The 60,182-nt window shown below is 40.2% G+C and overlaps 5 protein-coding genes across 13 annotated transcripts in view; 4 read left to right on the top strand and 1 right to left on the bottom strand.

Annotated features, from left to right (window-relative positions):
* The first annotated feature begins 3,210 nt into the window (after nt 1-3,210).
* On the top strand, nt 3,211-17,421 carry fbxo18 (F-box DNA helicase 1). 2 transcript variants are annotated; one of them, XM_027151165.2, is made up of 21 exons: nt 3,211-3,548; nt 3,992-4,153; nt 5,506-6,044; nt 6,136-6,266; nt 9,155-9,290; nt 10,035-10,225; nt 10,304-10,378; nt 10,495-10,586; nt 10,716-10,884; nt 10,954-11,173; nt 11,880-11,967; nt 12,286-12,372; nt 12,483-12,619; nt 12,768-12,864; nt 12,943-13,106; nt 13,211-13,286; nt 13,694-13,897; nt 14,086-14,208; nt 14,913-15,025; nt 15,805-15,939; nt 16,034-17,421. In XM_027151165.2, exons 1-21 carry the CDS (start codon nt 3,530-3,532, stop codon nt 16,199-16,201), a joined length of 3,126 nt encoding a protein of 1,041 aa, XP_027006966.2. In that variant the 5' UTR covers nt 3,211-3,529; the 3' UTR covers nt 16,202-17,421. The 2 variants fall into 2 exon arrangements, with proteins under 2 accessions (XP_027006966.2, XP_047659707.1); XM_047803751.1 differs by lacking the exon at nt 3,211-3,548 and adding an exon at nt 4,725-4,879 and having other exon boundaries at nt 4,016-4,153.
* Nucleotides 17,422-17,560: 139 nt separating this feature from the next.
* glt8d2 (glycosyltransferase 8 domain containing 2) lies at nt 17,561-30,311 on the top strand. Of its 3 annotated transcripts, XM_047803753.1 has the most exons (11): nt 17,561-17,702; nt 18,804-18,946; nt 22,906-22,941; nt 26,239-26,331; nt 26,407-26,602; nt 26,874-26,991; nt 28,193-28,280; nt 28,435-28,547; nt 28,685-28,851; nt 29,253-29,365; nt 29,991-30,311. In XM_047803753.1, the coding sequence occupies exons 3-11, from the start codon at nt 22,923-22,925 to the stop codon at nt 30,161-30,163; spliced, it is 1,080 nt and encodes a 359-aa protein (XP_047659709.1). In that variant the 5' UTR covers nt 17,561-17,702; nt 18,804-18,946; nt 22,906-22,922; the 3' UTR covers nt 30,164-30,311. The 3 variants fall into 3 exon arrangements, with proteins under 3 accessions (XP_047659709.1, XP_027006971.1, XP_027006970.1); XM_027151170.2 differs by lacking the exons at nt 17,561-17,702; nt 18,804-18,946 and adding an exon at nt 22,684-22,809; XM_027151169.2 differs by lacking the exons at nt 17,561-17,702; nt 18,804-18,946 and adding an exon at nt 22,718-22,829.
* hsp90b1 (heat shock protein 90, beta (grp94), member 1) lies at nt 29,831-36,712 on the bottom strand. Of its 2 annotated transcripts, none has more exons than XM_047803752.1 (18): nt 36,554-36,712; nt 35,671-35,773; nt 35,405-35,546; nt 35,200-35,316; nt 34,607-34,938; nt 34,391-34,502; nt 34,188-34,313; nt 33,966-34,082; nt 33,745-33,882; nt 33,560-33,637; nt 33,402-33,467; nt 32,630-32,899; nt 32,243-32,488; nt 31,963-32,099; nt 31,634-31,712; nt 31,302-31,457; nt 31,099-31,194; nt 29,831-30,152 (listed from the first exon to the last, which is right to left on the bottom strand). In XM_047803752.1, the coding sequence occupies exons 1-18, from the start codon at nt 36,600-36,602 to the stop codon at nt 30,114-30,116; spliced, it is 2,403 nt and encodes an 800-aa protein (XP_047659708.1). In that variant the 5' UTR covers nt 36,603-36,712; the 3' UTR covers nt 29,831-30,113. The 2 variants fall into 2 exon arrangements, with proteins under 2 accessions (XP_047659708.1, XP_027006967.1); XM_027151166.2 differs by lacking the exon at nt 29,831-30,152 and adding an exon at nt 30,711-30,981.
* Nucleotides 36,713-40,732: 4,020 nt separating this feature from the next.
* Nucleotides 40,733-47,445, top strand: naf1 (nuclear assembly factor 1 homolog (S. cerevisiae)). The gene is made up of 9 exons (XM_027151886.2): nt 40,733-40,891; nt 41,482-42,041; nt 42,227-42,386; nt 42,490-42,583; nt 42,755-42,837; nt 43,014-43,174; nt 44,835-44,886; nt 46,141-46,240; nt 46,371-47,445. Exons 1-9 carry the CDS (start codon nt 40,850-40,852, stop codon nt 46,718-46,720), a joined length of 1,602 nt encoding a protein of 533 aa, XP_027007687.1. The 5' UTR covers nt 40,733-40,849; the 3' UTR covers nt 46,721-47,445.
* Nucleotides 47,446-49,653: 2,208 nt separating this feature from the next.
* LOC113645833 (coiled-coil domain-containing protein 136) overlaps nt 49,654-60,182 on the top strand; it is a 36,197-nt gene continuing 25,668 nt past the window's right edge. For 2 of the 5 annotated variants that reach the window (XR_007138604.1, XM_027151728.2), the window contains exons 1-3: nt 49,656-49,996; nt 50,328-50,380; nt 50,489-50,609. Coding sequence is in view for 4 of the 5 variants with exons in the window: in XM_027151728.2 (XP_027007529.2) it covers nt 50,555-50,609 (55 nt within the window). In the remaining variant the exon portion in view is untranslated. The other 3 variants (XM_027151727.2, XM_047803919.1, XM_047803920.1) reach the window with 3 other exon arrangements.

The following is a 60,182-nucleotide window of genomic DNA, read 5'->3' as shown; positions in this document are numbered from 1 at the left end:
TTTCTATGAATCTGTGCCATGATCGTGTCAATTTCTTGTTATTGGTCTTCTGCTGTTGTCGCTCATCCACCTCAAGGTACAAAGTTTTGTGCATGTTGAGATGCTTTTCTGCTCACCACGATTGTAAAGAGTGATTATATGTACGAGTTACTACAGTACTGTATATCCTTCCTTGCAGTTTGAACCAACCTGGCTCTTTTCCTCTGACCCCTCTTATCAACATGCTATATCTATCCTCAGAACTGACTCTCACTCTCACTCTTTACGTGTGTTGTGAGTGTAAACAACGATAATAATTATACAACTCAGCTGTGTTCTGGAAACCGAACAGCTACCAAAGAAAGCAGGAGAGTGAAAAACTTGCAGGGATCAGGCTGCTAAAGTGCATAGACGAATAAATAATTGTTTTTAACTAAAGATGAACATTTATTGTTTGCTCTGAGCATTTGGTGTTGTCTGTGAGGAATTTTCCATAAAGTGCCACGATGTAGGACGTAAATTATTTGATTATCTTGAAATCGAAGCATTTTAATAGTATATAAACAATGTTGAAGAAAGTGAGAACAGAAAACAGACAAATGGGGAAGTTTCTTCTGTGGCTTTGATTTTAAAGAATATGTTGTTACTCTCAGGTCACGGGGAGCCTGAGAAGTTCGGATAAAGTGGTAAAAAATGAATGAATGAATGAATGTTGTTACTCTGTTGTATTGTTTTTTAACCTTTACTGCTCCTGACCTTTGTTTGGCTTTGTCTTATTCACTAACAATGGCACGGCACATTTGACTAATTCGGTAGGCTAAGTAGCTTTATCAGGAATTGTATTTTTCTGAATAAGTTAATCCTATTTTGGAAGCTTATGCTAATAATTACTCTGTTAGTTATTTTCAAAACAAACAAAGTGCTTTGTAAGTGACAAGAAGTGATGTCACGGGGTGAAACATGATGTCACACAATCAACAACAGGGTAGAGTAATGCACCAATCCAGTATAAGCACATAACAAAGTCTTTTATTCATCAGTATATTATGGCTACTTGCAGTTGCTCACTATTTTTATATATTAATCACTTATGCTATGGCAGCTATAAACATTTCATTTCCTTGAAGCTAATAGGAAAAAAGGACAGGAGCTTGTCATGAAACAGCAAAGCTCAAAATCCTTAAGACTTTAAGAACTTGTTCGTGTAAATTGTACAACAAAATTCAGCAAATGTTTTCAAGTCCTATGACTGCAAGAATGATTTTTTTATGTTGTGTTATAACAAGGCTGAGGAGTGTGATCCCCCTGTAGTTGGAAGGGTGTGTTCCAACTACAGGGGGATCACACTCCTCAGCCTCCCCGGAAAAGTCTATGCCAGGGTACTGGAGAGGAGAATTCGGCCGATAGTCGAAACTCGGATTCAGGAGGAACAATGCGGGTTTCGTCCCGGTCGTGGAACACTGGACCATCTCTGTACCCTCGCCAGGTTACTGGAGGGTTCATGGGAGTTTGCCCAACCAGTTCACATGTGCTTTGTGGATCTGGAGAAGGAATTTGACTGTGTCCCTCGTGGTGACTGTGGGGGGTGCTCTGGGAGTATGGGGTCCGGGGCCCTCTGCTAAGGGCTGTCCGGTCCCTATATGACCGGAGCAGGAGTTTGGTTCGCATTGCCGGCAGTAAGTCAGACTTGTTCCCGGTGCATGTTGGACTCCGGGAGGGCTGCCCATTGTCACCGGTCCTGTTCATTATTTATATGGACAGGATTTCTAGGCGCAGTCTGGGGCCGGAGGGAGTCCGATATGGGGACCACAGGATTTCGTCTCTGCTTTTTGCAGATGATTTTGTCCTGTTGGCTTCCTCAAATCAGGACCTTCAGCATGCACTGGGACGGTTTGCAGCCGAGTGTGAAGCGGCGGGGATGAGAATCAGCACCTCCAAATCCAAGGCCATGGTTCTCAGCTGGAACAGGGTGGCTTGCCTCCTTCAGGTTGGTGGAGAGCTCCTGCCTCAAGTGGAGGAGTTTAAGTATCTTGGGGTCTCGTTCACGAGTGAGGGAAGGATGGAGCGGGAGATCGACAGGCGGATCGGTGTATCTTCTGCAGTGATGCGGTCGATATATCGGTCTGTTGTGGTGAAGAAAGAGCTGAGCCGCAAGGCGAAGCTCTCTATTTACCAATCGATCTACGTTCCTACCCTCACCTATGGTCATGAGCTTTGGGTCATGACCGAAAGGACAAGATCCCGGATACAAGGAGTTTCCTCCTCAGGGTGGCTGGGTGCTCCCTTAGAGATAGGTTGAGGAGCTCGGTCACTCAGGGGGAGCTCAGAGTAGAGCCGCTGCTCCTCCACATTGAGAGGAGTCAGCTGAGGTGGCTCGGGGATCTGTTCCGGATGCCTCCTGGACGCCTCCCTAGGGAGGTGTTCCGTGCATGTCCAACCGGGAGGAGGCCCCATAGAAGACCTAGGACACTCTGGAGGGACTATGTCTTGCTAGTGGTGCACCTGCCTGTTGGGCCCTTAACCATCAGTTGTATATATATAAAAAAAAGAGATAATGTAAGTCTGAATAAGGATGTCTGCCATGTGCTGGAAATGTATTGATTATTTTACTTTAACAGCTTTTAACCCGGGGGGCACGGTGGCTTAGTGGTTAGCATGTTTGCCTCACACCTCAGAGTCGGGGGTTTGATTCCCACCTCTGCGTTGTGTGTATGGAGTTTGCATGTTCTCCCCGTGCCTCAGGGGTTTCCTCCGGGTACTCCGGTTTCCTCCACCGGTCCAAAGACATGCAAGGTAGGTTGATTGGCATCTCTGGAAAATTGTCCGTAGTGTGTGAGTGAATGAGAGTGTGTGTGCTCTGCAATGGGTTGGCACTCCGTCCAGGGTGTATCCTGCCTCGATGCACGATGACGCCCGAGACAGGCACAGGCTCCCTGTGACCCGAGAAGTTTGGATAAGCGGTAGAAAATGAGTGAGTGAGCTTTTAACTCCAATCTTAGCTTCCATAGCATTTCTATGGATCACTCGATTAGTGTCATTTGTGATACGTGTGAGACCGCACGGTACTGGAAAAGAAACTATGATGAAATGATGATTACTTCCCCAAGTAAAAATGATAAACGTTAGTCGATGACAGCATAAAAAAATATATATATTGTGACGTCATATTATAAGAACTTTCTATAGTACTTCCTATAATCTCATTAGCTGCTGCCATCTAGTGCTCTCACTTTCAGCTGTAAACGATTACAAACAGGGGGAACATTACAATGACGATAAAATGGGACGTTCCTTGAAACAATTCGGTGTTAATACGCATTTGTTTGTGTAATTCGGTTAGAAGGGCATGTAAACATCGAGGCTGGAATTAAGGCTTTTATTTTGAAATCCGGAAGTTTGCAAACTTTGTTCTGAGGAGAGTTGTTTTGCTAGCTAGCTGTTTATCTTAGCAAGCTGCTAACTAGCTAGCTTTTGAATGAACGTAATAATAATGGAATATAAAATGGCAGCGTTTTCAAGTTTGTAATATTTCTGCAAGATTTCTTCAGCTATGGAGACGTCCTCAAAAGGTTCTTTAATTCAACTGAAATGTATTTGTATAGCGGTTTAATAGCAGCTTTACAGAAGCTAATCAACACAGTACAAAAAGTTTAATGTTATACAAAGGTTATATAATATCATGCGAGTTATAATATTAGACGTTCTTGCTACTAACTATTAACAGATTTGTTTAAATTGACGTTGGTTTAAATTTTAAATCGATATGTGTTGAATTTCTACCATAGAATTTGTGTCAATGGTAAACAAACAGCAGTGGACATTTAATCTGTCTGTTTATATTATGTTTAATTCATTTAGCTAGTGGCTCACTGGTATGTATATTTAGAGAAATAATACACTTCATGCTGTTGGGTTGTAATGTTGGTTGATTAGTTTTCTCTAACAGCACAGCTCGGTATGTTTTATTTCTAATTTGATGTCACTGTTTGCTGATGTTTCTCTGGTGATGTAGGAAAGGCCAAGCGGAGGCACCTGAGTGCAACAGAGTGCAGCGGTTTAACCCAAAGCCTCACCGGAAGTCCAGCAATCACACAACCTTTCATCGTGAACCTCCATCATAAAGACCCTAATAAAGGCCTTCAACCTAGGACACCGACTAAAAGGAAACGAATAGGTACCGTATCGTACCACGTACACGTACTACGCTATGATTGGATGTAGGTTATCGTTTCTCTATGTTGTGTTAAGAGTGGAACGAAATATTTCTCCAGGTCCATGATTCTACGAGTAACAGTACGCAAAGAAGACATACTTAGTACATTTCATTTTTTGCACATTTCATTTTTTTTACATTTCAAAAGCAGTTTTACAAAGAAGTGCAGGACAGTAAATACACAAGATGAGGAAAGCACAGGTTATATAAATGTTGCATTCACATTATGAGCCTTGGTGTACTTGCGTATTATTTCTTATACAGAGCGACTTACATTTTTACCTCAGTTTTATACATCTGAGCAATTGAGGGTTAAGGGCCTTGCTCAGTGGACCTGAGCTTGGTGGACCTGGGATTCGAACTCGCAGCCTTCCAGTCAGTAGTCAATCACCTTACCCACTAAGCTGCCACGTTCCATATTTACTTGTTTTTGTCCTGTTTTTCTGACCTATATCTGATTCCTTTGCCTCATTCTTTTCATTATATTTGCTTATTCGTTACTTTGACCTGATGTATAACTTTTTTATACCAGTAACACCACCATGGATGAACACAACCCAGACTGTAGAACAGATAATCCTCTTCATAAAGGTCAATAATGAGACAAATAAGGAGGAAAAGTTCCTGCTACTCTGACAAGTACAGCATTGATCCTGACTCACAAGGAATGCAGTTGAGAAATCAAGAGTACGTTTGACCTTGTAAAAATGGATCAGTGTTTCTCTTGTTTCCACTAATACTCCCGTTCCTATTGTTACTGTCGTTAGCCTTTTTGTTTTTACATTTTGTCTGCATCTTTGCTCTGTCATGGCTTAAGAAATGTCCTTAGAGACGGCTCAAATTCTGTAAGAAGCTATTTACGCATATTCAACATAATCAGAAAGGTCAGAAAAAAAATTAGTAAAAAAAAAAGCAATACTGGTAAAAACACCTAGCTGGTCCACAAGGCCAGCATTTTGAAACATGCATAATATTTTAAAGAAGGTAAATGTTAGACAGCAGGTACTGTTTTTGCTCACAGCTTTAGGGTTTGATTTTTCAAAAATCTGAGCAAAAAAAGAAAAAACGCTGTTTGGAGCTGTTTGGATCTAAATTGTCTTTAGGTGTGTAGATGAGTGTGTTTGAGGTACCTTTAGATTTTCTCCTGTCCAGGATTAACTTGGCCATGTTGATTATGTGTTTTATACAGTAATTCACTGGAAATAATCTGTCTGAATTTGTATTCACACCGTGTATTATTTGTATATCGAACTAATCTTGAATTAGGACTCTTGTGCTTGTGTTTTTTTTCCGTTTTGCATTTTAATTGTCAGATGGCCGACAACAGAAAGCCATTACAGGTTTCTTTCCCTCTGCCGGGGTCCTGAGCAGCAGCCCGCAAAAAGGCAACTCGGCGAAGATGGAGCCAGGACTGAACTGTCACACTGTCCTGAAAGAGAAGGAAGAGGTGCAGCATGATGTGACGGAGCTCATGGAAGGCATTACTGAAGAGATGTTTGTGGATGATGAGGAGTTTGAGACAGGCATTTGTTCTGTAAAGAAAGAGGAGAATGAGCAGGAGGTGATGAGAGCAGGATGCAGCAGTTGGGCTTCTCCATCTCACTCCAGCTTTCATAATGGATACGTGAAAAAGGAGGAAAAAGAAGACGAAGAGTATGATGTGCAAAGCCTCCCTGATGCTCATTATGGGTTACTGGGATTGAATCAGATGCTACTGGAGCCTCAAGGTCACATTCAGGACTTGCCTGGAGAGCTCCTGAGTGTTATTTTCGCACAGCTCCCAGCAGATGATCTTTACCGCCATGTCAGTCTGGTGTGTCGGCACTGGAGAGACATTGTCATGAACAGCCAGGTCTGTTTCCTTTACCTCGTACGTAAAATGTAAAACTTTTTATGCAGATTATTAAGTAACATCAGGAATTTGGACTGTCCTTCTGCTCTAGTTTCTTCCATGGAAGAAGTTGTACTACAGATACCAGAAGCAGGAGGAAATGGCAGTGAAGCAGCTGAAATCCCTCGTTGAAGACAACGGCATTGTCAGAAAGGATGATCTCTGTGTGCTGAACATGGTGAGGTAAGGTTTAGAAGACACCCTGAAGGAAATCGTATTTTTAAAGCAGCTCTCTCAAGAAATCTACTTTAATGAAAAGCTCAGAACCCTGTAAAGAGCAGGAGAAAAGCTATTCATGTGGACAAATAATAAACTTAGCTAACCAACCAGGCAAGTAAAACTTCCAGTGTGATGCCCAGTCCCGATTATTTGTTTCCTGGAAAACTAATTGATGATGCTGAGAAGCTGTAGCTAATGTAATAACATAAGGCCAGCTAGCTAGCTAGGTAATGCATTAAAACAGAGTAAGGGAAAAAAACTGTCTAGCAATAGACAGTTAAATAGCGTTTTATTCTGCTAATGTTTTTCATGTAGCACTTTTTCAACCTCTGTAAAATTCCACAAGGTCACTGTAGAGCATGTCCACAAATCACAAGGAAAACTATACTTTGTGTCCGAGTCTTTATTTTCCCTCGTTATGTTTGACAGCAAGGAGGTAAGCAGGAGACTTGACATGATTTTGTCTTGCTCTTTATGTTGTTTAATTTTGTCAGTATTTCCACATATCTGCTTGTTCTGTGTTCAGAAGAACTACAAACATTTCCTTAATTTAAGGCTAAATGCTTAAATAATCATCCTAGTAAGGATAGTTATTTTTTTTTACTGTCAGCCAGATCACATCCTTGGAAAATCAGTAGGCTTTCGCTGTTGAACCTACACGTCCACTGCACAACTAAGAATAATAGAAAAATTCTAAATCTGTCAATCATGTTCCCTGTCAAGTGTTTTTTTTTTTTTTAGAAAGATCCTTCTGTCCTGCTTGAACTCAGGAATTCAAGTCAAGAAGCTTTTATTGTCATTTCAACCATTTATAGCTGTTGCAGTACACAGTGAAATGAGACAGAGTTTCTCCAGGATCAGGGTGCTACATAAAACAAAGACACGGCTAAGGACTTGTAAGTAGTCTTAGCCACATAAAGTGCAACTGTGCAACCTGGTGCAAACGGTGCAGGACAAGACAGACAAGACAGTGCAGACGAAAAGTTACAAGACAATACAAAAAATACAAAAGACAATAAACAGAAACGGTGCTGAACATGAGAGATAATGTATAGGATTTGTGCAAAAACAGCAAACGACTGAAATGGTGTACAGTATGTGCAAAACGACTGAAATGGTGTACAGTATGTGCAAAACGACTGAAATGGTGTACAGTATGTGCAAAACGACTGAAATGTTGTACAGTATGTACAAAACGACTGAAATGGTGTACAGTATGTACAAAACGACTGAAATGGTGTACAGTATGTGCAAAACGACTGAAATGGTGTACAGTATGTGCAAAACGACTGAAATGGTGTACAGTATGTGCAAAATGACTGAAATGGTGTACAGTATGTGCAAAACGACTGAAATGGTGTACAGTATGTGCAAAACGACGGTGCAACTTCTGCCAGTAATACTGACTGTCTTTTGCGTTGTCAGATCATGACGTAGTTCAGACCTGGCTTCTTTTTGCCATGCTCAGTCTTCCAGCAAGTTCTTTAAAGTGAAGCGTGTTGTTTTTGCGTAGCAGTTAAGCACCTAAAAGTCCTTCCCCTGAGACACTGTAGTGCTTTTCTGGTCCACTGGAACGTCTGGAGAGGACTGAAGATGATGCAGGTTCAGACGTTACCAGGACAGCCGGGTTAAACTTAGATTGTTTTAAGTCAAACTACATGTAAAATACGTCAGTGGTCTCTCAAGGATGATTTTAGGTTAATGATCTCAGCTTTCTAATGGGTGAAAGTCTTTCTTAAAGGGAAAACCCTTTTTATGTGAAGGTACAGACTGTATCAGGGACAAATTTAAGATAAAGTGCACCCTAGTGCAACTCTACTTAGATGCAGATATAAGTTTATTTTAAAAAGCTGCAGTAATTTTGTCCTGTATTAAAGATTAAAACAAATTGTTCACATTTATATTATTAAACAATTCAAGAGTGTTGTGTGACAGAAGAGTGTCAGTAGGTACGTAGGAATCAAAGGGAAGGTGTAGAAGACAGTAGTGAGACCAGATATGCTGAATGGGTTAGAGACTGTAGCAGTGAGGAAAAGACATGAGGCAGAGATGAGGATGTTGAGGTTCTCTTTAGGAGTGATGAGGATGGACAGGATTAGGAACGAGTACATCAGAGGGACAGCTCAGGTTGGCTGTTTTGGAGACCGAGAGACTAGATTGAGATGGTTTGGACATGTACAGAGGAGGGAGATGGTTATATTGGTAGAAGGATTTTGGGGATGGAGCTGCCAGGTAAGGGGTCAAGAAAAGGACAAAGAGGAGATATATGGATATGTTAAATGAGGACATGAACGTACTTGGTGTGAGAGAAGAAGATGCTGAGAATAGAGTTAGGTGAAACCTGATGATTCGCTGTAACGACCCCTAACGGGAAAAGCAGAAAGTAGTGTATAATAAAATGATTATTTCAAAACTAGCTACAGGAGATAGGATGGCGTAGTGGTGAAAACATTTGCAACACACCTTCGAGGTTGGAGGATTCCTGTCGCCATCCTGCATGAATTGATTTTACATGCTCTCGCTGTATCTCAAAGGTTTCCTCCCTCAGTCCATAGACATGTGCTGTAGGATGATCAGCATCAATAGATTGTCCATTGTGTGTGTGTGTGTTTGTGTGTGTTTGTGTGTGTTTGTGTGTGTGTGTGTGTGTGTGTGTGTGTGTGTGTGTGTGTGTGTGTGGTAGGCACCCTGTCTAAGGTGTCCCGTGCCATGTTCCTCACATCCCCCAGGATAGGCTCCATGATTCTTATGACAGAGATTGTATTATGTAAAGACATAATAAAGTGAAAGGTTTGCTACTTACTTGTTGGAATTGTACTGCAGCAGTTTAAACTGAGCTGCTGTCATTACAGGTACATGGCACAGTTTAAACACAGCAGATGGGTGAACGTTGAAGATGTTTTGCGGTGTGTGAAAGGACATCGGCTCTATGCCCAGGCAGAGGCCTGCATCAAGCACAGGCTGCCAGACGTCGAGACGATCGACGGAGTATGTAGCGATTTTTGTATGTTTTATTTTTTCCTTTTTCAATCTTGTACGACACATCGAGGGTAAGATTGTGTTGCAAATCTTCATTTACATTTACAGTATCTGATAGACGCCCTTATCCAGAGCGACTTGCATTTAATCTCATTTTATACAGCTGAGCAATAGAGGGTTAAGGGACTTGCTTCCAGCAATGGCAGCTTGGCTCGGTTTAAACTCACAACCTTCCAGTCAGTAGCCCAACACGTTAACCACTAGGCTGCCTCACATACCTAAGCATGTTTTTAAATTCAGCTTAATTCGACTGTTCATCTTTTTGATCTGGCAACAAACACATCCTAATCTTATACCACAATAATTTGACAACAGTTTTTTTAAATTGATTGAAGAACGTATTATACTTTTTACCTGTTTCTAGTTATGCTGAATGTTACATATACATAACACTTACATTATATGAGCTACAAACAGTTAGAATCAGTAATCTCTGTTAAAATTAGTAAGCGTCAAAAAGACCCATGTCAGATAGCCTAAAGTTACAGATTTGCCTGTAATTGTTATAAAACACTGATATTAGAGGCTCCTTCCAAAAATGATCAATAAACTTTACCTCACAGAAACTTATCAAGAGTTACACATTATGTAAGTAAAGTCGTACAGGTATTGTCAATCTAGTATTATGATATTAGATTCTTGAATTATTGTTGAATTATTGAAAAATAATTATTTGAAAATGGTGTATTATAGGGACCAAACCCCTGGTCTGCCATGGCTCTGATGCTGATCCTTGCAGATGGATTGATTGATGTCCTGGACCTGGTGACTCGTTTACGAACCTCTGGCTGTTTACCGACTCCGGACTTGATCTCGGAGTTCCTATGGGCCATGGCTACACTGCTCCTGACCATGAGGAACACTAACATTAACATCACTAACAGGTGAAAACAACGTCAAATAAGGCCGAAAAAAATCGATTGTATTTTAAATAACCTTTATGTGTCTTTTCCATCACTCAGGTGGCATTACAATATTTTTTATGTGTTGCATCTAATGGAGAATGCACCTCCGCCTCTGAGTCACGGTGACGGCAGGTACGGGGCCGTTTTAACACCTATTTTAAATATTTTAGTTATTTAAAACTGAAGTCATTAGATGAAAATGTTAAATGTAACTTCTGCTTTATTCGCCTCACTGTCTCTGTGCGCAGGGAAAAGCAGATATACGTCACTCATGAACAGCAGCAGATCCTCAATCACAACATACAGAGACACCACATTGTCAAAATCATGGCTTTTGCTGGTAAAAGCCATTGAAGTTAAACTAATTGCATGCTTTATCACCAGTTTCCATGCATACAGTACATGGTGTGAATGCTGTAAATGCTGATAGCATTGTTGGTCTTGTAATGATGGTCTTTTTATGTTTCAGGTACTGGAAAGACGACGACTCTGGTGAAGTACGCAGAACAACGGCCTCATTTGCGCTTCCTCTACATTTCCTTTAACAAGTCTGTGGCCATGCAGGCCAAACACAGTTTCCCTTTTAATGTAGAATGCAGGACCATACACTCTATGGCCTACCAAGCTATCGGACGCAGGTCAGTGTTCTTAAGTCAGTTTCAAATAGTTTAGACACAAAGAAAATCTCATTTATCCTTTTTTTTTAGGTACAAAAATTTAAGTAAGCTAAGTAGTGGTCTGAAACCATTCACAATAGCCTGGGTGCTTCCCGAGGGCCACGGTGGCTTTGTCAACGCCAAGGTCGTAACAGAAACCATCAACAACTATTGTTCCTCCACGGATGAGTGTATTGGCCCACAGCACGTCCCGGAACGCTACAAGAATACCAACGGACGTGAGGAGTGTCCAACCGAACACAAAAAGAAGGTGTGCAGATATCCAGGTTATCCATTCATATAGACACATAGACATACGTCTTCCAAAATTCTTGCATCTAACGTGGACACGGTGTTGATGCCTCACGGCTCCAGGCGCTCTGATTTGCTGCTGAGCACACAGGATCACATGTCTGTTAGGGATTCCTTCATGTTTATGTTCTGTTTACATTAAATTACCCAAAGGTGGGAATGTGTACCCACATGGTGACCCACAAAGAACCAGCATCCAATCCGGGCTGTATTATCACTTCATGCTCAGAATTCCCGAACTACATTCTAGATCCAATGTGACTCTGACCAGGATTAAGCAGTCGTTGAAAACGAATGAACGGATGCGTGAACACGAGGGGGCAGCATTAGGGGGCAGTGTTGCGTGTACCAAAACAGAAGAAAACCTTACTCTACTCTTAATATCTTAAACTGCTCTATTTAGTCATGGCCGAGTTTGTGTAGGGGCTTCTTTAGAATCCCAACACTCCACAATACACTTCCCTGCTCAATCATTCACGGTTTACTCGAAGCTCAATATAACAGAATTACCCAATGCACACTTTTGGAGTTGTGCTTAATGGCACCACTGTGATACCCATAATCCCCTTCTTTATGTCTTGATACAGCTACTCATACATGAATCTTTCCTTAGACACAACGACCTGCAACTTTTGTTATCTTTAGCTATGCGTGTCTCGTTCCAGGAGTTTGCACTTGACGCACAAAACATTTGGAAGAAAATGACCGAGCTGAAACCCACCAAAGAAGCAGCGCACCACATAACCCATGATGGTAGATTTAATAAATTCCTCACTTTACACTGAGCAAAGGTGGATTTATGCTTAAGCTACTGACCAAAAAGTGATCGCTACTGTATGTCATTGCATCTAACCTTGTGGAATTTTAGTAGACCAGGGTCACACCCTTTTGCAGAAAAAACCTGATCATAATAAGGAACTAACTTGTTTTGTGGCACTTTTTGTTCATTAATAAATAAAACATTCTAATGGTTGACCCATTGTTTATTTATATATATATATATATATATATATGTGTGTGTGTGTGTGTGTGTGTGTGTATATATATATATATGTACACTTGTTTATACAGGTTACCTCAAACTGTGGCAGTTACAGAAGCCTGAACTCAAAGACTATGATTCGATTTTCATAGACGAAGCTCAGGACTGCACTCCAGGTACTTTGTGTTTTTTTCAGATGGTTACAGAGAGTTTACCTGAGAGTTTCAGAGCTTACCTGAGCGTTAACCATTAGGCACTTTATCTATATGATTCTGCTTTTCTTCAGTCATCATGGACATCATGCTTTCTCAGTCTTGTGGAAAGATCCTGGTTGGAGATCCCCATCAGCAGATATACACCTTCAGAGGAGCTGTCAATGCTTTACATACTGTTTCTCACACACATCTTTACTACCTAACACAGGTAGGTATACACACACACACAAGCTTAAACTTGTATGTATTCCCTTAAGAAATGCTTCAGTAGAATTGAACCCATACATGTAATATTAAATCTATTCATTATTTAAACTTTGTACATCTTTAAGCATTTTTCCCCCCTTTTATTAAAGAGTTTTAGATTCGGCTCTGAGATCGCCTACGTCGGTGCGACGGTCCTAGATGTCTGCAAAAAGGTGAAAAAAATTTTGGTCGGTGGACGACAGGACGGTAGGTTTAACACACGGCATTACACGTAACACACATACATTAATATCAAAGTGTGTTAATTAAACAGTGTTTCTTCAGGCATCGTGAGAGGTGAGGACAACGAGACTCTGGACAACATAAGACTGGCTCGTACACAGGTTGAAGGAAAGGTAGCCATTTTGTGCCGCTGTAATGTAACCGTGTTCAGTGAAGCGGTGCGGCTCACCGACGTTAACCCTATCTGCAAGATCCACATTGTCGGTGTGAGTTCTCATGATGTTGTATTATCTACAAACCGATTACCTGTGTTCTTATGAAGTCACTGGCTGAACTGTTTGTAGAAAAAATATTTGTTCCTGCTTTTTAGGGTGTTGACAATTTTGGGTTGAAGCAAATCCTGGATATCTGGATTCTGATGCAGCCAGAGGACAAACGTAGGAACGGTAAGCTCTTTAGATCGCAGTTATTAGGACTTCTATTTTTTGTAAATAAATAAATAAATAAATAAGTAAATAAAAATAATAAAATAAAGCAAAGGAAAGATGGAGGTTTAAGATTACTTGATACTTGAACATAGCATTGAGGTCATATAACACATAAAATTAAGCTTTTGTTTCCTTTGGTTTGAATCTCTCCACCAGCTGAGGCACCTCTGTATCTTATATCTGTACTTATATTACTGTTTCATCCGAGAGAAACTAACTTTGTGCCATTGATATGGTTTGTGTCCAAATAGTCTCAGTGATCTTGTACTTTGTGTCATTTAAATTTGCTTTAAAGTCTCCATCAACGAATACATAGATATTAGTTCATGAGATCACAGACTGAGAATGCGTCTCTTTACCTTCAGAGTGTTTGTGGATTAAGGACTCATTTATTCGGAGTTTCTGTAGCGAGAAGCTGGGCGGGTACGCAGGCCTAAAGAAGTATGCCACACACACAGAAGACCGTGAGCTGGAAGCCAAGCTGTCAGTGGTGGAGAAATATAACAAGCGCATTCCAGAGCTGGTGGATCGGATCTACAACCGTGCTCAGAGCAAGCCGAACTGCGCAGGTTAGACACGCACTCGGTTATGGTTAACTGAATGATAAGTGCAGTGTGTGTGTGATTTCCTCAAATCTCACTTAGTCTACTGATGGTTTGGTGAAATTAGTTCAATGCTTATAATACATAGATTTGATTGGTTTTACATTTTACATCTAGTTTTAGGTAGATGTCTTCGTCTTGTCTTTGTTTTGTAGACTATATCATAGGCACGGTGCATAAATCTAAGGGTCTGGAGTTTGACACGGTGGTGGTGATGGATGACTTCATAAAAGTGCCTTGTTCCAGACACAACCTGCAGAGGATGAACATTAACCCAGGTTCAGTGTGTGTGTGTGTGTGTGTGTGTGTGTGTGTGTGTGTGTGTGTGTGTGTGTGTGTGTGTGTGTGTGTGTGTGTGTGTGTGTGTGTGTGTGTGTGTGTGTGTGTGTGTGTGTGTGTGTGTGTTAAACACTGCACGTCTAATTAGTCTTGTACCTCTTGTAGTGCTAGAATATTAAATGATCAATCCTGATTGGTCAGGTGGTAAAACAAGTTCATATTAATGCATTAGCTCTAGTTTTTAGCCACAGTGAAGCCTATAATGCACTTCTCAGTAACATGACAAGCTATGCATTTGCTTTTCTCGTTAGCTTTAAAAGAGGGATAAAAAGTCAAATGAATTTTGATGGTCTCTAATAGTTTTTTTTAATCAAATCAAAATGTAATAGTTGGGAAATTGCTATGGTATAAGAGGAATAAAACACTTCAGGAGATTCTGCTAAAAGAAAACTTATCAATTTAAAAATGGATTTAGGATTTGTTTTTGAATATTTAGTTTCCTAAAATCCTTCGATAGTTCTTGACTGTCATGTGTTGTATGATACAGCTACTTGCAAACAATTGTTTGGAGAAAACAAAATATTGTCAGTTTCTTCATTCATAGACAAAAGCTGCTTTCTGTATTTTGCATTTGGTGAAGGAATCATTTTAGAAGTGAGGGTTAAATAGACACGTGCAGTAAAAACCCTCTCTGTGTCTGTAGGTATTAAAACAGCTGACGCAGACGAGTGGAACCTGCTGTACGTGGCCGTGACTCGAGCTAAGAGAGCGCTGTACATCACCAAGAGTGTCAGCAACATCCTCACACTTGCAGGGGTGAGTAGTTTGTCCTTGATTTCATCTGGAACCCCAATGAAACTTTACAGTGTATTTGACCGTTTATCAGGTCATTTTTCGATACGTTTCAACTCCATAAATCTTGGCATACTCCATTTTCCCCATATACTTCCTTATGTATTCTATTTTATAGTTCATTCACAGTTAGTTCTATTTTTTTACTTTTTTTTTATTATTGAATCTGACTTTTTATTACCATTTGATTAGTTTTATATAACAAGCACAGTAGTAAAAAGTATTTAACTACATGTTGTGTGTGTGTGTGTGAGAGAGAGAGAGAGAGAGAGAAGTCAAATTTGAGTTTGAAATTTTTTTTAATTTCCTATTAAAATGGTCTGTTATACAAAGAGAGATGCAGAGAACATAACAACTGGATATTATACTGAAATTTATATTAGGAATGAAGCACGATGTTAGAAAGATAATGACTGGTGTAATATGTTCTGACACAAACCTTAGTTACTTTTATCCAATTTAAACTAGATTATTTCCCAATATAAGCATGTTCTGAATTGTTACTCCTCTTATCTATCAGCTTGTGACCAATTTATTTTTAATTTACAAATGAACTTGTTTTTTTTCCTCTTTATTGTACATTTAAAGCTGCTATTAACAATCATTCCCATTTTGTCTTGACGATGTTACAGAGAAAGCACGAAGCGCACTGTTGCTATTTGCACTGTTACACTGTGGTTCGTTTGTACGTTTGCATTTGCATCAAAATCTATTCTGATGTATATTTCTGTCTCTGGCTGTAGGAATACTTTCTGAGGTTTGAGATGACCAGTACGCTTTTAAATAAGGATCTGCATCGCCGATGCAGCACCAGAGAGTGTCCCAATCTCCTCACTACAGAGTCACCACTCAGCATGCACAAACTCCCTATTCGATACGTATGTCCCAGTTTAAACGTCCTTCTTTATGGGATTCTTCATTGTGCACTGGGCTTCATTCATGCACATGCCATAATCTGTGTGTGTGTTTCAGATGGACACTGCAGAGGAAGGTGGTGTTCTCTGTGCTACGTGTGTGGAACAGCGTGTAGGTCCTGTAGCTTATCTTCTCTCTCCACCTGAGACGGTCAAGTCTATGCATTACACAGAGGAGCGACCCGAGCTGCCTGTTAACATCGCCATGCTGCTGGCTCTGCTCTAACAGGACAAACATACTATTATTGTACACTGTGGATATGTAAATGCTCAACTGTGTGCGTGTGTGTGTGTATATATACATATATATATATACACAGTGGTGTGAAAAAGTGTTGGCCCCCTTCCTGATTTTTTTTATTATTTTTTTTTTGCGTTATTTTTTAATTAAGGTTTTTATTATTAAGGGAAAACAAAATTAAAACCTCTGTGTGTACGTACGCACATGCATGCACAGTGTACGTAGGTTTAAACTGATTGTCTTTGTGTTTTTGTGCGGCTAAATGCTACGATCCACTTTAAGGCAGCTGGTATTTTTTTTTACGTATGCAATTTTAAATTTCCAGTCAGTGTTTGTTATAAAATGTACAAAGCTGTACTTGCAGTGATTAGAGATGTCATATGTGTAGTTGGTTAATGCGTTCAACAATGGTGGTGTTCTATACTTTGATTTTTTATACTAAATTTGAGCCCACAGTGAAGCGCACAATTATTTGCGAAGCGGTTCGATATTACAGCGGCGTGCAGAAGTTTTGGCGTCCTCTGAACGAAGAACACCAACAAGAAATTTCGTGAAGATATAAACCAAATGGATAAAGACAGGGATTCAAAAGTTTTTTTTCGCAAAAGACCATCAGGAAAACTTATGGAGAAACTAATACGTGATTGTATAGTGAAAATATAAAGACACAGGCACTTTGTTGAAGCCCGATCAGAGAAATACTTTCACTGTAAAAAAAAAAAAAAAATCTTTTAAATCTCTTTGATCTTGCTGCAGGAATGTTGACGTTGCCTGGAGCAGGACGCTGCCAGTGCATTGCTTTCCTGTCTCACACTGTTGTAATCTTCATCTTTCCCAGGAAATATTCACATCAGTCTGGAATACACTCACATTCCAACCTGCTGTTGGACCACTGGATTATGCCACTGCATCGAATTTTGTTTCTCACTCCTCCTTTAGAATTTCTATTGTATATCAAGCTTATATGTGTCTTCTAGAGGAACAGAGAAATATTTTTTCTAGTATTAAGGTGATCCTTTTTCAATTAGGACTATTAATAAAGTGACAGTGGACCTTTTATGACCTGAATGTCATATCGGTGCTTTACAGCCTTTTGCACTATACACTTTGAACAGTGTGTATATTCATATTATAACACTGTTACCTGTTTGTTTGTTTTTTATTTTGTTTATGTACATAAAGAATGACATTGTACTTAAAAACATCCTGGCATAAAATTATGTTCATTTCCATCTGGAACTTATTTAGGAAGCTAAGAAATTTTTACTATGAAGAATGCATTTGAAACCTCAAAGGATTTTCATGTCACTGTCGCTTTTATTTAAAGCATCTTCCAACTGAGAAGTTGAGGTGTATGGGTCTGCACCCAGTGCCATCTTGGGCAGTGCAGGGATTCAAATCTGCAAACTTCCAATGAGTAACATGCAAAGCCTTTACCCTTGAGATACTACATTGAGAACTTCTGCAACTGACCCTGATATTGCAGGTGTGTAAAGACTACAAACTTTATTATCTGGTTTGGAATAAAATACTAAATAATGTCTTTACATTCTACAGGGGGATTTTTTTCTTTTTGGTTGATTTTCAGGGACGTAGAGTTTAAAATAACCTGTTAGACTCCAGCTCTGATAGAAACAAAGGTACAGAATTTCCTTGTTGCTTAAACAACTAGAAAAAGTAGTGTTTTGTACCTTTTATTTCTGAGACGACAAAGAAACCCGTTGATCATTACTGGAACTTTAATCTGAATCGTGTTGTGTGTGAGAATCACTCTGAGCTTTAGGCTTGCACATTTAACACAGATATTTTTTTAACACAGTACGAAATTCCTGTTCGCAAGCTGACTTATAGCACACACCTTAACTGGTGCCATTATAATGATGTGATAATCAATGTTAGTGTCTGCTGTCAGTTTATTTAATGTTATGGCTGATCAGTATATTGAGACCTGTAGCATTGGGGAAAGGAAAGGAAAAGAGGGGAAAGGGGAAAGAAATTGAAACAGGTGAAGAGGGGAAATGAGGAAAAAGAACTGGAAACAGGGAAGGGAAAGGGAAAAAGAAATGGAAACACGGGAAAGGGAAAAAGAAATGGAAACACGGGAAAGGGAAATAGAAACAGGGAAAAGGAAAAGAGGAAAAATGGAAACTGGGAAAAGAGGAGGTGAAAAGAGAAAGGGGAAAAAATGGAGAAAGGGGAAAAGAATAAGGAATAAGAAAAGGAAAGGGAAAGAGGGGAAAAGAGGAAAAAGAAATGGAAACAGGGAAAAGAGGGGAAAAGAGAAAGGATAGGAAAAGTAAAAGGGTTTAATTGGATTGGCCAAAAACGGCATTTAATACGATTCCCCAAATTCACATGAAGTTGTTAGGCAGCTTCTTATCAGCCTTAATAAAGTTTTAATTATAGCTCGAAATAATTTTCTGTATTGTTTATTTTAGGCAGTTTAAAAAATGCCGCTATTTTACACAGAGTGCCAATTATTTAATGTGTAAATAGTAACGTCATAGGATCTGTTACAGTTCCCTAAGAACATTTATAACTCGACGTATGGGCTACATTTACTTGTACATGTCATAAATGTCACTAGGTTTTGTCTCGCTTCAACAAGACCGGACACATCTGTATGAGAAAAATCACTAACAGCTGGAATCAAGTTTCTCATGCGCTTCGAGAAAATCTCACAACTTGAGTGTGTATAGAGACAGAAAGTGTGCTGAGACGTCTCCTGGGGTGAGTATGAGAAACACAGGCTTAACACGGTAAAGAAATAACACTGAAAGTTAATTACGCACCTATTAGCGGCTCAAAGGCGCATTAATTCCGCTTGTTATAAAATGAATAGCAGCGGCACAGAAAAAAGGTTCCGAAATCCTCATTAGTAACGCTGATGAATTTCGGCTTGGTCTCTTTGACTGTTCATTGCTTCTGCACTTAGGTTGAAACCTCGGGATTAAGCGAATAAAGTTAATAAAACCACTTTTGTAGCAAGTTTGCTGAAGTCGGAAATTTCATACTTGCATACTTGTTATTAAAATAGTAGATCAGTGTACAGAGAACAGTCCTGACTTACAAAGGTCCTAGTTAGTGCTGTAGTGGGAGGTTTGGGATGTGGCTGAAGTGTGAAGAAGAACAAAATAAACTCAGAAACAAATTCAAAGTCAATCCTGCAAAGATAAGAAGTCAATAAAGATTATTTATTAAGCAGATGCACCAAACGTTAGACTGCATTTGTGTATTTAATCCTGGTCTGTTTGAGTAAACCTACTAACTTGGATACTGTTAATCCATTACATTATACTCAGGTTTCATTTTACTTACAGTCTTCATTTGGCCTAAATATCAACCAGCAGCCCAATCCCACACCGAGTTAGTCAGATAGAGCTGGTAGACCATCTCTAAGGAGCTGGAAAATAACTTACCAGCTTGGCAATCACATGAGTAAATGATATGATAGTGAATATATGATACATGTTCTGAGTGCCTTACGTTTGGTATACGATGTTTATGATGTCATTATTAGAGTCTCCATAATAAAAGAGGTCTTAAAAAAGCCTTGAAGGTGAAACTATAATGAATTCAGAAGCAGAAATCATATTCATAAGTTCATACAAGTTCCTGATTACACAATTGCAGTATCTGACTATATATCAATAGTACACAGTTATAGAAGTGGAATGATTTATAATACAAGATGTGAGTTTCTTCCTCACGTCCTCATGTCTCCCATGTCAGGGAGATTATTCTTGGAGGGTCTGCTGATAAATGTGCAATAAAAGCGAATTGGACTGAGTAAAGGTGACACTTTCTACTAGCAATTAACGGTTGAAAAAGATTGTATACTGTGTTTTGGTAACTGGTAGCAGGTATCTGGAATCCAGACTGAACTCAGTAGAGTTTAAAAAACCCTTACATCTATAACCCTATTCTTTCCTTTATTTTGTTTATCCTACTGGAAAGACTTCCATTTCTTAGCTTCTTTAGGAAGGTAAGAAACATTTACACACATCAAATGACCATATTTAAGGATTTAATTTAAATCAAGTTCATTCAACGTGCTTTTTATTTCCAATTCTACAGCATATGTTGTAGGGAGACTTGTTTTAAGAACAGTTTTAATGGTAGCTCATAGATCTGTAGATTATTATTTGAACCCTTAAAGCACTTTTGGAGCATTTTATGTACAGTAATCGGTGAAGGTCCTCTAGCTTTGCTGTTCTGATGTAGTAGTGAATAGATTAATGCTGATGCTTTTCTCTGAGCTAACATTTGATTTCACAAAATTGAACACTTAAAGTCTGAGGTGTGGCTCAGAGAACTGGGGAATATTTTACCCCATCCTGATGTTCTGCTGCTGGTTGGAGTCTCGTCGCCTGGTGGTCACCCTGCCAGGGATTGATCTGCATGGTCATCCAGAGTCTCGTGGGATTGTTGTGGATGGAGATGCTCGGAGACTGTCATGCCTTCTTTAAACCAAAGTTGTGTCAGTCAGCTGTATGGTCTGGTCTTTATCAGCAATCAGGTCTGTGATGAACTCATAGTTTATGATGACCCATTAGTCCCGGTTGCACTATTATAAACTGTTTTAGAAAGGACATTATTTGCAATTCCATTATTTCCTGTCAAGTGTCACCCAAATGAGGATGAGGTTCCCTTCTTAGTCTGGTTCCTCTCAAGGTTTCTTCCTCATATCATCCCAGGGAGTATATATTAATTTATTTTTAAACAATTTCTTCTTCTTCTTCTTCTTCTTCTTCTTCTTCTTCTTCTTCTTCTATATTTATTTCCTTTTTTTTCTTCTCGCTTCTGTTTCCGTAATTCTGTAAAGCTGCTTTGAGACAATGGGAAATTGTTAAAAGCGCTATACAAATAAATTGAATTGCACATTTTACATTTGGAACAAATTAACTGCCTTTATGGGGCAGTCCATACACACAAATACAACATGCATTATTCCAGATTATAGTGTTCGTACATCCACCTCCATCTTTTATTCTATCTCACGGGCCTACAGTGAGCTTTTCTTACATACTCACACACAAGGCGATGCTTCTGGATTTTGACATATAGCTTTTAAACCGGTACAAATAATGGATATTGATATCACTAGCAATACACTTCATTGATTACTCAATTTAGCTGTCAGTAAAAGGCTCGTTTTTGTCTTTGTGACGATCCAATATACTATGTATAATATTCACAAACATAATATATATTATCAAGAAAACACCTTGTTGTTAACATATCAGTAAACAATTTCGATTAATTGTGATCCAAGTAGTAAGAATGAAAATAAAATTATTTTTACTTGAAAGTAATGAACATAAAAGTGTTTATCTGTAAATGGTGAACTTCCAAAAAAGAGTATACTGTGGTTTGGTCTCACAGCTACAGGCTTGAGTTTATCTCTATATGGAATTTTTCATTTTCTTTCTACATGATATGACAGTTTAGCTGGTTTAACAATGTTAAATTCCCCCTAGGTGTGAATACGTAAATATGTGAGCATGTATGTACTTGGTGCTAATAACATGCTCTGTGTTTACTGGTGAACACTTCAGGGTTCATTCTTCTCAGAGCTCCCAGATTCATTATAACACAGACTGGGATTAAACAGATTAAACTGAATGTGAACGAGCACACGGATCATTTATTCAGATGGTGAAATAATAGACGATTCTTAAATTGTAAAAGGTTAAATCTATAATAAAATCATATTGTTTCATATAGAGAAGTGCTTTTTAAGGAACCCATAAACAGAGAGTTTCCCCTTCAGAATGCTTTCAGTCTAACCACAATCTCTTTTCAACTACTTTTCTGTTTAAAGTCATACAATAGGAAGGCAGTGTTGGCTCAAGCGGTTAAGGCTCTGGGTTGTTGATTGGAGGGTCAGGGTTCAAGCCCCATCACTGCCAAGATGCCACTGTTGGGCCCTTGAGCAAGGCTCTTAACCCTCACTGCTGTATCATAGTTGCTTCTGTTCTCTGACCCAAACCTCCTCAGAGATAATAAAGGCTTTCATTTCATTTCAGAGCTGCAAAAGAAAATGCATGCATGTTGATGTAGGTGGAGTTTTTGGACTTGATCTCTGAATTTGAAAGCTTTAAACAAAAACTGTCCTTGTGAAGTTCAAGCTCTGTCCTTCCCTGAAAGTTAAACTGTGGCCTGTAAATATTTTTGTAAAAGATCTCTAGAATAAATCAGTCACATACTTCCGAAAAACTAGATTTCATTTCAGCGTCATATTTTTTTAAGCTTTCTTTGTAAGCAAACTGTTGTACGCCTTGATTACTTTTGTTTGCAAAAGTTTGAAAAGTGAAGTCTGTTTTTCCAGCTCTGAGGCGTCATGGGGCAGATAAGCTGGCTGCCCAGAAAGAAAGAGTGAGAGTGGGAGTGGAATAAAAGCATTGGAATGGCTATTTGTAAACCTGAGATACATGTGCACTAAAAATGCTGCCAGGAAGTAAGAATCATGAGACCCGTTGAAACAAGTTCCACATGTGTTCAGGGACTCGAGGGACTCATCCTGAGTGTCTGCTTAAGCGGGACCCTGGACATGTGTGGTGGATCTTTTCTAATGGCTCCTCTAACATGCAGTTTAGCACAATAAATTACTGTGAGTTGAGTTGCTGTTATAAATGGAATGGGAAAAGCTTAGTCGTTTTTATTATTTTTTTGTTCTATCTGTGCAGATGTGTAAGAAGAAACAATGGCTATGCTGAGGAAGAGTAAGTACCAGTTTTTGTTTAAATAATGAATGTCCCGTCTCCACCGTGTGTGTGTGTGTGTGTGTGTGTGTGTGTGTGTGAAGTTTGCATGTTCTCTCTGTGCTCCTGAGGTTTTTTCATATTGTATGAATGGGTGTGTGTGTGTGTGTGTGTGTGTGTGTGTCCTGGGAGGATAGACTGACATCCTGTCCATGGTGTACCCTGCCTTGTGCCCCAAGTCTCCTGGGACGGACTCCAGGTTCCCAGTGACCCATGAGCACAAGCTCATAAGTGTAATATGGATCAATGGAAATAAAAAATATCACATAATAATTTTTATCCATTTTTTAACATTATCCATTACATTATTTACAACAGCTACAAAGATAATTGAAGATAATTAGCTCACATTACAGAGAAACACCAAAAATCGCTCCTTTCTTCTATCTTGTAGCTGTTTTGTCTTCTTGTTTCCAGTGATAGAGCTTTACCTCTAAAGAGCTGACTCCAGATGGAGAGTTTTTCCATAAAATGGTGTCTGAGGAGAAATTCATCTAATGTTTTGTTTCAATTCTTTCAGTTCCAGCTCAAGCTAAAAGAAATGTGAACATTTGGGATATGAGACATGAGAGAGATGGTGAAACACAGCTGTAAAGAGAGAGCCAGGGATCTTTCTGTGCTCTGACGTAATATTATACAACTCTCAGAGCTGACATTGTTTGTGTGTGTGTGTGTGTGTGTGTGTGTGTGTGTGTGTGTGTGTGTGTGTGCTTCAGTTTTGGCTGTTAAAACGTGTATGAAGTAACCATCAGAAAGAAAGTCTATCGTGTGTGCAAGTCAAACTCCTTCTTGTAAAATTATTAAGTAGAAATCAAAATAGCGTTTTTTCACAGAATGATTATTAAACGATTGCTTTTGTAGCTTCATAGAGAACATAAAATGACAGAACTGGACACTTGATTACATGCCTTTATCCTGTGACAAATTAGATTTTGTGTAGTTTTACCTCAGGGGTTAACATTCTGTTCAGTTTAACTTAGTCATCCTCACTTTAGAAAATGCAAGCGACTGCCAGGTGTCTCTGGTCAGACTTTAATCTGCAGTTGTTGCCAAGTCTCTCAACATTAAACGCAGAACCCGAAGGCCATGTTCTCATAATCAAAGTAAGGATTTCTTCAATACGATTTGATCAAACGGATTTTAAGCTTAATTATATTATAGACAGCATTTTTAATATAGTTTTCATTTTCTAGTAAGTTCTAATATTAAAAAGACTAATTTTGTTCTAGAAACTTCCATTGTCCTGGGAAAAAGGAAAAGTGCTCCGATTCTCCCATGAACTGCATTCGTATCTAAACCTGACTGAAATCCAGTGGATTAAACTGACGATGAGAATCACAGAAACACAATAACTAAGGACTGAGACATTTTATACAGAAGGATGATCTGATTTTATCTTGGGATTATGATTTCTAATAGAAAACTCAGTGCTTTTATTTGGTCAAAAGGAATGCACTAAAGACAGGGGTTATTATTATTACAGAAGATGACTTTTTGATTTTATCCTGTGTATTTTTACTTAATTATGTTAGAGGTTGCCAGTTTTTTCAGGGACTGTGGAGACTGATGCTGTTTTTCAGTGACCTCTAGTGCCTGTGCTCGACAACACCACGGTGTAAACTCCCTGATAAGGAATAAAATGCTGGGGTGTGCTCACTCACTCACTCACTCACTCACTCACTCACTCGTTCCCTACCGCTTATCCGAACTTCTCGGGTCACGGGGAGCCTGTGCCTATCTCAGGCGTCATCGGGCATCGAGGCAGGATACACCCTGGACGGAGTGCCAACCCATCACAGGGCACACACACACTCTCATTCACTGACACACTCACACACTACGGGCAATATTCCAGAGATTCCAATCAACCTACCATGCATGTCTTTGGACTGGAGGAAACCCCCAAGGCACGCGGAGAACATGCAAACTCCGCACACACAAGGCGGAGTCGGGAATCGAACCCCGAGCCTGGAGGTGTGAGGCAAACGTGCTAACTGGGGTGTGCTGTTATATTAAAATAATTACTGAAAGGTTGATGCAATAAAGCCTGATACAAAACAGAGCTACTGTTACCACCCTGAAGCTGATTATTTTCCTATAACAGCACATCCTGAAGCGTTTCTTCCTTTTTACCAAGCAATTTGTTTTCAATTTAATTCAGTTTATTTGTATAGCACTTTTAACAATTCACATTGTCTTAAACAGCTTTACAGAAGTAAAGAAACAATTAAAAAATGACATTTAAAGTTTAAAACTAAGTTGCCATATACCATATACTTTTTATCAAAAAAAAAAACTCATATAGAATAGAATAGAATGGAGACTTTAAGAGTACTGTGGTATATTCAGTCTGTATATACACCATACTGAAGTCATAATGCTAAAACCACCAGCCTAATATTGTGTCGGTTCTCTTGTGCCTCTAAAACTGCTCTGAATCGTCGAGGCATGGACTACACAAGACCTCTAAAAGTGTTTTGTGGTATCTGGCTTTAGCAGCATATCTTTTAGTCCTGTAAGGTTGAGCCTTCATGGATCAGACTTGTTTGGTTCATCACGTCTCATAAATGCTGCCTTCCTTATGTTTGAATACCGGACAGATGCGAAATGCATTTCACTGCATGTCGTACTCTGTATATACTGTGTGTGTATGTGACAAATACAATTTGATTTGATTTGATTTGATGCTCAACTGTATTGACGTCTGGGGAACAAAGAGGCCGAGTCAGGACCTTGAACTCTTTGTTCCTCAAAACACTCCGGAAAATAATTTGTAGTGTTGCAGGAAACATCATCCCAGGCATTAAGGAATATCATTCATTTATTCATTCATTCATTTTCTACCACTTTATCTGAACTACCTCGGGTCACGGGGAGCCTGTGCCTATCTCAGGCATCATCGGGCATCGAGATAGGATACACCCTGGACGGAGTGCCAACCCATCGCAGGGCACACACACACTCTCATTTCACTCACGCAATAAATGGATGTACTTTGAGTCTGTGTATGAATAACACCATCTGTGAGAGATCCCTGATAAAGTATCAAACATACTGGAGTGTGTGGTACGTGTCAGAGTAACATCCACACGAGGAACATGACAGAACCATCAAAACGTTGCCCAGAGCATCAAACTGCCTCCATCCGCTTGCCTTCTTCCCATTGCACACTTGAAGACCTTTCTGTTCACTTTCCCCCCTAATATATTCTATCCCTTGTCAGTACGTGTTAGCAGCAGTGTCCTCTCTATGTTCCAGTTAACCGAGCGCTGTCCATGTTACTCATCCTGATGGCTTTGGCTCTTCTCTACAGCAAAATGTTTAGAGCACATCAGCCAGAAAAACACTCAGGTACAGTACGTATAAAGCTCAAAGTATTAAGTAGGAAGTAAAAGCCTGTTGTTTGAAATTGCTCTCATGCTGCAGAGCTCAGAGGGAACGAGGCCTCGAACCGAACCCTGGACGATGAATCGGAGTCGGAGACAGACATTCCCATTGTGATCTGTGCAGCGGAACAGCGTCTGGGTGCCGCCATGGCAACCATCAACAGCGTGTATAGCAACACACGGGCCAGTGTGTTCTTCTATATAGTGACCTTGAGGGATGCTATCAAGCTGACAAGGTGTGTCATGTTATAATAGACAATAGTGTTATAAATGATAATAATAATAATAATACATTTTATTTAAAGGCGCCTTTCTAACACTCAAGGTCACCGTACAAAAGAAGAAGAAAAACAACAAAAAATATAGTTATACAATACTTACATAGAAAAAAAAATTGGACCAACATTACAAATCATGATCTAGAATATGCTAAACTAAACAGATGATGTTCAATAACATACTGATACACATGACCTGTCCTTGTTCTTTTGTCTTCCTCTCGAGCAGGCAGTACATTAAGAAAACCAAGCTGAAACAGATCAAATATAAGATCCTGGAGTTCAATCCTATGGCACTGAAAGGCAAAGTGAAGCCTGATACATCCCGACCAGATCTCCTCCATCCTGTAAGCAATTATAAAGAGACTTTTATACTAAACTCAAATAAGTTTCGTACTAAACTAAAATACTTTTGTTCTAAACTAAAACATACAAATTAGGTAGGTAGGTAGGTAGGTAGGTAGGTAGATAGATAGATAGATAGATAGATAGATAGATAGATAGATAGATAGATAGAAAGGAAGGAAGATGGAAGATAGATAGATAGATAGATAGATAGATAGATAGATAGATAGATAGATAGCTCGCTCGCTCGCTCGCTCGCTCGCTCGCTCGCCCGGCCGGCGCTGGCCGCAGCTCGCTCGCTCGCTCGCTCGCTCGCTCGCTCAGCTCGCTCGATCGCTCGCTCGCTCGCTCGCTCCTCGCCTCGCCCGGCCGGCCGCTGGCCGCTCGCTCGCTCGCTCGCTCGCTCGCTCGCTCGCTCGCTCGCTCGCTCGCTCGCTCGCTCGCTCGCTCGCTCGCCCGGCCGGCCGGCCGGCCGCCCGGCCGGCCGGCCGCTCGCTGGCCGTCCGGCCCCTCGCTCGCTCGCTCGCTCGCTCGCTCGCTCGCTCGCTCGCTCGCTCGCTCGCTCGCTCGCTCGCTCGCTCGCTCGGCCGGCCGGCCGCTGGCCGGCCGGCCGCTGGCCGCTCGCTCGCTCGCTCGCTCGCTCGCTCGCTCGCTCGCTCGCTCGCTCGCTCGCTCGCTCGCTCGCTCGCTCGCTCGGCCGGCCGTCCGGCCGGCCGGCCGGCCGGCCGCTCGCTGGCCGTCCGGCCCCTCGCTCGCTCGCTCCTCGCTCGCTCGCTCGCTCGCTCGCTCGCTCGCTCGCTCGCTCGCTCGCTCGCTCGCTCGCTCGCCGGCTCGCTGGCCGGCCGGCGGGCCGGCCGGCGCGCCGGCCGGCCGCTCGCTCGGCCGATGGCTACAGAAGGCTAGGGCTGACTTCTTTTTAGACAGAGACACGCCTCATAGATTTTACTTTCAAACTGGGGTAAATATTTTTCCGCTTGCTTTACAGAAACATCTGTAACACGTCAGCAGTTACTGAGAAAATATAAAATCTAGTTGTGTGTAATAATATTGTATGAGGTATATTATTTACTCCATCATTTGTAGGAGAACCAAAAATAGACTAAACACATGTGTGTACAAACTCTAAAATAGACTACAGTTATTAATTGTAGCCCTACAAAGTGAACCGTTATGATACAATGATGTACCTTGTGTGTGTCGCAGCTGAACTTCGTACGTTTCTACTTACCCCTGCTTACTCTAAGCAATCATAAGAAGATCGTTTACCTGGATGATGATATCATCGTTCAAGGTATGAGCGCTTTAGTCACGTGAGTCACTACATAGTCTTTTATTTGCAATTAAACCTGAAGTTAGATGCTGGAAGCTGTGGGGAAATGGTTACTCGGCTTGTTTGTGTGTGAGTGAAAACTTCAGGACATTAATTTCATGAGAGAAACCCACAGGAGATATCCAGGAGCTGTACAAGATCAAGCTGCAGTCAGGACACGCAGCAGCATTCGCTTCAGACTGCGACCTGCCTGCTACACACGAGATGGTGCGCAGTGTGGGCATGCAAGTACGTACTCGTGTGTGTAGACCAGCACGGAAATCTCTACCATGCTTTTTGTTAGATTATGATGCAAGCTTACAGCATTGTGTGTTCAAAAACCAATAACAACCTCCCTCTTGTACTGTTTCCTGTGTGTTCGCCAGGCATCCTACATGGGTTTCCTGGACTATCGAAAGCAGGCAGTGCGAGAGCTGGGGATTAACCCGAGTGACTGCTCCTTTAACCCTGGTGTGTTTGTGGCTGATATCGAAGAGTGGAAGAAGCAGAAGATCACTGTGCAGTTGGAGAAATGGATGAGCGTGAACGTTCAGTGAGTCCTACATGCTTTTTTTGTTCAGAGAACCCAAAAGTCTGTGTGCTTTCTCTGAACACCGAATATTATTTAATTAATCAGCTCCACCGATATGAATTTTCCAAAAATGTGTAAAGTGGCATTCTATAACTTTTTACCATAAAGACTGTCCTGTGTTCATCTCATCTACTCTTCTTTTAGAGCTGCTTGCCTTTGATCTTCTACACATGTAAAATTAAAACTATTTCTGATGATTACTAATTGCAATAATTTGTGTCACCCAAAAGAAAATAGATTCCCTTGATATAAAAACTTATACAGCCACTATGTAATCTTCCATCTTCAACTTCACTTTAATATTCAAACCTTGTAGTCGCTTCTCTGAATTGCTAACATTTCCCACATTCCCCTTTTTCTAGGGAAAACCTTTACAGCAGTGCCATGGCAGGCGGCGTAGCCACCCCTCCTATGCTCATAGTGTTCCACAACAAATATACAAGGATCGACCCTAAGTGGCACGTCAGACACCTGGGTAATTCAAAAACACCTGCTTCTCCCTGTATTTAGAGAAAGGTACATTTAGCAATCACTGTGGTGTTTCTGTCACAAGTACTTAGGCTTTTTGTGTGTGGGAGAAAGAGAGAACAGGAAAGAGAATAAGAGAGAAAAGGAGAGAGAGAGAGAACAAGAGAGAGAAAAGGAGAGATAACGAGAGAAAGAGAGAACCCAAGAGAGAGAGAGAAAGAGAGAACGAGAACGAGAGAAAAGGAGAGAGAGAGCGAGAAAAAGAGAGAGAACATTTGTCATCCCATCTTGGGTTGTCTTGACATCAGAAGCTAATCAGTGATAATCAACTGATGTGACCTGATTGATTAATTAATTAATCTGATAAATATGAACCTGTGATTTGCCTCTGAGCCAGAACAGTCACCCAAACTGCTGTTCTAGAAACTTAATCACCACTTACGGACGGATCAGAATAGAGTATTAAACACTGTGGTATAAAAAAACTGATATACAGTTGACTTTAATATGTGAACTTCATAAAATTGTTGAAATTTCATTTGTATAAATGTTCCTAGCTAAAGTCAACAATTTCTCTACTTCAAATGAAACAACAAATTAAAATTCCTTCATTTCCCCATTATCCCCCTCAGGTTGGAGTCCTGATGCTCATTATCCCCAGTCGGTCCTCAAAGAGGCACAACTGCTTCACTGGAATGGTCGCTTTAAACCCTGGGACTACCCCTGTGTTCACCTTGACCTCTGGGAGAAATGGTTTATTCCTGACCCCTCTGGAAAATTTGTATTGTTGCGGCCTGAAAAGTAAAAAAAAAAAAACCTAAGAGACTTTTATATACACTAATTAATGCGATGATTGAAGCCTGGGACATTAAGATGTTGTACCTACTGACAGGAAGCGAGTTCAAATCCCAGGCTCTCAAGTGCCCAGTTACATAAAGAAGATAACCAAGTGACAAGGGGTCTGGAAAATGGGTGTTTTCATAATTATACAGTGTCTTAGGACAACTTAAGAAAACGATCAAAAACCTTTTGTAACTCAAATGCACCATACTACTCAATATATGAGGGTAAAAATCATGGCTAGGTTTTATTTTCTGCCCCAGAAATGCTTGAAAATTTAGAGAAAATGACCTCAACCTAAAGCACCACTGGACGGCAGTGAAAGTGATCAGACTGGTGGTGAATTACAAGGTCTGCCATCACATCATTGGCCTTAAGCCAATTTTGTACTAATGAGAAATTTGCATTGAGTATTTTAAAGCTTTGTACTTTGAGCTGTGGCAGATCCAGAGGCATTACAGTGAAAAGGTCAACTGATATTTAATTCCAGTAATTTAAGACAAGACAGACGATTCCTTTTTTGGAAACATTTAATCGTTCACATGACAGGAATTCAGCACTCCATAACCTGGTCAGTTAAATATTAACAAATTTACAGTCATGAGGAATGTAAAAAAAAAAATCAAACAGAAAAACAGCTCCTTAAAAAACCCTAACCCAACATCCCCAACAGAGACAAGGCAGCCACTTGGGATCCAGACTCTACCATGTCTGTCCACCCCCCTGTTCAAACCCCCTCCCCCTGTTCACAACCTCTTAGAGCTCGTCCTTATTTGTGGCTTCCTGTAAAATAAAGACAAGATATCGATTATACAGAAATGACCATAATCCCCCTTTTTGTCCACTCATAACTAGGCACACATTCTCTGCAGAGTTACAACAAAAGTTAAATAAACTCACCGTATCTTCAGCATCTTCTGCTGCCACTTCCTCCTCATCCTCTGCCTCCTCTTCCTCTGCTGGTTCCTCAGGCTCCTCTTCTGGCTCTTCTTCAACCTAAGCACACAGAAATAACATGGGATTTTAAAAGCAGAACAAACTCCAGGTGTCTAGTGTATTAGTGTGAATATCAGGTCATACATGTGCACGTGTGTTGTACTCACCTGTTCATCTAGGTCGATGTTCATGCTAAGCCTGAGCATGCGCTCTATCCTGTCTCCGTAGGCCTTAGTGTCAGCCAGCTGGTAGCCTGAGCGCAGAGTGGCAGTTTCGAACAAGACCACTGCCAGATCAGATGCTGTCTGGTCATCTTCATTAGACTGTAAACATAAAGTATAAACAAAAATGTAACCGAGTCACATCAGAAACTCTAATAGGAAGGCTATTAAGAATAATAATGTTGATTAAACAGTATTACTGTTAAAAATGCAAGAATGTAAAAAAAAGTTCAAACAAATTGAACCTCAAAATTAGCAAAGAAATCATTCATACTTACAGCGACTCTCTTCAGCATCTCTTTAATTAGGGGATGTTTGGGATTGAGTTCTAATGTTTTCTTCTGACTTGCATAATAACTGAAATGAAAAAAGGTACATTTATTTAAACTTAATATACAATCCAACAAATCTGAAATCACATTAAAAACACAGTTAGAGGAAAATAATCAGTATCGAGTTGCCAATACAGGCTGACATGAAGCAGAGCCACAGCTACAAACCAAGAGTCAAAGACTTAATAGCAGCAAAACACAAAGCCATCAGAATTAAATTCACCACTGAGAAATGATTTAAATCACTTTTAGTTAGGACCCTTCCATATACCTACTTTGTGGAAATGTCTTTTCCAGTCTGATAGGCCTGAGCCTTCATGATCCTTTCCATGTTTCCAGACCAACCGTACTGACTGGCCACCAGAGCACAGGGAGATTTGGTCAGTCTCTGGGACAACACAGCTTTCTCAATCTGCAGAAGAGAACACCACAGTTTGAGCTCATTCCTAAAACCCTGCCTACACATTAATTGTAGGGAAGAAACTAACTGTAATTTCAAGTTTATTTACAAAATCACTGAGCCTTTTAGAACACACACATGCTCAGGCAAAGTACCTTATCTTTCAGGGACTTGTCCTTCAGCCATGTGGTGAGGGGTTCATACTCCTTCTCAAGGGCCTCTCTCTTCTCCTTGGCCTTATCACTCTCATCAAATTTGATTCCTTCCTTGGCCACATTCTGGAAGCGTTTACCATCGAACTCAGGCAGTGCCTGGATACAGTACTCGTCCACAGGCTCAGTCAGGTAGATGACTTCATATCCCTTCTTCAGCAGGTTCTCCACAAAGGGTGAAGACTCAGCCTGGAGGGGGAAACACAAAATTACTGATGCGTGCACAATGCTCACATACATGCTTATATAGAGGCATGGGCATTATATCTGAAGACAATAAAAATCTGACAAACTATTTTGATGACCAAGTGGTATAAATCATGTGCTTACCTCCTTCCTGCTGGTTCCTGCCATGAAGTAGATCTTGTCTTGCTTCTCCTTCATCCTCTCGACATATTGTTCCAGACTGGAGAGCACCGATTCGCTGTGAGAGGTCTGGAATCTTAGCAGCTTGGCCAGCCTGGTTCTGTTGGAATGGTCCTCGATCACACCCAGCTTGATGTTGGTACCAAACTCCTTCCAGAACTTGTCGTTGTACTGCTCCTCAGCGATTTTCTTGATCATGTCCAAAGTCTTGCGGACCAGCTTTTTGCGGATGACCTAAATAAAAAAGAGGAACACTTCCGTTAAGTTTCACTCTAACTGGAGCACAGATCTGACTGGTACTCACTGGAGTAGGAATTAGGAATATATATAACAAAACAAAACAAAAAGTACAGTTACCATAGCAATATTTAAATTGAAAAAGTTTAATTTAACTAATTGTGATCAGTAGACAGCTTGGCTTAGCATGGTCTTAAAAAGGAGGGTTTGTGAGAATAAACAGCCTTTGGACTGCTGTACACATCACAGCTGTTAAAGCAAGACCAGCCTGTTGCACTAGACACCAATAAACTGACTGTTGTCAAGTCTTTATTTTCACTAACAAAAATATTTCAGCTTGCACGGTGTTTGCTTCATAATTATTTTTCTTGCTTGCACTTGAACTATGACATGAAAGTTTGGGAGATAGAAGTGTTTGGCCTGTTCGCTTATTAATGCAGAAAACACTAATTTTGTGAATACAGAATTTCGGTAATTTGAATTGTTCACCATTTCTCACCTTCAGCAGCTTGTGCTGCTGCAGAGTCTCTCTGGAGACGTTAAGAGGAAGATCGTCAGAGTCCACCTGAGTGGAGAGATCAGACATTAAACTTAGAGTAAAGGGCTTTTAGCGTGACATTCATGTAGTGTAATATAAGGACAGGTCACAACACTCACCACACCCTTGACGAAATTGAGATATTTGGGCATCATGTCATGGAAGTCATCGGTGATAAAGACTCTGCGTACAAAGAGCTATAACAGAAAGCGGTTTCAAGTCAGTGATGTGAGAGGTGGAAAGGATTTGCTTTTAATTTTCGCTTACATGGCAAGTTATTATTACTTTTTTCATGTCATGTTACCTTGATAAAGTCATTCTTCTTGGAGCCATACTCATCGAAGAGACCTCTGGGGGCTGCTGCAGGGACAAACAAGATGGATTTGAAGGTCACCTCTCCCTCAGCTGTGAAGTGGATGTGACTCAGGGGCTCTTCATTGTCCTGTGTGAAGAGATTCATTTTTAAAATCAAACGCTAGAAAAGACACTCGAGACCATAATACATTTAACTTGCAAGAGCCTTACCCTTGAGAAGGTCTTGTAGAAAGCTTTGTACTCATCCTCTTCTACCTCCTTAACAGGCCTCTGCCAGATGGGCTTGATGTCATTCATCAGCTCCCAGTCCCACACGGTCTTCTCCACCTAAACAGGAAAAAAAAATAAAGATTCAGCAGGAGCACAAGACTTAAAATATGATCACATTTTATTTGTTAGCACAAATTTGGAATGCAGCCACTAGTTTTTTACCTTCTTGGTCTTGGGTTTGTCTTTATCCTCCTCCTCTTCCTCCACCTCAGCCTCATCTTCAGCGGGCTCTTTCTCTGCCTCCTTCTCGGCTTCCTCCTCCTCAATTGGCTCTTCCACGGTTTCCGTCTGAAGGAAAGCTTGACTAGGTTAGTGCACAAAATAAATAAACACTCCCCTATTACCCCCATGCAATGATTACTGACCTTGCTGCTCCAGACATAGATGGGGAAGTTGATGAACTGTGAGTATTTCCTCACAAGGTTCTTAATAGTCTCCAGCTCAAGGTAGTCAGATGCCTCTTCCTTCAGGACCAGACTAAAAAGCACAAGAACAGTGTTAGCTTCACATTTAAGAATGAGTCCTGGGATGAGCACAAGAACATATTTATGATTACAGCAGAAGATATTTGCTTTACTTACGTGATGGTGGTTCCTCTGCCCAGAGTGTCACCTCGTGGGTCCTCAATGATGGAGAACTCATTTGAGTCGGACTCCCAGATGTGCTGTGTGCCGTTGTTGTGCTTGGATGTGACAATGACCTTGTCAGCCACAAGGAAGGCAGAGTAGAAGCCGACTCCAAACTGGCCAATGAGGTCAGAGGTGGTCTGGCCTTCTGTCTGCATCTCAGTCATCTTGTTGAGGAACTCGCTGGTGCCAGATTTAGCAATAGTACCAAGGTTCTTAATAAGCTCCTCTTTGGTCATGCCAATTCCAGTGTCAGTGATGTGAAGCATGTTCTTCTCCTTGTCCGACTGGAAAAGAAGAAATTTGGAGGGTCATTTTCTTGCCATTTACTGAAAAAAATTGCCTGTACTACAAACATCATGCTCAATTACACATGTGGAGGAGGGTCCACTGTAAAGGAGGCTCTTACTATCTGCTTTACACTGAACGTCTAAAATTTGGACTGCTTTGCAATGCAAAATAATACCAGAAGCCATGCCACCATTATGAAGTTTCAATACTGAAAGCTCTACAGCTTTCACAGAGTGGTGATGGTCCAGAGAACACACCTTAATCTTAACAGTCAGCTCTTCATTCGCAGCAAGTGCATCTTCATTGGTGAGAGACAATAACCGGATCTTATCCAGGGCATCTGAAGCGTTAGAGATCAGCTCCCTCAAGAAGATCTTTGGGAAAAGATCAAAACAGGAAAATCTAGTTAACCATTATGCAAATAAGAGGGACTGGATAGTTATTCACAGACCTTCGTCTTACCTCTTTATTCTTATACAGAGAGTTGATGATCAATTTCATCATTCTGTTCACTTCTGCCTGGAAGGCAAACTTTTCCGATTTCTCCCGAATTTCTTTAATCTGTGCTGCATTTAGTCCATCAAGCTGAATGGCTTCTTCCTCCCTGGTGGAAAAAAAAAAAAAATCAAGACATTTCATCATGGTGAAGAAGCTGCACAGGAAGTCTATTGACAGTTCAGCACAGCTGTGGGCTGTAAAGAGTCCAATGACATGTATACGACACTAACCTCTGAACAACTTCATCGTCTGTCCTGGATCCATCTCTGCTCTTTCCCAGGTCATCCTCAACTGTACCATCAATGTCAACTTCATCATCTGCCTTAACAGATGCTGGAAGAAGAAAAAAAAAATTATGAAGACAGGAAATAAATGAACCACCAAAACACACAGTAGAATATATATTAAGGTTTAAGGTGCTCCGGTACACACAGATAGATAGATAGATAGATAGATAGATAGATAGATAGATAGATAGATAGATAGATAGAAGGAGGAAGATAGATAGATAGAAGGAGGAAGATAGATAGATAGGAAGGGAGGCATTTTATTGGATCAGTAATTATGGCTAGAATACATGTGCATTATCAGACCTGACACCTGAGATGTGTAATTAAATGAATGAAACACTAAACAGTGATCTACAGACATCTTTCTAACTGCAGTTAGATGAACTAGCCTAGCACAAAGACTCAGCAGGCTAACAAAGGAGCTGTGGATGTTACACAACCGTCAAACACGTTTATCACACAAATTTACTTTAAACAGCAGAAACAGAGCAGCGGGTGAAGAACACCGTTAGCTTGCTGTTAGCCATATGGCCGTTAGCTTGCTGTTAGCTTGCTAGCAGGCGTTTCTGAGGAAACTTCCAGAAGCCTGAAGCCTTTCTGCAGCTCATTGCACAGACACCAAATAAAACAGTTATAGTTTAATGTAGACCTGTTTACAAACTTCTGGATTATTATTATTATTGTTGTTGTTGCTGCTGCTAAACCGTGCGCATGTTATTATGAGTTACAAACAGACTGCAATATGTTTTTATCTCCATTCTATTGATGCTGCTGTATTCTGCTCGGTCAAGTTCAAGGCTACAGAATAAAATACACCACTTACTGAACACCAGCAGTGCACAGAGAAGCCCTAAGATCCATAACCGCTTCATGTTGGAAGCAGAACCGCGTTATAACACACCGGAGCTCAGGTTAAAGCCGCTAACGCCAAACACACCGCTGTAAAGTCACAAACTGCCACTGCAAAAAAGACACAAGTCGGCTTTATGATAGTCTGGATTTAGAGGGGATACGCGACCAATCACAGCTCCCCACGCACAACACTGCACCAATCACAAAGCGAGTTGCCGACACGTTCGACCAATCGTCGCTTTACATGTCCAGTTTCACGTGATCGAATCGTGGCCTGTCTGGATTGGCTCAGGTGTGTCAAGCACGTGGTGCTTTGCTTCTGATCTGGAAGCGGTTTTATTTTATAACATTTTTTGCCTCGAATGAACACAACTGATCTCAGATGAGTTGTGGGCGGATTGTGGGAGGAAAAAAAACTCCTTTTTTGTGTGTTTGTGGCATCCGGGTTGATCATCGCGTCTGTGTTCACCTTAACAACCAGTTTATTTACTCAGGACCAGGGACTGAGATGTGATTTAGGGAAAGTCTTCTTCACAACACTGATGCAGTGATGATGTGATTCAACAGGTTTACAGGCATAATGTCTTCATTTAGTACAGCACAGAAAATACTCGATTCTGATTGGTTCATTTTCATGATTTTAATTTTAAACAGCAGCTCTGACAATAAGTTCAGATACAAGACAAATCATTTTATTTTATAATACATACATAATCATGCATCCTGCTGCTGACCAACTTTATGGAGACGCAGATTTCATTTTCCAACAGGACTTGGCACCTGCACACAGTGCCAAAGCTAACAGTACCAGGTTTAAGGACCATGGGATCCCTGTTCTTAATTGGCCAGCAAACCTTGTGAAGAGGTATTGTGAAGAGGAAGATGCGATATACCAGACCCAACAATGCAGAAGAGCTGAAGGCCACTATCAGAGCAACCTGGGCTTTCATAACACCTGAGCAGTGCCACAGACCGATCGACTCTATGCCACGCTGCATTGCTGCAGTAATTCAGGCAAAATGAGCCCCAATTAAGTAGTGAGTGCTGTATATGCTCATACTTTTCATGAGATTTCAGTCCTGTCCAGTCCAGCGGCTCTCTCTCACTCTGCTCCCCTTCACGTCCACTCTCATCTTTTTAAGAGAAATGCTAGAAAATAAGTAAATTAAATAATCAATTAATAAAAAAATTAGGTAAATAGTTCAACAAATCAATCAATACAGAGTAGATACTTAGCTTTAGAAATAATAAACTTCTGATTGGACATGGGACACAAGCCGAGGTTTGATCGACCTGCGGCTGGCCGCCTCAGAGGAGGGTGTATAGTGACTAAAGGTCGAAACATCCGATGAATCTGAGGTGCACTAATGACGAGGTGTCCTGAAATTCATAAAAAAAAGTCCATTTATTGAACCTAAACACTTTAAATAGGCCAATAATTCTAAAATGAATTCTTAAAACAAAAAAATAAATAAAAAAGCAATTGGTCTTAAGTAATATTCTAATTTTCTGAGATACTGCATTTGGGATTTTCCTTAGTTGTCAGTTATAATCATCAAAATTAAAAGAAATAAACATTTGATATATATATATCAGTCTGTGTTTCACTTTTTGAATGGAATTAGTGAAATAAATAAACTTTTTGATGATATTCTAATTATATGACCAGCACCTGTATGTGTGTTTTGTGACATTACAGAAGTAGTGTGCCTTCCAGCCCGCCTGCCTGCGCGTTCGATGCTTTTACTGGATGTTTTTTATTTCATGCCCTGTTCTGTGTGTTCTTCAGAGACTGTTGTGCATGAGGTTCCCTGGAGAATCTGCCACTGACAGCTGTGCAAAGATCATAGTCATGTGGTTGGCTGACTGAATGTGTGTGTGTGTGTGTGTGTGTGTGCACGTGCGTGCGTGCGTGTTTGTTAGTGTGGTAGTTTTATTGATGTATACCTCCCACAAGTATATGTTACTATTATTCTGCAGAATGGTGTATGATTGGTGTATGACTAAATTCTGTTCTGTAAGAGAAATAAAACATTTCAGGGACTGTGTGTATTGGAAAACAATCATTTGGATTTGCTAAGTTATACTGTATATTTTGAATATATTTATATACTGATCGACATAAGCCAATAGTTAGCACTTTCTGAAATACTGCACTGTGTATACTGTATTTTTTTAATTTGCTCTTCCTTCATTGCTTTTCACTTTACTCGGGCAACATACAGTATTTTCCGTGTAGTACTGGACACAAATCCCCCCTATGGAAAGCACATAATATCCTCACCCATGTCAAGTCCAACATATTTATAAAGCTTTAGTGTAAGACTACAGAGAAATGCATTAAACAATTTACTGAAAAACTCAGTGAAATCACACTGAATAGATTTTTGTATATTCTGGCAGTACAACGAGCCAAATAAGCAGAACGATTAAGGGCAAATAGGTGTGTTACATTACTGTTTACTCCTTTGATGCCAGTCTGCATGTTAAGATAACATATCTTCATATTTTCCATTAAAGCCTAATGTTCCACTTTAGCAGTGTGAGCTGAGCTGTACTCACAGCTAAGAACTAAAGCTCTCGAGTGATGAAACAGAAAGATATTTCTCCTAACACTGAGAGATCATGAGTTTAAATCAGTTAGTCAGTATAGACCTGTTTTATATTCTTACTCATTACTACACAGTAATTGTAAAAAGTTTGTCTAGTAAAGTCTGTCTAGTCGACATTTACTTTCAAACATAGTAAACATCCTCATATTACAGTAAAATGCCCTGTATCTGCTTGTATCACTGTGGTAATCTGATAAATCAGCGATCCAGGTCTTTTAGTTTAATTAAGGCTATTTTAGTTTACATAGATTTGAGTAACATGGCCACCATATTAATACATGCTGCTCCAGTCATGTTTTTGTCACTGCCTCATCTCTATTCATACTGTCTCTGAAAAAAAACAAAACATGAAATTAATGACCATTAGTAGCCTTTATGCATTTATTAAAGGTCTATAATAAAATATTTGCCAGACTGTATGTTAAAACCTTTCTATAAAAGAGCCTGTATGACATTTTCTGTACTGTTCAAGTCCAGGTTTTGGCCAGAGGTATGACACAGTTCATTTACTTCATTTACTTCAACAAGACTAAAGCAGAAAACAGTTCTCTTATTTCTCTTAGATTATCAGGATCTAAAACACCTTAAGTCCAGCACTGTCCAATCACAGTATCTGCTCACAGTGCACTAAAATAACTATTTACTCCTGTACTGAAGCTGTTGGTTTTAGCAGCTATGCAGAAGGAAGACAGACTAATAAAGAGAAATAGATAAGCTTGTACAGTCTGCATGAAACCATAATCATTCTCGCACAGGAAATAATATGATCGTGGTTATCTAAGTCTCTCTCTCTCTCTCTCTCTCTCTCTCTCTCTCTCTCTCTCTCTCTCTCTCTCACACACACACACACACACACACACACACACACACACACACACACACACACACACACACACACACACACACACACACACACACATGCATACATACAGTGCAGTGGGGTCCAGAGACATTTTGTGCAATACCAAAAATGATGTATTTTACATCAAATCCATCAGTATGAAATCTGAATTCAGAATTTTACACAAAGCAGTTAACATGTTTACATTTAAATAGGGACTTGTGTATCTCTGTCTGTGTGTGTGTGTGTGTGTGTGTGTGTGTGTGTGTGTGTGTGTGTGTGTGTGTGTGTGTCGCCCTCTTGTGGCTGTATTATACAGCTACATCGGCTGTTCTATCTTCTCTGAACCTTGTAAACCTTCTCTCTATATATATAATTTGTGAAAATGATTCTTGTCACTATACATAAATATATCTAAATTCGAGTGTACAAATATTGATATGTATATTCCTTTATGTATTTGCAAATATACGTTTGAAGCCTATTAAGATCTAATAACAACCCATAGACTGTTTAAAATGTAACGCTCATAACACCAACAAAGATAAAGAAGGACATAAATAAGGGAAGACAACAGAAATTAAGGAATGTAACGTATTTTCTTTCTTAATAATTTTTTTCCAATAATATATCTTATTTTAAAATTGTTCGAAACATCCAGACTTTTCTTTTAAAATAAAAGTCGCGCCCGTGCACAAGCCGGAAGTGTCTTTGTGGAGGGCGTGTTCGCAGCGCGCGTGGCTGTGATGGTTGTCTTCCTGATGATTTAAGACACAGCGCTTCGCATTTAAAACAGTGAATATAAACAATAACAATGATGGAGACTAAAACCACTGAAGGCTTGATGTCCTGTAAGGTACAGTATGTGGAACATCATGTCAGATTTCTATGTAGATTTGTGAAAATGAAACTATTTCCTGATACTGTTTTCTTCCATAAATTTTTAATAATGATTTCTACTAAAAAAAAAAGAGTTTAACATAAATATAAATCGACACCATAGTGGATCCGGTTATATTTGTAAATGTAGAGGGGATAAATGTAATGGCTACCATGGTTACCGCGGATGTGCACGTGCGTGAAAAACAAAAAGTTGCGTTCAACAAATGCTTTTTTTTTTTACTCCGTCTTTCATGTATTCCGACAAATCCCGCCTCCTTGATTACGATTGGATAACAATTCATCCTTACAAACAGAAGACCAATGAGACTTAGCTGTTCAGAGGCAGCGGCATGCTTTTAGCCAATCACATTACAGGAGGCGGGACTTATGAGAAGAAACCTTTCATTTTATCAATACTGAAACTTTGTGGAAAAAGAAAAAAAATGATATAAAAAAAATATTTTAAATATAATATCTTTCTTGCTATTATAATAATAATAATAATAATAATAATAATATTTTTAGAGGCACTACTCCATTTTTTTTTATTTGTTTCAATTCCAGTGTGAATTAGTGAAGGATGAACTTGAAAAGCTGTCACCTGAACATGAGAAAGCAGTTGAATCAGATACACAGAGCTCTACGGTTCAAGCTGAACTGCAGCGCCGTGAAGTTGTACCTGATCTGGGTGAAAAAGCCGTACCTGATCTGGGTGAAAAAGGGACGATTATGCAAATGGAGACAGGAGTGTCCGTGTGTGGGACCGTGGAGATGGACTCTGTGGGCCATGGAGCTGTTTTTGAGACGTGTACAGCAAAGATCACTCCAAGCCCGAGTGAGGCTATGGAGACGTGCATCTCTGAAAAGGAGGGAGATCAGCACCCTGTAGAGAGAGATTCTACAGGGCTTGAAGTTGTACCCAACTCCAGAACAACAGAGATCACCCCAAAGGCGAAGGAGGAGATGGAGTCGAGTTTGTGTGAACAGAACGGAGATCAGCACACTGACGCTATGAAGAACGCTGTAGAGAAGGACGTACTGAGTCCTCTACTTGGGGGAGGAGGATCTCTGGCTCTGCTGAGCGCACAGTACAGAGACGAGAGCTCAGACGACCTCTCGGAGAGGTGAAATAACACATCACACACTTTTCTTAACATCTAGGGCTCATGGGTTTGTTAACATGCATCAGTTCTGTAAAATATCTAATTCATGACTTATTTATTTATTTATTTATTTTAGTGCTGCATTTTCTTATATTACATAAGTAATTGCATACAAGCATGAAATACTATGATTTCTTCTTTGTCAGTGACTCGGACTCCTCTTCATCTACATCGTCCTCATCCTCGTCTTCTTCATCTGAGCCCGTTATCGTAAAAAAAGTATGTGGGCAGGATGAAGACGAAGAGGCTGCTGCTCCTGGGAAAAAAACTGCAACATTAAGAACTCAAGACGAGCTGCTTATTGAGGTGAGCGAGTGTGTGGAACTCGTGTATAAAGTCTACTCCGATTGGAAGAGATATCGAGCTGCCATCACTGACAGGTCATTGATAGGGTCTGAATTGTGTGTAGGACCTTCCTGCAGTGGAGAATCTGACCATTGGGCTTCCTGAAGGCACTGACATGGAGCCAGTTGGAATCATCTCAAGCATTGTGGATCAACTCGGTAGTTATCTGTCTGTCTGTCTGTCTGTGTATATTTATTTATTTTTGCAGAGAACTTACGGTTGCCATGGTTACAGTGTTTGTGACCCTCTCACAAGCTCCACGAGGGATCAGAGTAAGCTTTATGAACGAGGGCGTTACCTACAGATTTCATATTTGTTTCATTTTCTAGTTATTGTTGAGTCTAAAAGGGACACTCAACCCCTGAACGAAGACAGCATCTTATTCAGCAAGGGCCGGGTGTCTATCGGCAGGGTACGTGATCTACTCCTACATTTTATATGCTGTTCAAAATTTTTTCCAGAGTGACACGATCAGCTGTGAGATGAGAACTCAAAAACCTTTTTTCCTTTTGTCTGATTGCTGACTTTCAAGCTACTGATCAAACAGAATCTTTTGATGTTTTTTTGTTTTTGTTTTTTTTGTCCTAGGTGTTTGAAGTCTTTGGTCCCGTGTGTCAGCCGTATTACATCCTGAGATTCAACTCTCAAGAGGACATAGAACAGAAGGACCTCAAAATAAGGGATCCGGTTTACTTTGCCCCAAAAATCAAAGATTTCACAGAGTACATCTTTGTAGAAAAGATCAAGCTGTGAGTAACTAAAAAAAAAAAAAAAAAATTATGTATGTATATGTACATTGCCTTGCAAAAGTATTCATACCCATTGAACTTTTTCACATTTTGACACGTTACAACCACAAACAAAAATGCATTTTATTGGGATTTTGCGTGATAGACCAACACGAAGTCGAAGGAAAATGATAGTGTCCAAATTTTTTACAAATAAATATCTGAAAAGTGTGGCGTGCATTTGTATTTAGCCCCACTGAGTCAAAACTTCTGAGTCAAAACTCCTTTCGCTGCAATTACAGCTGCAAGTCTTTTGGGGTTTGTCTCTACCAGCTTTGCACATCTAGAAAGTGACATTTTTGCCCATTCTTCTTTGCAAAATAGCTCAAGCTCAGTCAGATTGGAAGGCGAGCATCTGTGAACAGCGATTTTCAAGTCTAGCCACAGATTCTCAATTGGGTTTAGGTCTGGACTTTGACTGGGCCGTTCTAACCCCTGAATATGCTTTGACCTAAACCACTCCGCCCCAGTCTCAAGTCTTTTGCAGACTCTAAGATTGACCTGTATTTGGCTCCATCCATCTTCCCATCAACTCTGATCAGCTTCCCTGTCCCTGCTGAAGAAAAGCATCCCCACAACATGATGCTGCCACCACCATGTTTCACTGTGGGGATGGTGTGATCAGGGTGATGTGCAATGTTAGATTTCCACCACACACAACTTTTTGAATTTTGGCCAAAAAGTTCAATTTTGGTCTTCATCTGACCAGAGCACCTTCTTCCACATGCTTGCTCTGACCCCCACATGGCTTGTCGCAAACTGCAAACAGGATTTCTTATGACTTTCTTTCAACAATAGCTTTTTTTTCTTGCCACTCTTCCGTAAAGACCAGATTTGCGGAGTGCACGACTAATAGTTGTCCTGTGGACCGATTCTCCCACCTGAGCTGGGGATCTCTGCAGCTCCTCCAGAGTTACCATCGGCCTCTTGGCTGCTTCTCTGATTAATGCTCTCCTTGCACGGCCTGTCAGTTTAGGTGGACGGCCATGTCTTGGTAGGCTTGCAGTTGTGCCATTCTCTTTCCATTTCCGGATGATGGATTGTACAGTGCTCCGTGAGATGTTCAAAGCTTGGGATATTAATTTATAACCTAACCCTGCTTTAAACTTCTCCACAACTTTATCCCTGACCTGTCTGGTGTGTTCTTTGGTCTTCATGATGCTGTTTGTTCACTAATGTTCTCTAACACACTTCTGAGGGCTTCACAGAACAGCTGTATTTATACTGAGATTAAATTACACACAGGTGAACTGCCTTCAGCAGTTGGTTTCACTGGATTGTAGTTAGGGGTATCAGGGTAAAGGGGGCTGAATACAACTGCACCCCAAATTTTTCAGATATTTATTTGTAAAAATAATTATTTGGACAACATTTATAATTTTTGTTCCACTTCACAATTATGTGGCAGTTTCTTTCGGTCTATTTAATAAAATCCCAATAAAATATGTTTTCTTTGTGGTTGTAACTTGTCAAAATGTGGAAAAGGTAAGTGGGTATGAATACTTTTGCAAGGCGCTGTATGTATGCATGTGTGTGTGTGATATATTTGTATATGTGAGTTATTTGAGGTTTTATTTCCACTTTTGTTTGTTCTGATTAAAAAAATATGTTATGACTGCAGAGCTAAAGGATCTGATGCTTCTTGGAAAAATGATCAGGAGCCTCCACCAGAGGTAAATGTGCAACTTTCGTATATTCATTAGTCACTACTGAACTGTTTAGCTACAGCACACACACAGACTTGCTGTTGAAGGACAGTCAAGTGTTTTATTCCTTAAAATGGTGGACACCTGATAACTAGGAGCAAGTAATATCCATCCATCTGGGAGCGATTGGGATTTAAAAAACAACAACAAACCAGTCTTGCACTTCTAGTTAGGACTGAAAGTGACCCTGAAAACAGTGAAACTAGAGATACTACTGTTGTTTTTTTTGTGCTTGGTGTAAGTCTTGGGTCATTTTATTTACGTCTGTTCATGTTCGTTGCTGAATTGTCAAATTTTATGATTATGATGTTCTAGACATGAATTAGGATCCGTTCAAACAAGACTGGAGGTGTCTGAGCTGAGGGGGCAAAAAAGTGCACGTCTAAAAGTGAAAGTGAAAGTGACGTGACATACGGCTAAGTATGGTGAACCATACTCAGAATTCGTTCTCTGCATTTAACCCATCTAAAGTGCACACACAGCAGTGAACACACACACACTGTGAACACACACCCGGAGCAGTGGGCAGCCATTTATGCAGCGGTGCCCGGGGAGCAGTTGGGAGGTTCGGAGCCTTGCTCAAGGTCACCTCGGTCACCCTTAGGATTACGAGTCAGACTCTCCTAACCATTAGTCCACGTCTTGCCCCTAGTAAATTAATTTGACCCCGATGTGAGTACTCAGTGCTCGCAGATATGAAGTGCGCTTCAGTTACTAGAATACTATTTAAATAACCCGAGGTGTTTAATCCTGTCAGTTATTTAGTAAGAAGCTATAGTAGATATTTTCGATATTTTCACATCACACAGTACACAGTACGATTTGCTTCGATTACCATCATTTATCATGACGTACGTGCAGATCTGAGTCGTTTCATGTCGTCCGATTCGTACACGACGCCATGCACTACTTTTTATGTCACTTAGTATCATGGGGTGTGAGTAAATGAGCATGGTATCATACAGAAACCTGACAGCTGTAACGGATTAAATGCATCCCTGCTTGAAGCCGTATAGAGAAGAGGTCGAGGGACTCTTTGGCTCCGTGGGGACTGGGTTACTGCTATCTGGACAGAAACAGATGTAGTTCATATAGTTTAGCTCATCTAGGTGTGGACAGCCAATAATTTGTCAAGAATGCTAGTTAGTAATAAATGAGTTTCTATCACTTCAGTTCTTAGAGATGATGATAATGATTGTGTGTGTGTGTGTGTGTGTGTAGGCCCTGGATTTTAGCGATGATGAAGAGGAGAGGATGGTTAAGCAGAAACTGAAGGCACAGAGGAGACCACAGCAGCAGAAACATGAAGAGTCTGATTCAGGTGAGTCACTGTTCATTACCTCACACCTCATAAACTCTGCTCTCTTCCACACTGTTAGACGACTGAATATAACAGTTTCTACACAATAGCATCATTTCCGGAAAATTCTCACACATGATTATCTCAGCAGACAGTGAATCCTCTGCCAGCCGACCTCCACCTCCACCAAGGAGAAAACCCCGGCAGAACAGGAACCCACAACGTGGCCGACCTGCTCATCAGGAGCACCACGGCGGCTTCCACGCTAACTACCACACCAATCCACACTTTCAGCAGGACTTCGTGCACCACCCTCCGGTCATGCACCACCCTCCTGACCCGTACAGACCTCCCTTTCAAGGCCGTGGTTACCCTCCTCCCTACCCCCAACCCCCATCTCCTCACATGGGTATAAACCTCTGGCACCCCTGCCCTTACCCAGGACCCATGTTCTACCCTCCACCACCTCCACCACCTCCACCAGCACCTCCATCAATCTAACAGTATTATCTCAGAGCTGGATTGACTGAGAGCTGAGGCGGAAAATCAATCAAGGTTTAAAAGAAACTTCATTAAAAGTGTCCTGGTAGATATGGATGTGTATAGAAGAAACGAATGGAACATATACATTGAGATGTATTTTTGTAAGAGTTTTGGGTGTGTATCAGTGCGCACCGTCCACAAAAATAACGGTACCAGTCCGTACTTTTCCTTGCTGCTATGGATGTTAACTGAATATGACTTACATGTAATTGTAAATAGATACAAATTAGAAGGCATGCTATTTGGTTCAGACTAGAGGTGTGGTACAGAATAGAGGTGTGTTTCGGAAGTGGAAAACCACGGGAAGTAAGGAAAAACAAATATTAAAAAGGATCAGGATACAACTATGTTGGCGTTAAGTTAAATCTAAATACATATTCATTTAGAGCTCTAATATTATTATTATTATTATTATTATTATTACATTTTTGCACCTTTTAGTCTATATCTTTCACCTGGAAACATAAATATAGAGTAAATATATATTACTACAATGTTAGATATGTAATTGAATGTTGGACCATATAAGGACAAATGATTGTACCTTTTGTTTTACTCTAAAAGCTAATTATAGATGCAGCACATGCCCATTAGTACAAAACATCTCACTCCAGCAACAAGGAAAAGTACTGATAATTCAGACCTTCTCAGCTTTTTTTATTAAATAAAATAATAAGGCCTCATTACAAGTTGTGATTTTTTTTTTTAAAAACATTTCTGTCAAACCATCATCATCATACCAGCTCTAGCGTTTTTCTGGCTTAACATATCGTATATATCTGATTACCATGGATGCTAAATTCTGTCAATAAGTGTTTAAAAATTTTGGCTATGTAACACAAAAGTAAAAGTGCGTTACATACGTCACAGTGTATTATTACAAAAGTACGTATTTGTGATATTTGAGGAAAGGACCGACATAAGTGAAAGTCTTACTGTAGCTGGTATGTCATTTTATCAGACAATGACACTACACAGTAATACTACACACACAGAGTGACTCGCACCTACAAAGTGACCAGAGATCGTTCATTTTCAATGAGAGCTGGTGACTTCCAGCGACATATGTGACAGGAACCATTGGCGACTAGATGTGGGCATGTCCAGTGATGCAAAAAGCCAGGAAAAGTAACTTGATGTGACATGGGAGACATCTTCATTTTTATTACCTTTAACATTTCATAAAGCTTTTGGCAGAAATACATCAGATCATACAGTATATTTTACCGCATTACGTGTTGGACATAAATGTTCATTAGTTGAATTCAACTGCTGCACTTAGATTTTTATTATAATTATCTAAATATAAATCTGACAAGTGGCCCAGTGGCACAATCCCATGCTTTCATTGGTGTGGCCCGGGTTCGATTCCTGGGCAGGAAGCTAACCCAGCCATTCTCGGTGCCGTTCCCACATGATCCGCTGTGGGGAACCCAAACAGGGAACAGCCAAATGATAAAGTATCCCAGAAAGTGTAGGGAAATAAATTATCCGCTGTAATCAAATGTGTTAAAGAGAGTTTAGTTAATTTAAGCTCTTGTCTGAGGATGTGTGGTCTATTTCAAACACTCCTAGCAATTGCAAAGTATCTTCATGCTTTAATAGAATATATTTTTGGGTGTTCTGAAATAAATGCTGAAAGACTCAATTATGGAAAAAAGAAATATTTGCAAGATTGATCATAGCACTGTCATCATTACATGGCTCAGAAACAACAACCTTGGGGCATGCAAGCTTTTGTGCTAGTCACTCAGTAGTGCAAATACAGGAACTGTCAGCTTTCCAACTCGGTCATAAATTATTTTATGGTTTGTCCTGCTCACTGATGAAGAAGGTTTTACTCCATGATGAATAGCGGCCATACTCCAGGTTTCCACTGCACACTCCTGCTAATAGTGCCTCCACCTGCTACAGTACTTTTATACAGTGTCTCTTACAAAGATAAGTCATACAGACTGCCATGACATTTAATATGGAAGAGAAATCCGTATCGGATCGTATACCGAGAGGTCGACTGTTTTGTAATGATGGATCTGGTATCAGCCAATACTCACAGCACCGACGTCATTGTTTTTAATGTTGGTTTTTGTTGCTCCAGTTGTGTATATCAGGGACTGGTCATATGCAGCTGGACACTGGCAACAGATTTCCTTCTTCCTGTGGAATCTGGGCCGCCTGAATGGAAAGCATGGGCCTTGTTTGTGACAAGAGTCGTCTGAAACAGGAAGCAGCTTAGATACTGTTTATCTTGATATATTAACTTCCTCTTTAACACTGTTATGAATAGTGTAGAGGTTTGTGTAAGTCATTTTAAACAAGGTTATTGTTTTTTTTTTTTTTATCATTTTAATAGAGACAATGTACACACAGACTTGAATGTTGGATATTTTAAAAAGGGTGCTATGGTTTTCTGTAAGAAGAGGTTTTTTTTTTTTTAACATCAATGTAGGGGTCCACATTGTGAGCACCAGAGAGACATATGTATTTCCTCTAGGTTTTCTGACACAGGAAAGTCTTCAGGAAGGAGGGCTTGGTGGTTTCTCACCGTCATAACCTTTGCAAGTTGCTCACAAGCCAGAACTTTGAACAAGACCACTTCAAATCATAGTATAAAAGTGACTTATTACACTAATATCTATAAGGGATTATTTGGGAGTATATTTGAAATAAGTCTTTTGTTTTAGAAAAAAAATGCACTATTTTATGTTGGACCAACTATTGTGGCTCTAGCTGGTTACAAACAACTATTGTGTCTGAACATACTGAAGCACAAAATATCACTCAATAGACGTGTTACTTATTTGTTCATTTTTGCTTATTTGTTCATTTCAGGTGCCAATAATATTGGAGATTGCGATCCGTTCAAATGTTGAAGTGATTTTTTTTTTTGACTTGAAGACAGGCCTGCCCTCCTTTTCCATATACATACGGATGAAACAGGAGGAGAGACCGATGTTTCAGTGAAGAACTGCAGCAGAAAGAGAAAGCATCTAGCAACAACGAACAAGTGAACAGAGGAGAAGAGGAGCAGGGAGAGAAAGGGGGAGCGAAAGAGCTGAAGCGACGGAGTGTGTGTATGAGAGAGAGAGAGAGAGAGAGAGAGAGAGAGAGAGAGACAGAGGATAGGATAGGATAGGATAGGAGGAGACTGGGGAAACGGTCAGAGAGAGGTAATGAGCACCGAGCTGCAGGAGTATTAGCTGTCAGCCTCCTGAGCTGCAGATCTCATTAAAGGTGAGTATGTGAAAGCTATTTGTGTGTGTGTGTGTGTGTGTGTGTGTGTGTGTGTGTGTGTGTGTGTGTGTGTGTGTGTGTGTGTGTGTGTGTTCCTGCCAAACATATACGATGATGCAGTACATTGTTCGGGCTTTATTTTGCCAGAGAGACTGGATGAATAGATGAAGCTAGATGTGCAGAAAGGCTTAGTGTGGAATGATATAATTTTTTTTTAAATACTTTTATTTCAGACATTGAGATATATGATCTAACCCTGTGTGTGTGTGTGTGTGTGTGTGTGTGTGTGTGTGTGTGTGTGTGTGTGTGTGTGTGTGTATGTTTCTCGCAGGATGAAGCGACCACTAAGGCACAGTGTGTGTGGAGCCTAAGGTTCCCTCTGAGGTATTGTGTGTGTGTATATGTGTGTGTGTGTATATATGTGTGTGTGTGTGTGTGTGTGTATGTGTGTTTTTCATTCACAGTGCTGTGTCACTGCTTCTGCTGCATCAGATCCTTCACGTGTATAGACGGCTCTGATCCCCTGCCAATCCCCCCTCCCACGTTACTACGACAACCATGGACTGCGGACTGCGTCTGCCTCCTGTCATCGAGGAGGTCATGGACACTGCAGGTGCGTGCGTGCGTGTGTGCATCTGTGTGTGTGTGTGCGTGTGTGTGTGTGTGTGTGTGTGTGTGTGTGTTTACAGGTCCATTTTGTTTTGTCTAGGGGAGGGAAAATATACAAATAACGCTTGTGTTGTGTCTCTGTCTGTTTTTTTGCCCTTGGATTGATTTCAGAGGACTGAATTGGTGTCAAAGTGTTTTGCCATCCAAAAAAGAACGCATGCTTTCATTAAGCAGTTAAACTAGTAAAACAGAATAGACAGAGAGATAGACAAAAAGCCAGCGAGCCAGCAGGAGAGAGACAGACGGCCAGTCAGTCTGTAGTGACACGTTTCTTGCTTATGACTCCAAGCAGATGGTGGGGCATGCTGAGTGTGACGCTGTGTAAACTGCACCCAGCATTATAAAAGAAAATATCGGTCGTATAAACGTCCATTTCTGCATCACTGTATTAATCAACAGTGTGGAAGACATTCTGGCTCATCAGTTAGTCTGCACACAATATCTATAAATATGTGTATGCTCCTGTGGTGTGTTGTCTGAATGTTCATTTAAGTGCAACTACAATTTTAAAAAGAAATGTTACCGTCAAACACATAAAGGTAAAATACGAAGTAATGGCTTAGCTCGTGTGCCTCAAACCTCTGTGGTTGTGTGTATAGAGATTGTTGTCTCTGTACTTTGGGGGTTTCCTCCAGGTACCGCAACTTCCTTCCCCAGTCCAAAGACATATTTTGTAGGCTGATTGCCAACTCTAAATTGTACCTAGTGTGTAAACAAGTGTGTGAGAGGATGTCTTGTGTCTTGTGTCCTGATTCCCCTAGTGTAGGATTCGGGTTCCCTGTGGCCCTGTGTAAGATAATCACTACAGAAAATAGATGGATGGAAATATTTGGGATGTGTTTAGTTGCTAATTTGCTGTTGGCTGCCGTTGCATTTTCATTATTCATGTGAGACTGGCACAGTGGGACATCAGAGTTACAATGGAGTTTAATAGAAAATCTAAATTTAAATTATCTCAAACATTGGAATCAAAGGTCCAGAATGCATTGCAGATAAGATAAGATAAGATTAGATAAGACATACCTTTATTCCTCCCACAATGGGGAAATTTATCTGTTACAGCAGCAAAGAAAAAGTCATGCAAATATAAAAAAAGAATAAAACCGTTATACAGTATAACACAACACAATATATAAATACAAAGAGGAAAAAAAAAAGACCACGATCAAGGTGGCGTGGGGCAGTGGTGGTGCCACTGGTTAAGGCTCTGGGTTGTTGATCGGAGGATCGGGGCTCAAGCCCCAGCACAGCCAAGCTGCCACTGCTGGGCCCTTGAGCAAGGCCCTCAACACTCCCTGCTCCAGGGGCGCTGTATCATAGCTGCCCCTGCACTCTGACCCCAACCTCCTCAGTTGGGGTATGTGAAGAAAAGAATTCCACTGTGCTGTAATGTATATGTGGCGATAATTAAGGCTTCTATTCTATTCTAGGAAAGTAGTTACGCTAACAGATATATTGCACACAGGTAATATCGCACGGTTTTAACATTTCTGTTATTGCATGTGTGTTATGTGGCACGCTTGTGATCACTTATAGAAAGTAGCTATTTAGCAATCTACAAGATGAGCGTGATGATGTTGATCTGTTTGAACGGAGTGTACAAATTAAAGGACTAAAGAGCCGGTCCATCAATCTATATAGGCGTCAATTTGAAATGAAACAGCACGTAGATGAAAGAACGTTAAACTAAAACGTCACGAAGGAATTTTATTGGGTTACGTGCGGATGTTTTCTATAATGCTGTACATTTGGGTCATAAATAAATTGAGTTACAACTGTAATAATTGGTGGCTGTAAAGCAGTGTGAGTCGTGGTAATGATGTTTATGGTCCTGAGTAGACAGCTAGAATAAAAAATAATACTAATACAATATACAATGTGTTAACACAAAATCGACACCGCAACGGCTGGTTTGTTTTAAAGACGGTCTGGATTTCTTGTTGAGAGAAAAGTGTAGGCACTGCTCAAGGAAGTTATTATTGAATCTAGGAACATTACTAAGCTATTTTCTGCATACAGCAGAAAGAGTGTTTCAATATAATCTATGCTGAGGGGATATGAAATAAAACACTATTTTTTTTTTTTTCAATCCCACTGTGCGCTGAAGCTCGACCCACACTTTTTGCTCGGTCTCAACCGCATCTAATATCCATTCTATACAAATCCAACTGTATTTCACATTGCACAGGCATTAGACTGAGATTTATTGCATAACGGAGATGAATTGAGGAAGAGACAGAGATGGGAAATGTTGAATTGAGGAGGGTGAGGGACCGAGGAAATGAAGAAGAACATTTGCTTGCTTATGTATAAGCCAAGGTAACGAATGTATGCACAGACAGTATGACTAATTAATTTTTTTTTACGCCTTTAATTCAGAGCATGTAGCTTCGTTTACATGAAGCTATCTTTAGAAGCTAGCTACCAAATTTTTTTGTAGCTCTGATTTGTTTTAAATATCATGAATATGACATTGCTCAGTTGTCCAGTAGCAGTGTAAGTCCACTGGAACAAGCTTCAGTCAATGTCAAGACTTTTATTTGAATAAATCCAATAATATTCCATAGATACACACGGCTAATCATAAACAGGCTCAGTTTTTTTTCTACGATCTTCTCAAGCAGTCCGAGCGCTTTGAGATCGGACAATGCTCTAGGTGGAGGCGGACGTGTCTGTACACTTTGACATTTTAAATACTGTGTATGTTTCCTTCCCCACTTCCCTCAGTTTTCCTCTTCCTCTGTGCCTCCCTTCCTCTGCATAACTCGAGCTGTGTTGTTTGGCTGCTCTATAGAACGTTCTGGAAAAGCATAGCATCAGGGCTAATAGTGGGAGAATTTAAGGAGTGAGTAAGACTAAATGCAGAGAGAGGGAAGTTACATACACTGGACTGGTGAGTCACTCTAAAGTAACTAGGTAGAGTTTGTTTGGTTTAGAGTTTGGAAATTTCTTTTGTTCTTTTCTCAAACTCTTCCATCCTGACTCTCTGTCTCTCTCTGTCTGTCTCTCTCTCTCTCTCTCTCTCTCTCTCTCTCTCTCTCTCTCTCTCTCTCTCTCTCTCTCTCTCCATCTCCATCTCGCTCTCTCTCTTTGTCTCCATATCTCTTTCTCTGTAGCTCTTATATCTTTTCTCCCTCCCTCCCTCCCTCCCTCCCTCTCTCTCTCTCTCTCTCTCTCTCTCTCTCTCTCTCTCTCTCTCTCTCTCTCTCTTTCTCTCTTTCTCTGCAGCTCTTCTTTCTCTTTTATCCTTACTCTCTCTCTCTCTCTCTCTCTCTCTCTCTCTCTCTCTCTCTCTCTCTCTCTCTCTCTCTCTCTCTCTCTCTCTCAGTGTGTTACTTTTCCACTGAGCTCGTCATTCTTCGAAAAAGCATGAACACTGCAGAAACGTGTAATTTTTTCAAGGACGAGTCTCATTTGTCTTGAGTTTTTCTGCTATGGCAGCTTTGGGATGTAATCAGGAGATCCTAACTCTGTAAACTGAGCAAGTGAAATGCCTGAAAGATGGCTGTTTGAAAAACTTTCAGTACTCTGGTTGTGGAGATGAAAATAGTTTTCTACATCCTACATGTCACTGAATATAAAGTCCAGATGATGAAGCAGGTGATCATTATCACTGGTAGTTCCCACTCACAGCTTGGGTGGGTGGGGTTGTGGGTGTTGGGGCTGTAACCATGGCAACAAATTTTGTCAGATATGCTTGCTGTAATGTCATACAGTTTTATTCTCTGCATGACAGAGGGGGAGGGAGAGAGAATGAGAGAGAATGAGAGAGAGAGAGAGAGAGAGAGAGAGACAGACAGAGAGACAGACAGAGAGAGAGGATTACTTTAATCATGCAGGGTAAGCACATCTCTCTCTCTCTCTCTCTCTCTCTCTCTCTCTCTCTCTCTCTCTCTCTCTCTCTCTCTCTCGTTCTCCTGTTTCTCCATTGCTGCAGGCCAGGATGGAGGTGATGTGAATAATTCATGCCTCTCTTCACTGCACCAGAAATCTGAAGCGTTCTCTCTTTCATTCTCCCTTTCGTGCATTCTTTCTCACCCACAAATTTGCTGCCTCCTTTTTTTTAACACAATATCCTGTCTTTGAAATGCACATATGTTTCTGGCTATTTTCTGTATATTCAGTTTTAGCCCTTTCTTGCTTGCTAAAGGATTACATCTGATAAAGTCTATCATAACATATCAGTAACACAAAAGTAACCAACTAAAAATAAAATAATAACTAAAATAATCCCAGGCATTTTAATTTGTAACTACAGCAGCGATCATTAAAATCTCTCTCTCTCTCTCTCTCTCTCTCTCTCTCTCTCTCTCTCTCTCTCTCTCTCTCTCTCTCTCTCTCTCACACACTCACACACTCACACACACACACACACACACACACACACACACACACACACACACACACACACACACACACACACACACACACACACACACACACACTCTCTCTCTCTCACTCTCTCTTTCTCTGTCTCTCTTACTCTTTCTCTCTCTCTGACCTGCTCTGATGTCTGTTCTGTATTTTTTGGCTGGGAAAAACTTCATCTTGATCTTACACTGTGGAGCAGAGGACAAATAATTCACAGAAAGCATTTATATAACACCTCAAAGCTGAAGTGAGGTGATCAAAACTAAAGTAATAATCTGATAGTTAATAGAACAGATTCAAGTTTTGTGGTACTTTTTGCAGTATAGTTTGTTTGTTTGATGTCGGGGTGAAAAAAGTATTATTATTATTATTATTATTATTATTATTATTATTATTATTATTATTATTATTATTATTATGATAAGCATGCCGTACTACACATACTGTATCTGTTAAGAAGCTAGTCCAATATACACTTGGTAAATGTCCAAGTATGATGATTCGCTCATTAGAAAATAGAGCAGGTTAAAACAGAATGCTACATCACCTCCACTTTGGGAATTCATAAACTTTTTTGTTTCATTTAGTCCGTATTAATGCAATAATAATTTAATACAACAGTATGTAATTTAGCTAGCCTGAGATGTTAACATATAACACATATCAGTGCTAATTAGCATACACAAAAGCAGCATATACAAGAAACAGAGATAGTTTTATAACATTTCAGCCAGTAGATCAAGTCCAGGATTACTTAAATGTGATAAAAGGCATTACATTACCTACAATTTTTATTGAAGTCGAGTCACCTTAATTTATATAGCACATTTATAATACAGCGAATGTCAATGAAATCTGAAACAAATAAAAGAAGATTGCACAAAAAAATGAAAGAAAGAAAACAAACAATAAAGCAAAGGGGAAACTGGGTAGCTGTTTGATCAGTCTCAGTCTTGTGACAGAAAAAGCCTGGGCACTTTTGTATTCATGAGGTTCAGTGTAGTAAATTAGATTTTACAGGAAACCAATCTATCTGATTGGGCAGCACATTGGAGTTTAAACATGCATCTACAAAGTAACATTGACTCAAAAAGCTTTATATGCATCACTTCCTCTAACCAATGATGATCGAGCAGAAGCTGGAGCTTATAGACATGTAGCCTTTATTTTTGTCACATATTCATTACAGCACAGTGAAAGTCTTTCTTCACATATCCCAACTTTGGAAGATGGGGTCAGACATCATACAGCACCTCTGGAAAAGAAAGGGTTAAGGGCTTTGCAACGGTGGCAGAATGGCAGTCCTGCACCCTGATCCTCAGGGCAACAACCCAAACAACCTCGAGCCTTAACAGCTTGAGCCACTGCCCATGCTGTGTGAGACAGTGGAAAAGCAGATCTGGTGTAAAGAAGGGAACAAAGATGATAGACCTCAAACTGACAGGACCAAGAGCTCGGGATAGCAGAATAGATTTATGTAGGATTCTGACCTTGAACTTAAGGCTATTTTTCTTGCTCAATGTCACCAAGACTAAGGAACAGTATTAAATTCAGCACCACTGTCTGAGTTTGATATAACCACAATATGTCACAGGGAAAATTGATATTTTGGACTGTATGTGACTGGCCTCAAATGCCAGTTCATGGTTTTTCAAATAAAGTGTAAAAATGTGGTATTTGTTAATTAATTAATTAATTAACAAAATAAAACAGACGAGTACACCTTTAGCTTATCCATTAAACCTTAAGCATGACTTTTTTTTTACTGCATATTTTGATTATAACCTTTTTAATATTTTAATATAAAAAAAATGAAATCAACGGTCAAAAATGGAAGTGGATGAAATACACGAATTTTTGTGATTTTTTTAAAATTTGTTTTTGCCACCGAATGCAATAGGAATGTGTGTGTTTGTGAGGATAAATGAATTGTGTGTGTTTCTGATATGTGCTTTTAGAAAGATTAGTGAGGAACGAAGATACCCGGGTGCCTCTGGAACCTGTCATTCATGTGTTTGCATTTCTCACCTCTTATTTTGGGTGATATCACTCTTTGAGTTTGAATTCTCTCAGTGTGTGAGGTAAAATATGTGTGTGACTTTCTTGCCTTGAGTATAATCTTGCTTTGCCTGTAATCTTTTTCGCCTCTACTGTTATGGGTGTATTATACAAATTATAGAAAATTATAGGTGCATTATACAATGCTGAGCAGCAATCATGTTGGTAGTGTGTGTGTGTGTGTGTGTGTGTGTGTGTGTGTGAGTGAGTGAGAGAGAGAGCGCTCAGTGAACCAAGGCTCATATGAATGTAGATGCTATTATAGGTGCCCTGTCTCCTAGGAGAATTCTAACAAGAATTAGAGGTGTCACTGTACGTGTGTTCATGTGTGTTCGTGTGTGTATGTGCATGTGTGTGTGCGTCTGTAACTGCCTGGATTCTATGCTGGGGTCCTCACACTCTGTGAACCCCCCAACTCCTATGTCTGTTTATTTTCTCTGCAGTCTTCTTAGCTGTCACCCTGTATTTAGCCAGCTGCGTGTGGCCTCACCTCTTCTGCAGGCTAAGCTTATTCAGCTCTTATTACACATTATTACACACACACACACACACACACACACACACACACACACACACACACACACACACATACACACACACACACACACACACACACATGGAGGAGAAAAGATTCAAATTGCAGCTATCTGCAGTGCTTAAAGGAAGAAGGCACTGGGCACAGCTGATGAGATAGCTTACTGAACTTCCTGTAATTAGCTGTTGCCATGGGCAACACTGATGTCAACATTCAAATCTGTTGATGCAGACCGTAATCAATAAAACATCTTGTTCTGATTGTATGGCTTCATGAAAAATTGCATGATTGGTTTTGCCACATGGTGAAGTCATAACGATGATCACAGTTTAGGAAGAAAATAATTTTGAATTTGATTATGAATAATATCGTTTAGAAATAAAAACATTTACTTCAATTACTACATTTTCATTTATTCAACTGCCAGCAGGGTTTGTTATTGTCAGAATGTACAGTATTTTACTGCTCATTATTTAAACACTAAGCAATGGGTATATTATATAACATGAGATTTTACACCCATTGTCCACTTTAATAGGAACACCGCTACACCTGCTTATTCATGTAGATATCTAATCAACCAATCATCTGCCAAGAGCGTCAGTTACTAGTCACATCAAACATCAGAATGAAGAAAAAGTCTGATTTCTGTGACTTTAACCATGTCATGTGCCATGTTGGTGCCAGATGAGCTGCTTTTGGTATGTCAGAATTTCTGAAAACACAATTAAGTTCTGTTTGTGAAAACGCCTTAGTGATATACGAGTTCAGAGGAAAACGGCCAAATAACCATGATGAGAAGAAAAGCATCTCAGGGATTAGGAACGAGAGGCTAGTTTGAGATGGTTTGGACATGTACAGAGGAGGGAGATGGTTATATTGGTAGAAGGATGTTAGAGATGGAGCTCCTAGGTAAGAGGTTCAAGAGGAAGGACACAGAGGAGATAAATGGATGTGTTAAAGGACATGAAGTTAATTAGAGTAAGAATTATTAGAAGATTCTAAGGATAAAGTAAGGTGGAAACAGATGATTCACTGTGGCGACCCCTAACGAGAAAAGAAGGAAGTAGAAGAAAAAGAAGTAGAAAAGCATCTCAGCATGCACAAGACATCAATCCTTGTATTGCATGGGCTACAACAGCAGAAGACCAGGTCCTTGAACAGGTTCAAGTCCCTTCAGCCAAGAATAGAAATCTTTAAGCTATAATGGGGCATAAAGTCACCCAAACTGGACAGTTGAAGAATAATGAACAAGTGTGGAACCTGCTGTGGTTAAAAATGATGGAGATCACAGATTTCCTTCATTCTGATGTTTGATGTAAATATTAGATGAAACTCTTGACCTGTATATCTACTGTTTAGTGTGTGTGTGTGTGTGTGCGCTTGTGCCTGTTTTTCCATCGGTCCCCATCACTCTGATTTCCCAGTAGTCTCAGGTGTGAAGGGCTTTTTAACACTCAGTATCTCACCAGGTGTCTTGTTTCTGACGTGTGACTGAACTCTGAACATTAATGTTCTATGTCTCTGTAATGCTCTTATTCCCTCCCATCCCCCATACGATGTATATATTGTTGTAAAAAATGATAACCAGTCACGTACATAGACTTTAACAGATGGTGCGTTTGCTGCTAACGCCATGTATGTAAAATATTAGATTAGACTCAAAATCAATGATCAGTTGTTATATCTTTGTATCTGTGTAATATTTTTCGTAGTACGATTGTTATGATGTAGATGAAATGATTTGAGGAATCCATTTAATAATGAATAATTTTCCAGTCATTGACATCACATTACATCACCAAGTACAATTATATTAATTACAAATGACTCTCTTCCTACACAAAGACTTCTCATGTCTCGCTCCAGTATTTTTACGCTTTAGTGCTGCGTTAATGTCAGTTCTGAACAGATGGAGATCTGGAGTGTGTGTGAGTGTGTGTGAGTGTGTGTGAGTGTGTGTGAGTGTGTGTGAGTGTGTGTGAGTGTGTGTGAGTGTGTGTGAGTGTGAGTGTGAGTGTGAGTGTGAGTGTGTGTGTGTGTGTGTGTGTGTGTGTGTGTGTGTGTGTGTGTGTAAGCCTGTGTGATTGTGTGTGAAGGTTAAGGACGTTGGTTTTCGGTTACCCGGCTATTAAGAGTGAGAGCATGGCTATAAGCAGGAAGCTAAGGTCACTACTCGGATTAGAGCCAGAGCCAGAGCCAGAGAGAGAAAGAGAGAGAGAGAGAGAGAGAGAGCGGTGTTTTGGATCATGACTCATCCATCTTTCCCCCATTAGAGAAGATAAGTCTCTCTGATTGGTTACGGGTTCAGATGAAATTGGCGTGATTGGCGAGTCATGCTGACAAATAGGATGAGATCAAAACCTGTTTCATGTGCTCAGTTCATGTGTGCACGTCCTATTTCCTCATCATTTCCCCTTGTGATAATATGACCTGAATTAAACAATTTTCCTTTTATTCTGAGAAACTGGGAGTAAATCTGACTCTCTGGTCACAGAATGTTGATTCAGCTAATGGACTGTTATATCAGTTATTACATACAATTAATCACCT

This window comes from Tachysurus fulvidraco, chromosome 19 (genome assembly GCF_022655615.1).
Source record: "Tachysurus fulvidraco isolate hzauxx_2018 chromosome 19, HZAU_PFXX_2.0, whole genome shotgun sequence".
NCBI classification, from domain to species: Eukaryota; Metazoa; Chordata; class Actinopteri; order Siluriformes; family Bagridae; genus Tachysurus; species Tachysurus fulvidraco.
This window is presented reverse-complemented; position numbering and strand designations above follow the sequence as displayed.

Excerpts from the sequence above, each read along its gene's own strand:
- naf1 (XM_027151886.2), top strand. The coding sequence starts at position 40,850 with ATGATGGAGACTAAAACCACTGAAGGCTTGATGTCCTGTAAG. Across the intron at positions 42,042-42,226 it reads TCAGACGACCTCTCGGAGAG|TGACTCGGACTCCTCTTCAT; the intron begins GTGAAATAACAC and ends CTTCTTTGTCAG. Across the intron at positions 46,241-46,370 it reads ACATGAAGAGTCTGATTCAG|ACAGTGAATCCTCTGCCAGC; the intron begins GTGAGTCACTGT and ends TTATCTCAGCAG.
- glt8d2 (XM_047803753.1), top strand. Across the intron at positions 26,992-28,192 it reads GACCAGATCTCCTCCATCCT|CTGAACTTCGTACGTTTCTA; the intron begins GTAAGCAATTAT and ends TGTGTGTCGCAG. Across the intron at positions 29,366-29,990 it reads GTGGCACGTCAGACACCTGG|GTTGGAGTCCTGATGCTCAT; the intron begins GTAATTCAAAAA and ends TATCCCCCTCAG.
- fbxo18 (XM_027151165.2), top strand. Across the intron at positions 9,291-10,034 it reads ACGTCGAGACGATCGACGGA|GGACCAAACCCCTGGTCTGC; the intron begins GTATGTAGCGAT and ends GGTGTATTATAG. Across the intron at positions 15,940-16,033 it reads ACAAACTCCCTATTCGATAC|ATGGACACTGCAGAGGAAGG; the intron begins GTATGTCCCAGT and ends TGTGTGTTTCAG.
- hsp90b1 (XM_047803752.1), bottom strand. The coding sequence starts at position 36,602 with ATGAAGCGGTTATGGATCTTAGGGCTTCTCTGTGCACTGCTGGTGTTC. Across the intron at positions 35,547-35,670 it reads GACGATGAAGTTGTTCAGAG|GGAGGAAGAAGCCATTCAGC; the intron begins GTTAGTGTCGTA and ends TTTTTCCACCAG. Across the intron at positions 33,468-33,559 it reads TCAATTTCGTCAAGGGTGTG|GTGGACTCTGACGATCTTCC; the intron begins GTGAGTGTTGTG and ends CTCTCCACTCAG.